Below are 72,089 nucleotides of genomic sequence, written 5' to 3'. Positions count from 1 at the left end.
AAATTATACTTGAAAATGATCTAATGTCAGTATACTTGTCCATGGATTCATAACTGTTTTCTTTTGTACTCTACTGTTCTTTAAAGTTTCTTTAAATTTTCTAACACCATACACAAAAATAAACTCAAAATGGATTAAAGATCTAAACGTTAAGACCAGAAACTATAAAACTCCTAGAGGAGAACATAGGCAAAACACTCTCTGACACAAATCACAGCAGGATCCTCTACGATCCACCTCCCAGAATACTGGAAATAAAAGCAAAAATAAACAAATGGGATCTAATTAAATTTAAAAGCTTCTGCACAACAAAGGAAACTATAAGCAAGGTGAAAAGACAGCCTTCTGAATGGGAGAAAATAATAGCAAATGAAGCAACTGACAAACAACTAATCTCAAAAATACACAGGCAACTTATGCAGCTCAAGTCCAGAAAAATAAATGACCCAATCAAAAAATGGGCCAAAGAACTAAATAGACATTTCTCCAAAGAAGACATATGGATGGCTAACAAACACATGAAAAGATGCTCAACATCACTCATTATCAGAGAAATGCAAATCAAAACCACAATGAGGTACCACTTCACACCAGTCAGAATGGCAGTAATCCAAAAGTCTATAAGCAATAAATGCTGGAGAGGGTGTGGATAAAATGGAACCCTCTTACACTGTTGGTGGGAATGAAAACTAGTACAGCCACTATGGAGAACAGTGTGGAGATTCCTTAAAAAACTGGAAATAGAACTGCCTTATGACCCAGCAATCCCACTGCTGGGCATACACACTGAGGAAACCAGAATTGAAAGAGACACGTGTACCCCAATGTTCATCGCAGCACTGTTTATAATAGCCAGGACATGGAAACAACCTAGATGTCCATCAGCAGATGAATGGATAAGAAAGCAGTGGTACATAAACACAATGGAGTATTACTCAGCCATAAAAAAGAATACATTTGAATTAGTTCTATTGAGGTGGATGAAACTGGAGCCTATTATCCAGAGTGAAGTAAGCCAGAAAGAAAAACACCAATACAGTATACTAACACACATATATGGAATTTAGAAAGACGTTAATGCTAACCCTCTATGCGAGACAGCAAAAGAGACACAGATGTATAGAACGGACTTTTAGACTCTGGGAGAGGGAGAGGGTGGGATGATTTGGGAGAATGGCATTGAAACACGTATACTATCAGGTAAGAAACGAATCGTCAGTCTGTGTTTGATACAGGATACAGGATGCTGGCTCAGACGGTAAAGCGTCTGCCTGCAATGCGGGAGACCCAGGTTTGATTCCTGGGTCGGGAAGATCCCCTGGAGAAGGAAATGACAATCCACTCCAGCACTCTTGCCTGGAAAATCCCATGGACGGAGGAGCCTGATAGGCTACAGTCCATGGGGTCGCAAAGAGTCGGACATGACTGAGCGACTTCACTCACTCACAGGATGCTTGGGGCTGGTGCACGGGGATGATCCAAAGAGATGATATGGGGTGGGAGGTGAGGGGGGGTTCAGGATTGGGAACTCATGTACACCCTTGGCTGATTCATGTCAATGTATGGCAAAACCAATACAGTATTGTAAAGCAAAATAAAGTAAAAATAAAAATTAAAAAAAAGAAAATATAAGTAAAAAAATAAATAAAGATTCTTTTTATTCTTTTGAGAAATCTATGAAATATATGATGCAAATTTATCCCTTAGGGCCTCTTACACAAGTCAGTTCAGTTCAGTTCAGTCATTCAGTCGTGTCTGACTCTTTGCAAACCCATGAATCGCAGCACACCAGTCCTCCCTGTCCATCACCAACTCCCAGAGTGCACTCAAACTCACGTCCATTGAGTCAGTGATGCCATCCAGCCATCTCATCCTCTGTCGTCCCCTTCTCCTCCTGCCCCAATCCCTCCCAGCATCAGAGTCTTTTCCAGTGAGTCAACTCTTCTCATGAGGTGGCCAAAATACTGGATTCAGCTTTAGCATCATTCCTTCCAAAGAAATCCCAGGGCTGATCTCCTTCAGAATGGACTGGTTGGATCTCCTTGCAGTCCAAGGGACTCTCAAGTCTTCTCCAACACCACAGTTCAAAAGCATCACTTCTTTGGTGCTCATCTTTCTTCACAGTCCAACTCTCACATCCATACATGACTACTGGAAAAACCATAGCCTTGACTAGACAGACCTTAGTTGGCAAAGTAATGTCTCTGCTTTTCAATATGCTATCTAGGTTGGTCATAAATTTCCTTTCAAGGAGTAAGCGTCTTTTAATTTCATGGCTGCAATCACCAACTGCAGTGATTTTGGAGCCCCCCAAAAATAAAGTCTGACACTGTTTCCACTGTTTCTCCATCTATTTCCCATGAAGTGATGGGACCAGATACCATGATCTTCGTTTTCTGAATGTTGAGCTTTAAGCCAACTTTTTCACTCTCCTCTTTCACTTTCATCAAGAGGCTCTTTAGTTCCTCTTCACTTTCTACCATAAGGGTGGTGTCATCTGCATATCTGAGGTGATTGATATTTCTCCCGGCAATCTTGATTCCAGCTTGTGCTTCTTCCAGCCCAGCGTTTCTCATGATGTACTCTGCATATAAGTTAAATAAGCAGGGTGACAATAAATAAGCAACCTTGACATACTCCTTTTCCTATTTGGAACCAGTCTGTTGTTCTACGTCCAGTTCTAACTGTTGCTTCCTGACCTGCACATAGGTTTCTCAAGAGGCAGGTCAGGTGGTCTGGTATTCCCATCTCTTTCAGAATTTTCCACAGTTTATTGTGATCCACACAGTCAAAGGCTTCAGCACCGTCAATAAAGCAGAAATAGATGTTTTTCTGGAACTCTCTTACTTTTTCAATGATCCAGCAGATGCTGACAATTTGATCTCTGTTTCCTCTGCCTTTTTTAAAATCAGCTTGAATGTCTGGAAGTTCATGGTTCACATATTGCTGAAGCCTGGCTTGGAGAATATTGAGCATTACTTTACTAGCATGTGAGATGAGTGCAATTGTGCAGTAGTTGGAGCATTCTTTGGCATTGCCTTTCTTTGGGATTGGAATGAAAACTGACCTTTTCCAGTCCTGTGGCCACTGCCGAGTTTTCCAAATTTGCTGTCATATTGAGTGCAGTACTTTCACAGCATCATCTTTCAGAATTTGAAATAGCTCAACTGGAATTCCATCACCTCCACTAGCTTTGTTCGTAGTGATGCCTTCTAAAGCCCACTTGAGTTCACATTCCAGGATGCCTGGCTCTAAAACCACTTTAGCATTCTTGCCTTGAGAACCCCACGAACAGTATGAAAAGGCAAAATGATAGGATACTGAAAGAGGAACTCCCCAGGTCAGTAGGTGCCCAATATGCTACTGGAGATCAGTAGAGAAAAAAACTCCAGAAAGAATGAAGGGATGGAGCCAAAGCAAAAACAATACCCAGCTGTGGATGTGACTGGTGATAGAAGCAAGGTCTGATGCTGCAAAAAGCGATATTGCATAGGAACCTGAAATGTTAGGTCCATGAATCAAGGCAAATTGGAAGTGGTCAAAAAGGTGATGGTAAGAGTAAACGTCGACATTCTAGGAATCAGTGAACTAAAATGGACTGGAATGGGTGAATTTAACTCAGATGACTATTATATCTACTACTGTGGGTTGGAATCCCTTAGAAGAAATGGAGTAGCCATCATGGTCAACAAAAGAGTCCGAAATGCAGTAGGTGGATGCAATCTCAAAAATGACAGAATGATCTCTGTTCGTTTCCAAGGCAAACCATTGGATATCACAGTAATCCAAGTCTATGCCCCAACCAGTAATGCTGAAGAAGCTGAAGTTGAATAGTTTTATGAAGACCAACAAGACCTTCTAGATCTAACACCAAAAAAAAAGATGTCCTTTTCATTATAGGGGACTGGAATGCAAAAGTAGGAAGGCAAGAAGTAACAGACAAATTTGGCCTTGGAACAGACAAATTTGGCCTTGGAATATGGAATGAAGCAAGGCAAAAGCTAATAGAGTTTTGCCAAGAGAACGCACTGGTCATAGCAAACACCCTCTTCCAACAACACAAGGGAAGACTCTATACGTGGACATTACCGGATGGTAAACACCGAAATCAGATTGATTATATTCTTTGCAGCCAAAGATGGAGAAGCTCTATACAGTCAGCAAAAACAAGACTGGGAACTGACTGTGGCTCAGATCATGAACTCCTTATTGCCAGAATCAGACTTAAATTGAAGAAAGTAGGGAAAATCACTAGACCATTCAGGTATGAACTACGTCAAATCCCTAATGATTATCCAGTAGAAGTGAGAAATAGATTTAAGGGACTAGATCTGATAGATAGAGTGCCTGATGAACTATGGACGGAGGTTTGTGACATTGTACAGGAGACAGGGATCAAGACCATCCCCATGGAAAAGAAATGCAAAAAAGCAAAATGGCTGTTTGAGGAGGCCTTAGAAATAGCTGAGAAAAGAAGAGAAGCAAAAAGCAAAGGAAAAAAAGGAAAGATATAAGCATCTGAATGCAGAGTTCCAAAGAATAGCAAGAAGAGATAAGAAAGCCTTCCTCAGCAATCAATGCAAAGAAATAGAGGAAAACAACAGAATGGGAAAGACTAGAGATCTCTTCAAGAAAATTAGAGATACCAAAGGAACATTTCATGCAAAGATGATGGGCTCGATAAAGGACAGAAATGGCATGGACCTAACAGAAGCAGAAGATATTAAGAAGAGGTGGCAAGAATACAAGGAAGAACAAAGTATGGTGAACAGCTTCATATATATGAGACTGTCTATAACCACTTATTAGTACCTTGTGTGCTCAGTCACTCAGCCATGTCTGACTCTTCGAGACCCCATGAACCGTAGCTGGCCAGGCTCCTCTGTCCATGTAATTTTCCAGGCAAGAATACTGGAGTAGGTTGACATTTCCTTTTCCAGCGGGATTAATATTTTAATATATGTTTATTGCTGACTCTTTTTAAAGGGTTTTTTTCAGAAAGACAAAAAGCACTCTCGTTTAGACTCCAGATAGGCAGTGGAAAAATCACCTCCAAGTGGGGATAAGCAGAAAAATGACATATCCCTGTTGCTGAAAACCTTTATCAATTGTGGAATCATCTTTGGATTTTCCTATTGCCATGGAGTATGCTAATTATCCCAGTGTGGTTTCCTTTGATTAAGAGGATAGATACCACTTCCGTTAAGGAGACTTGATTGATTCTCAGAGTTGCATTTTATAGAACATTCCTGTCTTATGTATAGATACAGTAAAAATGTCTAGAAAAGAAGGGTTCAGCTGCTACTGATCAGGAAATACCTTCAGGAAAGGCAGAGAGACCCATTTCAAGCAATTCTCTTAAACCAGATCTACTTAGTAAGTTTGAGGAGAAAGACCGCTGATTTGTGAGCCAGCCAACCAAGTGCTGGCTTTGTCTAAGCTGCTAGCCCCCTCATAAAAGGAGGGGGAAAACCCTTCTTTCCTATAGATTTGCTTCTTTTCACAATAAATTGAAGCAGAGGATCAAAATGTCTCTAGAATCACTTCCAATTTAATCATGTTCTAGTACACAAACATCTTCTGGGAAGCCTGTGTACTTAGAGCTGTGGGAGATGTGATAACATATAAATGCTTTTCTAGCCCTCCAATAGCTAGCTCTCACTCCATCATACGTGAAAATGACTGAGACAATTAAACTGAAATTTTGAGCCAATCCTATATGAAATGAAAGTGAAGTCGCTCAGTCGTGTCTGACTCTTTGTGACCCCATGGACTGGGGTCACTCTTCCGTCCATGGGATTTTCCAGACAAGATTGCTGGAGTGGATTGCCATTTCCTTCTCCAGGGGATCTTCCCGACCCAGGAATCAAACTCGGGTCTCCCGCATTGCAGGCAGATGCTTTACTGTCTGAGTCTAATATGCAAGTAAAGGAAACGAGCTCATAATACTGTCTGATCTGAATCTAGTAACAACTATGATATTATCTTCATGGTCTGTTTCTTGGCATGCGGATTTCCTGATAAGAGTGAAACGCCATTCACCACAGCAATCCAGTGTACTTCAACCTGATGCATATTTGATGTAGGCGATTTACCTAAATAATGTGCTGAAAGCTATGGACTAAGATTTTAACAATTAGAAGGAAGTCACAGGCTGATAAACTTTTAAAGAATTAAAAGGATGAACTCTAATCACTGCATACAAAATGATTGTCTAAATTCACAATGGAGAGGTTAAGCTACATTTTCTGTGATAAATTTTGGTCCCCCTGAAGGCAAGGGAACATTCTTATTCATGCTTTCATAAGGTTAGACTATCGATGGGCTTCCCTGGTGGCTCAGATGGTAAAAAATCTGCCTGCAATGCGGGAGGCCTGGGTTTGATCCCTGGGTTGGGAAGATCTCCTGGAGGAGGGCATGGTAACCCATTCCAGTATTCTTGCCTGGAGAATCCCATGGACAGAGAAGCCTGGCAGGCGAGAGTCCATGGAGTCACAGGGTCAGACATGACTGAGGGACTAAGCACAGAGTATCGATAAATATTTACTGAAGTGAATCTTATGAAATAGAAGTTTTAGGCCGGTCAGTCAATAGTGTCTGTCCCAGCACATGCATGTAAACATACAATGAACAAATAGTCAAAATTCAATATACAAATTTAAGCACACTGCAATAAATTTCATGGGGCATAGAGTCAGAAACAGAAAATTAAAAAGTACCTTGGAGATCAACTAATTGTTTTATGATAGTGAAATTTTGTTTTAATGAGAGAATATAACTAGGAATCACATTCTCATTCCATGGAAGCTGAGGATGAGAAATAATTTATATTTAACCTTTCTGAGGGAATTAATAAATTAAAATAAGTTTAAATTCCAGAAGTGTAAAAAGGGTAGTATCAGATCCTTCCCATCCGTACCCCTTTATACTTTAGGGCCGTAGGAACTTCTTGTGTTCTGTTAGGCTATTTCAGTGTGGTTTGAGAGTATATGTTGGTGTGTGTTTTTTAGATGAACTGATGGGATTTGGGGCTGGGAAACAGGAAGACTGAGAGTTAACATTAAAGAAACAAGATATGATAATTACAACTCTTCATCTTCGATGGTTCTTATGTACAAGCTGAGCCTTACAAGTTACTGTCTTTAAAGGAAAGTCACACAAACAGGAATAGAATAAAATAAAATGATAATATCTAATGAATATTGTACTTTAAAAATGTAATATTTTACACAAATTTAAAGCAACAAATTACCTTATTTTTATTTTCACAAAATAACACATCGAGGGAGAATTGATAGATTTGAAAGACAGTAAAATTAAGTTCCTTTTTTGTTATGATGCCATATTTATGGCACACTAATTATTCTGCCAAGGCCTAAGAGAAAGAAAAATGGATATCAGACATGGATTTAAAAATTGCTGTGAAAATAGTGCAAGATGGAAAATTTTACCAGAGAATTTGATCTTAAAAACTGAGATAAAATTCACACATCTTAATATTCACTTTTCAAAGATATGATACAGTTTTTAGTATTTTCACAGATATGCACAACATCATCATTACATAATATTTTCATCATTGCTAAAAGAAATCCATTACCTGAAGAACTGATGTGTTTGAACTGTGGTGTTGGAGAAGACTCTTGAGAGTCCCTTGGACTGCAAGGAGATCCAACCAGTCCATTCTGAAGGAGATCAACCCTGGGATTTCTTTGGAAGGAATGATGCTAAAGCTGAAGCTCCAGTACTTTGGCCACCTCATGTGAAGAGTTAACTCATTGGAAAAGACTCTGATGCTGGGAGGGATTAGGGGCAGGTGGAGAAGGGGACGACCCAGGATGAGATGGCTGGATGGCATCACGGACTCGATGGATGTGAGTCTGAGTGAACTCCGGGAGATGGTGATGGACAGGGAGGCCTGGTGTGCTGCAATTCATGGGGTCACAAAGAGTCGGGCACGACTGAGCAACTGAACTGAACTGATGGGCAATCACTTCCTAATTCTCTTACCCTCACCTTCTGACAACCACTAATCTATTTTCTCTCTCACTGGACTTGCCTACTCTGAGCATTTCATAAAAATGGAATCATGCTATACGTGGTCTTTTCTGTCTGCCTTCTTCCACTTAGCATGATGTTTTCAAGGTTCATCTGTACTATAATATGTACTTCACTTTTTCTATTGTTGAATGGCATTTCATTGTATATACCTCATTTCACTAAAATATCACAGTTTGTTTAGCCATTCATCTGCTGATAAACATTTTCCTTTTCAATTTTGGGTTATTATGTATAAGCTTTTGCGTAGATAGATGTTTTCATTTCTCTTGGGTATATACCTAGGAGTAAAATTGCTGGTTAATATGGCAACTCATACTTAGCCATTTGAAAAACTGCCAAGCTGCTTTCCGAAGTGGCCATAACATTTTACATTCCCACCAGAAATGCATGAGAATATGTATTTCTCCAAATCCTCAACAACACTTGTTATTGTCTACTTTTTGATTATTGTGGGTATGAAGTGGTACCGCATTGTGGTTTTGATTCATATTTCCTTAATTACTAATGAGGCTGAGCATATTTTCATGTACTTATTAGCTATTAATAGATTTTCTTTGGAGAAATGCCTATTCAAATCCTTTGCTGATTTTTGAATGGGGTTATCTGTCTTTTTACTAAGTTGTAAAGGCTCTTTGTGTATTTTGCATATGAGTTCTTTATACATTTATGCAAATATTTTCTCTTATTCCATAGTCAGTCTTTGTATTTTCTTGAAAGTGTCTTTTGGAACAAAAAAGTTTTTAATTTTATGATGTCCAATTTATTTTTTTCTTTTGTCATTTGTGCTTTTGGTGTCATGCTAAGAAACTATCGTCTAATCCAAGCTCACTAAGATTTATGCCTATGCTTTTGTGCAAAAGTTTTCCAGTCTAAACTCTTAAAAATTTAAGTCTTGGCTTAGTTTCTGAATTAATTTTTGTTTATTGGGAGCCAGGGTCCAGCTTAATTCTTCTGCATGTGGATATCCAGTTTGACCAAGGTTAAATTTCACTCGATGGTGAAATATTGCAATCTTTACCACATAGATAAGGATTAAGAATGCTCATTACAGCCACTACTACTGAACATTGTATGAGATTTTTTTTTTGCTAGTGCAATAAATCAAGAAAGCAAAAGATAAAAAGATGAGAAACCAAGAAATAAACTCCCACTATTCACAGATAACATGATACTGTACACAAAAAGCACAAAATAACCTAAATTAATTACTACAATTAATAAATGAATTTAGTAAGGTCACCAGTTACAAGGTCAGCTTATCAAAGTCAATTGCATTTCTATATACCAACAAAAGGAATTAGAAAATAAAAATGAAAAAATGGAAAATGAAACATTTAGAATGATAGTATAAACACTAGCACAGAAAATTAAATATAAACAAATATAATATAAACAATTAAATATAAACAAAATTAAATATAAACAAATATAAACAAAATTAAATATAAACAAATGGATCTAGTAACACATCTGACAGAGCTCCTCACTGAAAACTACGAAGTATCATTGAGAGAAACTTAAAAAGAGCTAAAACCATAGGCCATACCATGTTTGCAGACTGGAAATCTCAGTATTGTAAAAATGGCATTTCTCTTTAAAATCTATTCAAATAATCTATCGGCTCAATGCATGCCAAATAAAATCCTAGCAGAATTTGTTTTTTGTAGAAACTGAAAAACTTATTCTAAAGTTTAAATGGGGTTGCAAAGAGTTGGACACCATGGAGCAACTAAGCACATATAGAGAGAAAGAGCAATCTTTCCATAATTTATGCAATACACATTGGATATTTTTATGCAACAAAATTAAATCTTGATTATCCTACCTCATATTATATCCATAAATCAATGCCAGATAGACTGTAGATTTAAATGTGAAAGATAAATCATAAAGAATTTACCTGAAGGACTAACAAATGAATTCTACTTCTTAAATTCCATTCATTGAAAGACACCATTAAGAGTAACAGGACAGGTCACATAATGGGAGAAATAATATACATATAGACATGCATACATGTATTTCTGGGAAAAACATTAATATCTATATATCAATTTATTGATTGATTGATTTATCTGACTTCAACAGTCACTTCACAGAACAAGACATGCATATGTTCAAAAAGTGAGAAGATGCGTAACTTTATTAGATATCAAGAAACAAAGGTAAGATACCATTTCATAATGACCAGTATGACAAATAAAACTATTGACAATACCCTGGGCCTGCAAGAACTCATAGTAACTCAGATCCTTATACATTGCTGTTTGGAGTGTATATTTGTCCCACCACTTTGATAAACTGCATTCTGAAGGAGCTCAGCCCTGGGATTTCTTTGGAAGGAATGATGCTAAAGCTGAAACTCCAGTACTTTGGGCACCTCATGCGAAGAGTTGACTCATTGGAAAAGACTCTGATGCTGGGAAGGATTGAGGGCAGGAGGAGAAGGGGACGACCGAGGATGAGATGGTTGGATGGCATCACTGACTCAATGGACGTGAGTTTGAGTGCACTCTGGGAGATGGTGATAGACAGGGAGGCCTGGCGGGCTGCGATTCATGGGTTCGCAAAGAGTCAGACACAACTGAGCGGCTGAACTGAACTGAACTGAACTGAGTAGCTTCCCTCCATGGGATTCTCCAGGCATTCTCTGGAGTGGGTTGCCATTTTCCTTCTCCAGGGGATCTTCCTGACCCATGGATCGAACCCGGGTCTCCCTCATTCCAGGCAGACGCTTTAACCTCTGAGCCACCAGGGAAGCCCAATAAATGTTTAGAATATACATATGCAGTTTAGAATATATGTTCTTAAACTGTCTTTAGGGTTCATATATTAACAAACCAAAGGTCTTTCAACAGTAGAATGAATAGTAAGTTATGACCTTTTTTTAAAATAGAAGAGGACACCTCAAAGAGAATGGATGAATCTCACAAATATTATATTAAGCAAAAGAAACTAGACCAGAGTTTGGTTTCAGAAAAATTAAGCTTAAAAAGAAGAAAAACTTATCACTGGTGATGGAAGTCAAGATAGTGGTTACCTTTAAATACAGCTTTTGAGAGTGGGTGTGAGGATTTCTTGCTGGAGTTGGTAATCCGTTTTTCAAAGTAGTTGGTTAAATGGCTAAGATCACTTTGGGAAAAATTCAGTGAGCTGTGCATTAATGATTTGTGAAATTTTAGTATAAATGTAATAGTTTAAAGGTTTGCTTCAGTTGATACAAAAGACTGTGGTTAAGGCAGTAAGTTCTTATAAGGATACCAAATGCTGCTTCTGAGACAACAATAAAAATAAAACACAAAAACTAATGTAAATTAAACTATAGCACAAAATAATAGAGCTTTTATTCATTTTTTCAAGTGGAATGTGATGCCTCACGAAGCAGTGAGTTTGCTGTCACTGGATTTATACAATGTAAAGACAGAAGCATTCTTGTTTAAGGGCGGGCTTTGGGTGAAATGATCTCCAAGGAGCTTTCCAATTCTAAGACAAAATAATGTCAATCTTACACTGAAGAAACACAACCTGCCAAGTGTGTAATACCAGACAATTTGCCAAACAACTGTTAATCAGTGAGAAAATCATTTAAACTATCAAGCTGACTCCACTTAAAAAATATATTTCTCACTTCCTACAAGTTTAACAATATTTTGTTATATAATTTAATATATATGTATATATATGTTATTAAGATACTGAGTTAAACCATAGATTATGCCTAGATCTTTTAAAATATATTTTAAGAAAAACCTAAAATAATCCAGTGACAGTTGACTACTCTATTGGTAAAAGATGATTTGCCATGGGAAAATTTAGAATGATGTCAACTATATTCACTGTACCAAGAATGCCTTATGAAAAATTAAGCAAGTTCTGTTTATTGCTCGCCTAAATAGTCAGATGAGATACACATAATGTGTGTATGTTTTGATATAAACATCATCATGTATTTTTCATATTCCATAACAAAGAGATTTCTTATAAAGGATTTTGATTCAGTCTTGGATGAACTTCAGGTGCATGAGAAAGAGACTTTCAATTATTCTACTTTTAATTCATAGGACCAACTCCTCTTGGTTGTCAAATGATTATTTTCAGATATCAAAAATTCTTAAATTTTTTGTTTCAGGACTTGCAATAAAAATTGTGTATAGTCAACAGAGTAAAATTTAGACATGAATAAATTTAACATTTAATTTTAGAGAATTTTCAGATCCTTTGCCTTCCACCTACATATCCAGCAGTGTAACATATATCATAGGTCCTGGCCTGGTTAAGTAAAATAATGTATATTTGAGACAAATACTGGCAGTGTTGTTGGCTTTGTTACAGTATTAAACAATAGTAGGCATCCTACCCTGCATGATACATTCAGTTTGAGATTCTTTAAGTTGTTGTAGAAGCATTAAGTATTTATCATCACCCAAAATTGTGCCAAACATTGCATAAAGTATACACCTGTCTTTGAAACTTTGAGAGAAACCCATAGTTAATCCTGAATTTTTGCCTATAGTAACCCAAATGACATGACATAAAAAAGTAAGTCACATATATTACAATTGTACCCTGTAAGTAGACTGAAAAAACTGTAGTACCTGCATGCTTACATAATTATGTAGGATCTCATGGTAAAATCTCAGAAATTCTTAATTTTCCAAAACTGAATTTTATATCCTTCCATGTCTTATATTGTTTCATTCTATCTTAAATAATTTACTTAATTCTGTAACAATAAGGAAGGACTAGTATGAAGTGGAGGAGAAGGCAAAAGTCTTCTAGTGGTCTGAACCTATGGTGACTCAGTGCAAAGAAAATATATTTACGCCTCTAAAATAATGAACTAGGAAGTGAATCTGAAACTAATAGAATTCTTTCTTATGTTTTCCCAACTGCATGCATTGGTCTTTACATTTTCTTTACTATGGAAAATATTTAGCCTGAACAAAGAATAGAGTATTCTGCTTAACAAATTATTTTGGCAGATGGAGAACTGCCACATATTCCACATATGAATAATAATTTTTTAAAATAATTTAAAAGTTACTTCAGGATTTTACATTAGAAATATTGACTTTACTATATTGCAGAAGTACAGAATTAACAATAAAAAGGATATTTGAATTCCAGGAAGATGACGGCTTATGTTGAAGTCGTTCATTCTGCTTACCACTCATCCACCCATCCACCCATCTATCCATCTATCTTTCTATCCATGCACACACCCATTTTGTATAATATGGGATATATGGAAATACAGTGGTACACAAGATGAATAATTCTCATGAAGAATTATTCTTTCATGAAGAAAATTGCACAGTGACTATACTAGATGATTGGATTTAAAAAATTAGTGCAATATAATTGACATATAATACTAGTTTGGGGCTTCCCAGGTGCCTCAGTGGTAAAGAATTCACCTATAAATGCAGGGGACTCAGGAGATGTGGTTTGATCCCTGGATTCGGAAGATCCCCTGGAGAAGGAAATGGTAAGCCCCTCCAATATTCTTGCCTGAGATATTCCATGTACAGAGGAGCCAGGCAGGCTGCAGTCCATGGGATCACAAATAGTCGAACCCAGTGGAGTGACTGCATGCACCCTTAAGATTATTAGATAATTGTTCCAGTTTAAAGTGTAAAACATGTTGAATTCATAAATTTATATTTTGAAATATGATTATAATTTGGTGGTGGTGGTTTAGTCACTAAGTCATGTCCAACTCTTGCGATCCCATGGACTGTAGCCCACCAGGCTCCTCTGTCCATAGGATTTTCCAGGCAAGAATACTGGAGTGGGTTGCCATTTCCTTCTCCAAGGGATTTTTCTGACCCAGGGACCGAACCCAGGTCTCCTGCACTGTAGGAGCTACTGACTGAGCTACCAGGGAAGCCCCCCATCACATAATTTAGATGATGAAATTTCAAGTGATCTTTTTCCTTTGTGAATTTTTAAACCACCATAGTTGTATGTTTTTATTTCTTCATAAGCTTTCTATTTATTAACTCATTTGATCCTTGTAACAACCTTGGAGGTAGGAACTATTAGTATTGCTACTGTACAGCTACAGAAATAAAAGCACAGAAAGGTTAAGTAATTACCTAAAGCCCCTCAGCTAATAAACAGAAGCAGGATATAAGCATATACAGTGTGTCTCTAGACACTGTTCTCAAATCCCATAGTTCTATTATCTGTCAAATAGAGGTATGTTAATATGATCAACAATACTGCAATATTATCATCACCAAGAATAACAATAATAATATATACAATTTTTATTCTTTATATAGACTTTTCACTAGGCTTCCCAGGTGGTGCTAGTGGTGAAGAACCCACCTGCCAATGCAGGAGACATAAGAGATGCAGATTTGATTCCTGGGTCAGGAAGATCCCCTGGAGGAGGACATGGCTTAATCCTTAAAGCATGCTTGAAGTAGGACCCTTTAACAGTCCTTTAAAATAATAAATATCCATATTAGCTCTAAAGAGATTATATAATTCATTTTTAATAACTGAGACCGATAATTCCCAAATAGGAGTATAACAAAGACTGAGGGAGAGAAATAAAACAGTGTAAGATATTATAGTTACCAAAGGAGCATGGGTTAAAAAAGGTTGAGAGACTCTGTCACAAAGAAAAATTATTGGGACATCTTGGGAGATCGTTCATCAAATGGAAAAAAGAAAGTTCACAAAAGTTAATTGATTATAAAAGTAAACTAAATCTAGAACAAATGAATTTTAATGACTATCTTTCAAAGAATGATTACTTTGTTAATTACGCATTATAAAACTAAAAGTTGGTGTATGGATGGTATACTATGGAGAATACTGCATTGAAAGCAGTGACATCTGAGTTTAAGTCTCAGCACTGTTACCAAATGTTGGGGTCCTTCATTGTTCTTGATTTCAGTTTTCTTATGTGAAAATGAAGGGACAGCCCAGAAGACTGTTAAGTGCCTTAGCGTACTGCTTCTCTATAACTCACCTAAACTTTTGTTGTTTTTTTGTAAAAGTATTTTGTAGCCTTCGCATAAGAAAAAAAAAAAAAAGATGTGATAATTGAGGGATAATAGCTACAACTCTAACTAGAACCTAAGTCCTTGACCCTAAGGCCAACAGACTAGTAGATTATGCATCATAACCATTCTGCAAACCAGAACCACTTGTGGGGCACCAGCAACCTGGAGGCTATCATTCAGTAGATCTGTCAGTGCACCTGAGCCTATGTAGTTTGAGCATCTCACTCAGTGATTTTTGTTATGTATCAGTTGGCTTCCCTTGTGGTTCAGCTGGTAAAGAATCCGCCTGCAATGCGCAAGACCTGGGTTTGATTCCTGGGTCAGGAAGATCCCCTGGAGAAGGGAAAGGCTACCCACTCCAGTATTCTGGCCTGGAGAATTCCATGGACTGTATAGTCCATGGGGTCGCAGAGTTGGAAATGACTGAGCGACCTTTACTTTCACTTGTGAATATTCATTGTTCCAGATTCTCTTTTAACAAAATGTTACTTGAATTTAAGTTGCAGACAAAGACTTAGGCTAACAAGGGAAACAAATGCAACATTATAATTAATCTCAAAAAAGACTATTTCTTTTTTAGTCATCTGTGGATAAGATCAATATTTCTTATGTGACTTGCACTGTATCAGAGCTTACAGATCTTAGATACTTGTACTTATTTTTTTGCTGTGATAATAGAAGATCAAGTAATAGAAACTCAGTTGGCATTGAGACGGAATATTCAGAAAATATATACACACACATATGCTTAAACATAGTATATAAGCTCATAAAGATACATAAATACAAAACTTTTAATCTCCATTATCTTTTGTTTGCTCTTCCATATTCATGCACCACTTTTTTCACCCTTTTCCATCCTGCTCTGTGCTCTGGGAGACTGACCTGAATGAACTGTGATAGTACCCATAGCCTTTGGCCAACGGGTAACCGGTAGGATACTGTATGAAAGGATAAGAGTGAACTCAGTGTTTTTGCCCATGGATCACTCCTGCTCATCTTCAGCTGACTGTGTCCCTTGACTAAACATCACTGATCCCCTTCAGCCTGGTGAATAGTTTATGACATTCTGTGCTTTGAAGTTTTGATACTTGGCCCCTTTCCTCATTCCTTGAAAAACTGCAGCAGTTCTGATGCAATTGGCCCCAGTTTACTGCACAAACTCCTGTGGATTTTCTGCATTTACACTTTTAAATAGATGCTTGTAAATAAGCCCTCCTGGAATTATCAAATTTTGTGCATGACGTCTATATTTCCTATTTACAGGGATCCTGATTGAAACAGTCTTTTATGTTAAAGGTACCTTTGAAAATCTTTGGTTAAGACAAAAGAAGTAAATGCATGGAAACTTGAACTGCAATTTGATTAAATAAATAAATAGTCATAACTGATAAAAACAGTATACTTAAGTAATTGAGGAAAAATATAAAATTTATATTATTAAAATTGAGGTAGCAGTGAATATAAGAAAATGAGACGTTGGCCTGATATGGAAAAAAAGTAAGGAGATATGAATTTTAACTGATACAAACACCAGGTCACAAGGCTGAAACTGACAGAGCTTTCTCCATGCCCCAGAGACACCTGATCTGTGCTACTACATTCATCTAGGGGCAGCTCATTACTGGAATAATATAGGCAAGCTGGAAAGATTCATAGAAGAGTAACAAAATGATAAAAAGCGCTGAAGGACTGACCTATAAGGAGAGATTAAAAAGAGGAAATCACTCTGCTTTAGCTAAGCAGTGACTAAGGGGGAACATCTATAATTATGCGAAGGTTATAAACTCCAACAGATAGGCAGCGATTACTACAAATCTAGGGTGTAGTGCTTTGCAGAAAGATAAATTAAGAAAAGGAGATTCTAACTCAAAAAACAGGACCATTTCCTAATGTAGAGCTATTTTATGTCTTCTAAAGCTAAATGTTCTATAATATAGCCTTTGAAAAAGACAAAAATGAAGCAAATTACAAACCATTACTTATTATTATATATGTAGATTCTGTACAATCTATTTCTATCTATCCTATCCACCTAACTAGCTGATCTAACTATTGGTGTATCTCAGAAATCAACCTTTCACAAACATACATATAGCTATTTATTTAGCAATATATAAAATAAATATTTATTTAGTAAGCATCTCATTTAATTGTTGACATTACATTTTAGCAATCAGAGAAACTTAGGGTAAGAAAATTTAAGCAATGTTCTGAAGGTTACCCAGCTAGTAAGTATCACAGCCAGAGTACAAACCCAGGGGTCTTTATCTCCATGTCTCTGCTTATCATCCCTGAATAGTTAAACTACTTTAGTACATTATTATATCATTTCCACAACAATTCTCCATTCTTGAACAATCCATGTGGTCATCATCCATTCTAGCTATGTGATAAAGCCTAAAGTAGTTTTCATTTCCTTATCCTAGATAGATAATACTTATTTTTAATCTTGCAAAATAATTCCTTAATTCATTATTGTACACAATTCAAGTTATTCAGTGTTATAATTATTTATAAAGCTTAAATTTAAGAAAGTATGCTATTGAGTTCTCTTAAAAAATAATCACCTCTCACAATTTATTTGAGTTGAAAATACATTGAAAGAAAACCTTGGTCAAGGCTAATATTTAAAATAGTATAGAGACCATAAAGTGAAATGAATGAGTCCTTTTCACTTAAAATCTTCAGCCTCTGTGGTTAGAGATTACTGCTACAGTAGTTTCTTTTGTGTATTTCCAGGAATTTTCTATGTACATATCTGCGTATACTTTCCTTTCTTCACTTAGAAGTTATTTTGGTTGTCTTTCCACATCAATACATAAATTGGTACTTTATCCTTTTTAACGACTGTAAAATATTCTATTGAATGGGTGTAACATTGTTGATGGATATTTAGATAGCTTCTAAAATAATCAGTCCTATTATGAACATATATTTACATTCATCTTTGCAGACTTATCCCTTACTGATAGGGCAAATTTGCAGCTGGAGCATTTTCTAGGTCAAAGCATATGTATGTTTACATTTTTATAGGTATTTCCCAATTGTGATCTACAAAATAGATTTTACATTAATACAAAAATATGAGAGTCTAAACAGGCTGCTCACACTCTAAAATTCACATAGAACCCAACATGTCATGGTATTAACTTCTGCTTTGTGAGCATGAAATGGCATTTTGCCAAACATTTTATTCTACATAAATATTTTATTCCAGGTTTATCATTGTCTACTTATATTTCAAGTCATTAACATATTACTTTTTTATATTTTTCTGTGACTTAATTAAAAGAAACTTGCTAGTGTTTGAAATAACAGATTTTACTAATTATTTGTCTTACACCTTAACTTACACGATTTCTACCACGAAATTTCTTCCACCTGGAAAATCTACCTCATTCTAACCCTACATGTCTATGTCTTATCTACCTTTCATGATTTCTTTCAAATGATACCTCCTCCATCTAAATCTTGTTTCTTTCCTCAGAACTCCTAGCATCTTCTTTAACCATTTAGAGTTACATTATATATAAGTCCATGATCAATGGTGGCTATCATTATTATTAAATACTGGATCTTTCCAGTTCTATATATGTTCTTATTCTCTCCTGCCTTCCTTTGCCTTCTTCAATGGATGGATCAAACTCAAACTACATATTTAGTATTGTGATACTATTTTTATTCTCTTTTAAAATAAATAGTTCAATTTTTAATTTTTAATATCAACAGGTTAAAGTAATATTTTTATTTAAAGTTGCAGATTTTCAAACACAGAAGAAAATTATTTAAGATGTCTCTTTAGAACTCATAAACACACTCAATTTTAAAAATTAAGAGTTAAATCTGAAACATGCTGCTGAGAGTTAATGTGGATGCTATCATATTAAAGGCCTTTGGAGGCAAGCAAGCATAGTTTACACGCCATCGGACCTATTTATAGAGCTGACTCCTTTTTGTAATGTCAACTGTAACCTTATACTTATTTTAAGCCTCAGTGTCTCAAATATCAGCCTCTACTAGTTGTACAGTTCTCCCTTATTTGATATCAGAGAGCCCAATGGAGCCTTCTGAAGAACCTAGTCAGATTAGCAAAGATAACTTTTTAGAAGTTCCTAGTTTATCTGATTCTCTTTCTGAAGATGAAGAAGTTAAAGCTACCTTCAGACCTGGATTCTCCCCACAACCTAGCAGACGAGGTTCTGATTCATCTGAAGACATTTACCTGGACTCTCCACCATCAGGTGCAAGAAGAGTTTCATTTGCTGACACCTTTGGATTCAATCTTGTGTCTGTTAAAGAATTTGATTCCTGGGAATTACCGAGTGGTTCAACTGATTTTGACTTAAGGAAGGACGTTTTCCACACAGAAGAATATGTTTTATCCCCACAATTTGGCTTGCCTTCTTCAAAAGAAGATCTTATGCAACAACTTCAAGTACAGAAAGCGGTACTGGAATCAACCGAGTATCCTCCTGGATCTACAAGTATGAAGGGCATTATTCGAGTTTTGAATATTTCTTTTGAGAAGTTAGTATATGTGAGAATGTCCTTAGATGACTGGCAGTCATATTATGATATATTAGCAGACTATATCCCAAATTCATGTGATGGTGAAACTGACCAGTTCTCCTTTAAGATATCATTGGTTCCTCCTTATCAAAAAGATGGCAGTAAAGTTGAGTTTTGTATACGTTATGAAACTTCTGTTGGTACATTTTGGTCAAATAATAATGGCACAAATTATGTATTGGTTTGTCAAAAGAAAGAACAAGAGCCGGAGCCTGAAAAACTACAGGAAGACGTTCCTAATAGACAAATAAAAGGCTGCTTAAAGGTAAAATCAAGGTGAGGATATATCTTACATCATTACTTTTCATAATTTGAAAGTTTTTAAAAGTCATTCTTTATTTCACTACTAAGAAATAGCCATGCTGTTTAAAAATTTAGTCTTGTTATGTATAAAGCAATGGTGCTAGGCTTTAACAAGGTCAGTGATATTTGAATAATAGCACTGTGTCATCTCTCCTCCAGATGTAAGGAAAATATGGGTATAATGTAACAGATAGCACGGGGAGTGCAATCTGTATATTTCCTACCTAATGAGCTATAAATTGCTTAAATTCAAACCATGGAATCTAGATTCTTAACATGTAAAACTTTATTTTGCCATTTAAAGTATATTTATGTTTAATATTTTAAATACTTTTGCTATACTTAAAAACATTTCTGATGAGCATAAAACCGTGTTTCAATATGTACCTAGTGCTCAGAAATTCATAGACTTCCCCTCAAACTTTTCAATGACATTTAGTTGTATAGGGATGTCTGGAGTGACACATATTTAGTTACATTTCAAGAGCTATGATGACTTTAGTGATAAGCTCAAAGAAAGTAGTATATGAGTGGTATGTGAATTATCTTTAAAAATTTATAATTATAACCAAATGTAACATTATAGAACACAAAGTAGTATAATTTAGTAAAAGTAAATGGAGCAGAGTAAAAAAATGACCCAAGTATAAATAAGGATATTAGCTTTATAGATTAGAGATTTGGGATATGACCCTTCATTAGTAACCTTGCTCTCCTGCTGACGTAAAAAAATAAAATAAAATAAAAATAAATAGGTATTCAGTTCTCTCTATTGTAGAGTTGGATCATTTCCATGACGGTAGGTGAGTAGATAAAACATCCAGGAGGAGATGGATGTCTTCTGCTCCTCAGAGTGTCCCAGAGGAAAATCACATTGCTGTACCAGCCACAGGCAAAAGCTTGATTATTTTCTGGATGGTCCATCCTAACTGTCATTAGACGCAAAGATTCTAGTAACTGCACCAGAAATAGTGTAATATGACAAAAAGGGAACTGTATTAGGAATCAAGACATCCAGATTCTAAGTGGAATTAAATAAAATTAAATAAAAACATAAAGAATTACATTGGAAAATTTTCAATCTCTCATGCTCTAATGCCTTGATCTATGATCTGATAATAACCACTAAATGTGCTATTCTAATGCATTAATGAACTAAATATAATGTAAGTGAAACAATTCAATCATAGAAAATATTTCTGTTTTCAGTATTCTTTAAAGTAATTTAAAGATTGGTTTACCTGACTTTGTGAGTTATGCTGTCTTTGTTAGTCCAAATAAACTTTCTTAGGTTTTAACTGATGCTATTGAGAAATAATAAAATCATAATCTGTGTGCTAAAATAATTTTTGTTTATGAGATTACTCAGCAACATGTTAGTTATGTAGACAAAATATGCTCAACACTATTAATAAACTAATTTGTATATATAAACATACACATATTAAATACTTTACAAATAAGATCATCATCAGTGAATAATGTACAGGCTGCAACTTGGTCTATATATTAGAGAAAAGCGAAATTTTAAAAAGGCACACCCGTATTGTCAAAGATCTCATAAAAGAAGGAATGTTTACCTCTGGATTTTTCTGCAAGTTAGAAATGCAGTTTAAAATTATAAGCATTACAAGCTGAACTATGGTAAAGATAGAGGATTCCTTTGATAGACCAAACTTGACTTGAGAATAAGAACAAAAATGGATAACTGCTAGGCCTAATCTACCCCAGTCTTGATATTATTGAAACTTCTCCTAGTCTAAGATATGTGTAACTGGATATATATCCATACCCACATTTATATTCAGAACAGTAATTGTTAGGTTCATAGCGGACACCATTCAAGTTTTAATATTGCTTTGGGGAAAAACTTGAGAAGAACTAAACCACAAAATGGTCTAAAGGCCTGTAAAGTTTCCTAATGAGTTATAAAAATGGAAAAAATCTCTCTCCTTCAAAACCACAAATACATTTTCTGCACTTCTATAACTTAAAAATGACCAACATAATTCAAACCACATTTTGAAAAAAAAATGCATTTGCCTCTGGAGAAGGCCTTTTGTGCTAAGTTTCAGTCCAACATGAATTTTTACATCTGATTTATATACCACTCAAAATGGAGTGTATAAAGGAAATCCTGACAGATCCTTAGAACAGCATGTGCCATAATAGAATATTTATACAGCTTTTCCATGATATAATTTATATGCAATGGGGTTTCAAATATTCCTAAAACTCACACAAGAGAGCATTATCGAATTTCTAAATGAATATTGCAGTTGGATTTCATTGTGAAGAATTTGGTTAAGGAAAAATAGCACATCTTATTAGTGTTCCTTTATGAAATGTGTACTCGGCTAAAGCAAAAATTCACTAACACTTATTTGATCAAAAAAGTTCCAGCTTCTAAAATATCTTCCTCCCTTCAAAAGTTACAGAATTTTGTAATTTAATTTGTAATTTAATTTAGTGGTCAGTTATTTGAGAAGATAAATGCTGAAGAGAAGTATATGTCAATTTTTACTTCATATATGCAAGGTAGATTAATAATAGTATGTAATATAAGTCAGAGTTAGACTGAAAATAAGTCTGTCTTAACGTAGAGAGTAGCAACTAACGTGAATTCCTCTTGATTCCAAAGTTAATTTGCTATCAGGGTCTCAGAGAGCGTATCTTCTAAAAGCGTCAAGAATCCCTTCTAAACAGGTACAGAATGAACTGTGAGAACACATTTAGTGAGGTAGGATTTCTGTTATGTCAGTCACCCTAGGCATGATGTTTTCTCTATGGAAGATTTTTTCAGGTCAGAGTTTGCAAACCTCCACATTGATGTGGTTGTCTGATTTTTTTGTTTATGGTTTTTCTTCATTCTTATTAATCTATCCCCTTTGGATAGAAAGAAATATCTAGTCGGGGAGGAAAAGAGAATTGTAACTCATAGGCATGTGACCGAGAGTGACCCAGAGGTATTTCATTGCACTGAAAGGCATGCATCATGAGATACTTGATAAGTGTTACCGCATATGTAGTACTGAAGTATGTGTTAGCAAACAAACTAAGCAGACTGCTGATCTACGTCCCATGGACATCACTTCAAAATAAGTGACCAAAAGAATTAAATAACATTGATATAAGTAATATTAGGTATATTAGATAAATAAACTAAAAATAACATGCAGAAGCAATATACCTTCAAAGTTAAAATTTGGGTTTCAGAGATAAACATATCTGGGTTTGAGTCTAAGCTGCACCACATGCTAGCTGTGTGACCTTCTGCAAGTTAAACTCAATATCCCTTCTGTTAATTGTGAACAACAATGGTACAATCTCATAGAGATTGCTAGAGATTTCCATAAAATAATACATACAAAGTTTTGGCCTAGTGTATGGCACATAGTAAGTTATCAGAAAATAATAACTCCTGTAAAAAGCCAAAGCCAACTCTAGCTTTAGGTGGATCTGAAAAACCCTAGAGAGGCCCAAACTATCCAAAAGTTTCTCTTTTCTTTCTTTTCAGAATTTCTGAAATTTCTGTTTTGGAGAGCAATTTTCTTTGTTTCTTTTTCAGGATTTTAATCAACAAGGGAAACCCACTGAATTGTCAGTTTTCTTAAGATGTGTGTTACCTGATATATGGAACATCTTAAAGTTGGAAAAGATCTTAATGACTATTAAAATTTTCATGCTTAATAAATTAAAAAATTAAGGACTAGATCAAAAGGGTTAAAAAAGCCTTGACTGTGGCATTGAACAGATATTATTTATCCCAGTTCATATTCATATTTATAATATTCATAATACATAATAAATATTTATAATATCCACAATGCATATTTATCCCAGTTGATATTCACTTAATAACTATGTGGCTACGGACATATTATTTTACTTCTCTAAGCTGCTATTTCTTTATATGTAAAATAGGGGCAATGGTGCTTGTCCAGTCTTGTGATGATTAAGTTAACATAAAATGAGATTATATTTTTAAAGCTTCTAGTAAAGTGTTGGGCACATATATAGCCATCAAAACTCAAATATAATTGCCATCATTATTATCAAACTGTGTTCAGCTAATTTCTTGGTTCTTGGACTTGTGTTATTTCTTCTGACATCATAGTCTTCTTGTTAGGGTTTTATTCCATAAGTGTTTATTAAGGGCCTGTGTGTCAGGTACTGTGTTGTTAGGCGCAAGGTTGGAAACATGACTCAGTGAAGACCAGAGGCCCCAAGGAAAGTGAGGGCTGAGAGCGGAGGGGGTGAGGGGAGAGAACATTAAAGCCAAGCTCAGATTCTTCAGGTAAACAAGGGGAGCCACAGATGAAAAATAAGAACCACTTATATTACATTTTGAGTTTTCTCAAATCTGTGATCAATAACTGATCTTGAGTACTGGCCAGGGGACTGACCTTTTCAGCATATCCTTTTCCCTACCAACAGCTGCTAAATGTTCCCAACTGTTGGGTACACAGACTGACTTCATATGGTCTTGTATTTTATTAAGTGAAACCAATTTATTATTTTAAGTAATGAAATGGCATGATATAGGTGTTGGATGGTATTTATAACTTGGCCAGGTGAATGCAAATAAATTCCTGTAAGATTTCAATGCCAAAGGAAAAAAAGAAAAAAGATTACTCTTCAGTTTCTGTACCTGAGGAATAATAGAAACAGGCACATTTAAGAATGGGAATGAGAGAGAGGCTTTCTAAAGTATGACTTGAAGATTACAGAGAGTTTATCTTTCAGGGTGGTAAATTGTTAAAATGAGGCCAAGAAAAACATTGGAAAATGGTGCCTAATATATGCTCACATTGCCTGTTCCAGTCAGAGCTATAGCATTGTGAGACTTCCTTAATTTACACTTACAGTATAATCTGGAGTGCTGGAAATAGTCCAAAGAAGTGTAAATAGCCCCATGAAGCCTTTAGGACTTAATATATTCCATAACTAACCTGTTTTGAGTCCTAACTAATTGTGGAAGTCTGTTTAAGGGAGGGACCTCTGGCAAGGCCACATGGAAACATAAAACACAGCTGCACAGGACCCGTCAAGAGGACTGTTTGGAAACTGCCGGCTGGTTGACAACAAGGAGCCAACTAGCTTAGAGTTTCCTTGGAGATCTACCAGGGCTTTGTGGCTTCCTGGTCTTGTGGGAAATCCATACTCCTATAAGCCTTGACTTTCCCTAGAGTAGTTTCGAACCTTTTCTGAGAGAAGAAGAGGGTCTCATCACTCAAGAGTTTTTCTCAAGCCCTAGCTGAAGGGAATCACTATAGATGCCAGGCCTCAAATGGGTCCTCTGGGATCTCTACGAGCCTGATTTCCCACCTGAAGCCCATCTGCAGCCTGTAAAAATGGAGCGGGGGCCAAGGACACGGAGCCAATAAAGCTCCAGGCAAAAGATGATTGTGAAGTGGGACACAAGTTTTTCACCTTCTTCCAGTTCTGCTGACTGTGACTCCTGTCCTTGTTCCAAGGTTTCACCCCAACAGGCCAACAGGAATAGTGTAAGGGAAGTTACGTCAAGGGCAGACACCCGAAGTGGGCCTGATTGCCCACTATGTTGTCAGACTTAAAAGATCATACAGATATAGGTATATGTGTGTTTACATGCGTATGCACACATTTACACAATACACACACACAAAACTCCTCTTCTTAAATGCAGACACCTCCAGGATGGAAGGGACTATACCTACCTTATACCCAATTAAAGTCAACTGCACAAATGGGCTTTGAGTTTGGATTGAGACAACGGAAATGGATAATTTTAGAGCAGAGAGCACTATGGGCTACAAGGCAGATTTAAGTACAGAGTTGTGGTAAGAGCTGTACAGAAGCAGGAGGGCCCAGGAGATCTGGAGTATGTGTTTATATTTGGGAGGGAAGGAGGATTCCAAAAACAATAAGGCATATTGGAAACAGTGTAAGCAGTAAAGTAGGGCATATTTGGGCTTTCATTCTTACTAATTAGTAGCTATATGAACTTGGATAAATTACACTTTGTATCCATTTTATTTAGATGTAAAATAGGGATATAATTTGTACTTGGCAGAGTTGCTATGAGAAATTCATTAGCTAACATATATAAACATTTATCCCAGTTGCTGACACTTTGTAGATACTCAAAATGGCATTGGTGATATATTCCATATTTTAAAATCTTGTATATGGCTAGTCCTATGACCAAAATTAATGAAGAAATGTTTTTTCCCTCAATATCATTTCTGCTACCTAGACCCAGGTTAGTACAAATCCATAGTTTTGTAGCTCAGTTGGTAAAGAATCTGCCTGCAATGCAGGAGACTCAGGTTCAATCCCTCAGTGGGAAAGTTCCCCTGGAGAAGGAAATGGCTACCCATTCCAATAATCTTGCCAGGAGAACCTCACCGACAGAGGCCCCTGGTGGGCTACAGTTCATGGGGTCACAAAGAGTCAGGCATGACACAGTGACACACACACACATGTTTTAGAATTATAGATTTTTCAATAAGTTTTGGGGTACTAACTAGGGAAACTAATATTTTATAACATTGCTACTATGGGGGGAGAATGATTCTCAAATTCCAGAAACTTCTGGGCTACAAAAAATTTTTGGAACATCAGTCAGAAACTAGGTATTTTTTTAAATGAAATACAACATGTGTTTTCCTTAAGGTAGTTCTTAAGATGGTTCTTTTGGACTAAAAACTGAGTTGGCTATACACAGTTTCATCTTATCATCTCTGTATAAATACATGAATAGAGAGTGAAATTTAATTTGATATCATTTTTTCCTTTAAGAAGATATATTATGCCCCTTTGAATTTTAATCATTCCTCTTCTTTTAAAGCATTTTCTGTACCCCACCACTGTATAAAAAGAAAAGGGTCCTCAGGACATAACTCTCAAATCTTTTGAGGTTTTTATTCTGCTTCTCTAATAACTTTTCTTGGGTAACTGGCACGGTAGTATTATTGTCTATTATATAAATAATACTGCAATTTCCTGTTAGTATGGTGGTGAGTATCCCCACCTGTCACTCTGGAGACCAGGGTTCGATTCCCCAATGGGAAAGCAGTGGAAACCTTCTGGGCTTCCCTGGTGGCTCAGACAGTTAAGAGCCTGCCTGCAATTGGGAAACTCAGGTTCAATCCCTGGGTTGGGAAGATCCCGTGGAGAAAGACATGGCCACCCATGCCAGTATTCTTCCCTGGAGAATTCCATGAATGGAGGGGTCTGAAAGGCTATGGTTTATGGGGTCACAAAGAGTCAGACATGACTGAGCAACTAACACTTTCACTCTCATATAAATAATAACTGGTTTTGAAACCTTAATCAGACCATCCTGCTGTTTAAAGAGTTTATGACAAATAGAAATAAATTGCCACACTGGACTGTTGCACAGCACTGTAACAGAGACCAACTGTTCATTAAAAAAGCCTGTCCTAGGAAATTGCATTGCTCCCTCCCCTTATAGTTGCTCTGAAAGCTGTCTGTCTGCGTTGCCTACCAGTGCTATTCAAATGACAGCTAGAAATGGGATTCAAACATCCTAAGACAGTGATTTGTCCTGTGTGCAGCTGTGGATTTGAACTTCATTCACCCCTTTTGAAATTTGTGAAGTCAAAAAGATCAAAATACCCCCAAGGCTTAAATCTATAAAGCATGCCAAACTGTAGATGCTTTTACTAAGTATGTGAAACAGATTTTATAGCCCATTTAACACTGATGGTACTCCGCTTATTTTACAGAATTAAACCATGATACAAAGCTATCCTATTGATGATGAAATTATAAGAAAAACCCCCCAAACTGGTTTTCACTTTTAAAAATTATTATAGATGTCTTCACACAATGACAAATTACATAGAACTGCTTAGGTAACTTTCAGCTTCAAAAACCATATAGGAAATAAAGCAGTATTTTTTCATTTTAATGTCTCCTCCTGGTGATTAATCTTAAAATAATATATTGTTACTACTTAAATATCCTGAGTATTTTACCAATAGAAAAATCTCACCAAATTTTAAAATTACATTCAGGCACAAGCAGAAAAAAAAAAAAAAAGATCCTCAGATGTAATCTTTGTTTTAGTGTAAATGAAATTATAATCGTTTTTCCCAATGCACTTGATCTGAACAGTCTTCCTTGAATTGTATTGTAGGAGAGGCCATCTAATTCTATCCTTTGCTTTCAGACAAAATTACTCTGAAAACTACCTAAACCAAATGCTTATAATATTCTCTTCTTAAACATCTCCTGGAGAGATTGTATTCTTTAGTAAAGTAGTCTATCAGGAAATTCTATATCTTTCATGTAGTCATTCCTGTTGTTCTATGTCTTTAATCTTGTCCTTTTTAATGCTGATTCTCAATTGAAACAAATGTTGGCATTCCTATCCTTATACTTAAAGTTAGAATTACACTGTTTATGTGACTGATTTCTATTTGCTATGTCAATAAGCTCAATAAACTTAGATCTCCCCTCGAGTTCCTGACTATTAAACTAATAAGCTAGTTTGTAGTATTTCAACGCAAAAGTCAGAGAAGAGAAAGATCATCACCAAGCAGTGAATGATAGCACTGTTACAAGGGCTGTGCACTGCCAGAACCACGGTTATCAGGGAAAGCTGAATGGATTCGCAGGCTAGCTAAGAAGCGCTCCCAATCCTACCTTCTTTACCTTTGAGTCCTGATTATTGAACTCCTGTTGAAGTCAGAGAAGGGAATAGACTTTATCTTACTAAATTACAACATTAAAAGTACTTCAGAAGATCATTACATTTATTCCTCAATCCTACATATAAAGTTAGCTGTATTAGATTTGTTGAAGCTCTCTTAGACAAATAATGAATAATTTTGAATAATTGTTACTATTTTCTAGAAATCTAATCTTTAATACAATTTCATTCAATAATATAATTTTATGAGTACATTGAAAATAAATTTTGAATAGATTTATAAAAATCAAATATAATACTGACCAACTGAAATTTAAGCTATCTTAAATTTCAATGATTAAATTTAAGTATCATTTTGTAGAAAGGTTAATACTGTGTCTACAAACAGAAGTCATTTGAATATATGTTAAAATTATTGATTCTGTGTCTATGCATGTTTACATTTTTCCCATATATGATTTTTAATTGAAGGATAATTGCTTTATAATGTTGTGTTGGTTTCTGCCATACATCAACATGAATCAGCTATAGGTATACGTATGTCCCCTCCGTCTTGAACTTCCCTCTTAGCTCCCACCACATTCCACCCCTCTAGGTTGTCACAGAGCTCCAGTTTGAGCTCCCTGAGTCATATAGCAAATTCCCACTGGTTATCTGTTTTACATATGGCAGTGTGTATGTTTCCATGCTACTCTCTCCAAGAGTGTTACAATTTTAACTAAAAGGTACTGTTTGAAGGAATTAATATGTACAGAGTATTGGTATAGTCAACCTAGTTGATAATGCGTTTATTAAATTAAACGTGTGTGCTAAGTCGTTTCAGTCATGTCAGACTCTTTGTGACTCTATGGACTGTAACCCCTCAGGCTCTGCTGTCCATGGGATTCTCCAGGCAAGAATACTGGAGTGGGTTGTCATGCCCTCCTCCAGGGGATCTTCCTGAGCCAAGGATCGAATCTGCATCTCTCATGTCTCCTGCATTGGCAGGAGGATTCTTTACCACTAACACCACCTGGGTTTCAAAAATTCTAAACATGTCGATATATACATAAAATGAATGAATAAAAATAATCACTTCAGCATGAAATTCTTGAGCTTCCTCCATATTTGTCTATACATTCACTATCTGTGCTGAACTTCTAACATGGGAGAAAGAATAAGTAATTGTGCCCACCTGCGTGCAAGTCATCCTTGATGCATTTTTTTTTTTGGTGGAAAGTACACATATATGTACATAGGAGCTTCTCACTTTTCACAAAGATAGTAATTTTCCAGTATTTTATACTGTTTGTATTAGTAATAATACCTCATTCAAAGCTAACTTTGGTAAATCAAGTTAAGTTTGAGACCATGGCAGTTACACAAATATTCAAGGCATTTATTTACAAATATCATAAAACTCATGCAGTTCAGGGCTACTCCTATGGCCGATTTATTCATGTTAGGCAACTTGCTTTTGCCCTTTCATGGCTTTGACAAGCTTCCTTAAAACTACCTGCATTTCTGGCAATGTTTTCCCATAGAGTAGCTACTCCCATGATGCAAAATTAAACAACTCCTTAAATAAAAGGGTTGATGTTTGCCATGTTTGCATCTGATGCAACTTATAGGCAAAGAAATTAACATTCAGTGAAACTTTACTGTTTATCAGATATCTTTATTTTAAGGAGGAAGACTGTTGTCATATACCCCTTTACATATGTTTAGTCACAGTGTTGTCAATACTACCTTTACAACAGTGGCCTTTCCCTGCACTTTCAAAAGTTTCAGAAACTTTTATGTGTGCACCATCTTCCCAATTGGACTGCAAGGTCCTTGAGGTCAGTGATGATATATTAGTTTAAGCATTATTCCCCACTGTGACTGTCATGTAGAAAAGCTCTAAGAAAAATATTGATTAAAGCTGATAACCATAAAGTCTGGTAAAAGCCTAAAGTATTCATTCTGAATAATTAAGGAATGAATTATGCTTATTATAACATTAATGAAGAGTGGTTTTATTGGTTGCACAATCTTTAAAACTCAGGGGCCTTCTGGTCATCTCCATCTGGATACCCAGGTGGGAAATTAACTTCTTTATGTCCAAAACCAAAGTTACATTTCCCCTTCAAACCTAGTCCCTCTTTCTTTATTCTATATTTTGTTTAAAATCATAAACATCATTCCAGTCATGCAAATAAGAATTGTCAACATAAGAAATGATGACATGATTTCTCTTTTGCCAACTCATATTAATTCTGCACTCATATTCTATTCCATTGCCACAGAAGTAATGATTGTGCATTTGATTAAAAATAAACATTATTTTTAAAGTAAAGAATAAAGTATACAAAAACCATAGTTACATATAAAAACAACAGATAAGAGGGTAATTTATCCCAGAATATTTGCATATTTGTTGCCTAAATTGACTCAAAATTGAATTTAGAATTGAGCATATCACCCATATTAACATCTTGTAGTCAGTCTAAATTTACTTTCAGGTACGAGGATATCAAAGAAAGATCAAATTGAAAAATAAGTTAATATAGTCAGTGGCACCCCACTCCAGTATTCTTGCCTGGAAAATCTGACAGAGGAGCCTGGTAGGCTGAGGTCCATGGGGTCGCTAAGAGCTGGACACGACTGAGCGACTTCACTTTCACTTTTTACTTTCTAGCATTGGAGAAGGAAATGGCAACCCACTCCAGTATTCTTGCCTGGAGAATCCCAGGGATGGGGGAGCCTGGTGGGCTGCCGTCTATGGGGTAGCACAAAGTCGGACATGACTGAAGTGACTTATTATTTCTTAGGCAGCATCGGATACTAAAGAATCATTCAGTCTTCCCTTTCTTGTCTTCTAAAGAGCTGACTCATTTTCTTTGGGACACTTTAGACTAGTCTGCCTGGACCCTCAGTTTATGGGATTCTCCAGGCACAATCGCTGGAGTGGGTTGCTATGCCCTCCTTCCTCTAAGGGATCTTCCCCACCCAGGGATCAAACCTGTGTCCCGTGCCTCCTGCAATGCAGGCAGATTCTTTACCCGCTGAGTCATTGAGGAAGCCCACTGAGTCACTACAATGTTACTATTCTGTAATGTCATGTAATCTTAATATCCCAAATAAATGTCCATTGGTCAGCTTTTGGCTTCCTTCATACCAAAAGGGTTGCAAAAACTCAGACATGACGGAAGCAACTTAAAACACACACACACATGTCACAATCTAGACCAGTGGGAAAATAGAAAAATCCAACAGGTTGAGTAACAAAAGACCAAAAACAGATACTGTATGTCCTCTGATCAGAACTGAGTCATTCATTCTTTCTTTTTGCCAGGACCATGGCCAATACTGATTATTCATGTTAGTTCTACTGCTGCTGCTTGCTGCACTCACTGATTCTGACACCTGTGGATTCCGATCTGGCTGTTGTTCTGTCTCCTTTTCTTTACCTGAATGACTTCTTTTGAATGGGCCTTTTGCCTCTACCAGATTCCTCCTGTGTACCTAAACCTAAACACTTAAACCATGTCCTCCCTGTCTTGAGACTGCAGATTCTCCGTCTTTGTTTATATGAAACCATAAAAACAAAAGCAATTAAAGAGAAATAATGCAGTGTATGTAAATGGTTAACCTTAAAACCTACCTAAAGATAGAATAATGAATCTGCTACATTCTGTTGAGTACTTTAAACAATTACTTTATATATTTTACACTTAAAGAAAAGTTATAGGAATAATATGAAGATGTCCCATATTCTTGTAAGCTATATAATAGTCCAGTTGCATTGATTCTTGTAGGTAAAAGCATTTATCATTGAAAACCATAAGCAATGGTAACTTTCTGATGTGTAGCTAATTACTGATTTTTGCACAATATAAAGTACATTTAAAATTTTTTGTGAAAACAACAAGCTCAGATGGAAATAGTAGTTATCACTATATTATAATGCTTTCAATTTTTAATTATAGTATTTTTCTCTTTATGATATAAGAATTAGGAAACATATTTTTAGGAAATTAGCATAAATAATTACATATTTTATATGGCAAAATAATAATAAACCCCATGTATAATGATACATTAATAATCTCTGACATCACTATCCTCAGCTGTCATCTCATAGTTTTCCTAAGTCTTACTATAATTTTCCTAATATTCTAAAGAGCTTTACTGTATTAAACATGAAGTTTCCATCCAAAGTATAAATGTATTATTGAAGTAGGTAATGCATGGTATTTGTAAGTAGCTATATTTCATTATCTCATAAGAAGTGTTTTAATGAAATGCTGAAAATTAAAGTTTTATTATTTACATTTGTTGTCCAATTAACTTTCAGTATGCAAGTGTGGATGGGTTCCTACTGAAAATGACATTTGTGAGACTGAATTGAAGAATTCTGGGGGATAGCTTAGCTATTGATTGAACAGTCTGGAGGGGTATTCTTTCTTAGTACAACAGAATATACTTGTCTGTGACTAACTGCATCCTCTGAGGAAATTAATTTTTCAAAAACCCTCAAAATTATGTTGGTGTGATTATGAGTCTTTTTTTTTCTGTGTTATTCTTCAATTTCTGGAGAATCTCTTGACCACTTATGGTAATTTTGGACCAATTTGCTTTCATTCTTTCAGTTTTTATCTGAGCATCTATAACATTTATTAGAACCTGTCTACAAAACCAAGTGGGACTTTCATCTTATTCATGGACTGTAGCCCATCAACGGCTTTAAATTTATGATATTTTACTACTTTAACATGCTAGCTTGTTCTTTTATTCAGAAATATCTAATTATATAAACTTAAGGAATGCATGTTTTAAATGTCTCTCCTATTATTTCTTAAGTGATATAAAATTATCTCCCACTAGAACACTTTTATACATTGTAATCAATAAGGCCCGCTCCATTTACATAAGAAGAAATTTAAGCAACAAGGGATTTGTTTGATCAAGTTCAGGAAATACATAAATGAAAAGTTGTTTTGTGATTTAAGTTATTTTGTGATTAAGGTTTCTAATTCCCTGTGCTCCATTAAGCCAATTAATCATAAAGAAATTATGGAGCCCTTGTTTTCTTCTAGTTAGCTTCTATTTTCAAGTATTAATTTGGTTAACAGATAATATTTATGAACACGAGAAGTTAGCTATCAACACCGTATGTGCCAGATCATAGGAGATATGAACATAGGCATTAGAGAAATGATATACTGCAGGCTGCCCTGATTAGAAACAGTATCACAGAGGAATTGAACTTGATCTTGAAATGGGTAGATAGAAGAGTTAAGAGACTGTTTATACAGAATAAAATATACTTGTGGACACAGCAGCAAATAGATAAGTAGGTGGTTTTGTTAGTCAGTTTGACTGCCTGGAATGGAAAGAATTGTGAGAGTCAAACTTGAAGAACAATGTTGAGAGAGAACTGCACAGTCTTGTTAGACCAAGGATTTTGAATTTAGTTCCTATGCTCAAGGACAAAGTATTATTTTAGTTATATCAATTCAGAAAGTGCATGCAGAATAAATCGAGAAAAGTGGAGAGAAAAGCATGAACTAGGTCACTGTCCATAAGAAGGGACATAGATTTCCTACATTCATAACTCTTTATTACTGTTTTATATGTATAGAATGTTTAAAACATAGATTTTATCCTTTCTCATTTTTAATATCAATAATTGAATTCTGCTATAGGTCATCTTTAATGTAAATAAACCTATATATATTATGCTACTAATTTTTTATTTAGGCATTTCTACACTATTTCCTGGCTGATTTATTTTACTATTCTGGTGATACTTAGGGAAAATTTACTGCTATAGTTGTTTTTTCACCCAAATTCTCCCTTCAAAATCTAATGTGTATGTTTTGATTTCGTGAAAAATGTTAGTCCAGGTATTTCAGTCTTTATCCTCTTGGATGGCTACATGGAAATCACACCAGTATGGTTGTTCTATAATACCAAGATTGAGAGGGTATTGATCTTGGTTCAGATGAAAAAAAATGATCAGTGTTACTAGCAAAGTTCTAACTTTGCTTTTCAGTTTGCATATTAAAAGGGAGTAAAAAAAGATTAGTAACTAGAATAAATGATCTTCATACATTCAACAAATATTTATTGAACACCTACTATGTGCCAAGTACTGTTCTGAGTACTAGAGATACATCAATGGAAAAAAAAAAAAGACAATCCCTGTCCTCAGGTAGCTTACATTCAAATGGAAGGAAAACTAATAGGTAATAAACATGAATATTAAGTAAATTATCTTGAAAGATGATATATGCTATTGAGAATATAAAGAGCAGAGCAGAACAAGAAGAATAAGAAATAAAGACTACTTCATTGAGAAGATGACAAGTGATCAAAGATTTGATGAGAGTCAGTCATGAAGAAATCTGGGGGGGAGAGAGCTCCATGCTGAACAAAGCAACCACTGCAAATATTCTAAGGAAATTCACGATCTCCCCTTCTGTTTGCATTAGGTTTTCATGCTTTTCAGGTCTCCAATACATTCTTGGGCTTATTTCCCTCAGGATCCATCACTACTCACAAAGTCTCTGAGAGAAGGAGGGAGTACAGCATAGGTACAGATGAAAACACATCACTGGCAGTTTATCTTTGGCATCAGCTCTTTTCGGGTCCCTTTTCTGCTTCCTCTGGCTGTCCAAATCTCTGTATCCTATTTTTTAGATCCATCTTTTCTACTGAAGGACTGAGTTGCAATTTTGTCTTGGTGAACGTGCAGTTGTGTTATTGTATCTATTATGATTTTATTTTCAAAATGTTCCAATTATCCTAACAATTGACTGTGCTGTGCTATGCTTAATCACTCAGTCATGTCCAACTCTTTGCAACCCCCGGACTGTAGCCCTCCAGGCTTCTCTAAGCAAGAATACTGGAGTGGGTTGCCATGCCCTCCTCCAGGGGATCTTCCCAACCTAGGGATCGAACCCAGGTTTTCCACATTGCAGGCAGATTTTTTAGCTCCTGAGCCACCAGGGAAGCCCAAGAATACTGGAGTGGGCAGGCTATCCCTTCTCCAGGGAAACTTCCTGACCCAAGAACTGAACCAGGGTCTCCTGCATTGCAGGCAGATTCTTTACCAGCTGAGCTACCAGGGAACCCCAACAATAGATTATGAGTATTGTAATATTGAATAAGTTTATGTAAATTGATATCTGTAAGAAGAAAATATTCTTCATAAAATCAATGCCATATACATATAAATTAAGCAAACCATTTTATATTGATGATTTGGAAAGACAGTAAATGTAATCTTGCAGGTTACTTCACTTTTGTAGCAAATAAGGAAAAAAGAAGATCTGAATGTATACAGTTTTGATCTTTCTTTATAAAACATTATTTTACATATTATAAACTCCAAACACATTAAACTATCAGTATTATCCACAGATATATTTAAGTTATTACATTGCATATTCTGTTTTTTTCCATAACTGTCAACTCATCACTACCATTTTCATCTCAAGACTAATTGTCTCTTTTATGGGATCTAACCAACTAGTGTCCTTGGCAATGCAGTTTATTGTTCTTGCATTTACAATAATTGTTGGGGCAATTTGCCACATAGTGCAATTGGAAAACATTTTACCATCGCAGGTTTAAGTCTTAAAAACACCATCAATTTTATAATCAACAATACAGTTGTTAAGGTAGAGAAGATTAATGTCTCTTACTCTAAATAGCATCTAGATTTCTTTTCAGTTTAAAAAAAATCAGTAAATTTAAATTCATTGATGTATGAATTGGTAATATCCGTGATGAATACAAATTAATTGTTTTATAGACCTAACAGGAGCAGAAGTAAAATCTTTATAAAATTTACATTAATGCTAACCTACTTGATTATGAATACCCTCTCCTCCTCCCACTCCACAGAAAATCTTCAGTTCAGTTCAGTTGCTCAGTCATGTCTGACTCTTTGTGATCCCATGCACTGCAGCACTCCAGGCCTCCCTGTCCATCTTAATAGCAGAGTATTGTTACTGAAGGATATATTTTCTCACTATCCATACTTTGATAAAGTAAAAGCCAGTGTAGAACAGTAGTGTAAAGCAGTGTTTCTTAAGCTTGGGTGCACATCAGAAGGGGAAAACTAAGGCACTCTTGCCCAGATCCTCCTATAAGACCACACTTTCATTGGTCAGAGTTGGGTTGCAGGCACAGATTTTTAAAATCTCCTCAGCTGATTCTGATATGCAATGAGTTGTGAACGGTATAAACAAAGGATGAAACAGATATTTTGAGTTGTAACTTTAAAAAATTTTTTGAAAATCACTTAGTCTCAATATCCATCAAAAGAATAACACTATTAAACAAAGAAAAAATTAGCAAATAAAATAATTCTGTTGCAAATGTGGCATGAGGGATTTTTAAGCATTAATAGCATTAAGGACTGTGGGAATTAAGATACCAAATGTAAGCTTTACAAACAGGGCATTTATTAAAGAAATTTTGTCCTATCATTCGTGATGACTTGGGAAAGAGAGAAAAGACTCATTAAATAGCATGGTAAAATTTTCCATTTAGAATGAAATAAGCTTTCAGAAAGTATTTACTTTTTGAAAAGTATATATTTTACAATTCAGAAAAATCAAACTTTTAAATATGGTGTGTAATCTTATTAAAGGATATGATCTTCTTTCAGTCTGATCTCTTTGCAAACCCATGCACATGCACAGTTGCTATTATCTTCCCTGAGTTTGAGTTATGGATCTTATTACAGTTGACCCTGTATGGATCCTGTATGAATCCTGTTATGGATCTTAATACAGTGAAGATACCAGGGGTGCTGACCCTCTTTGTAGCTGAAAATCTGAGTATAACTTATAGTTGGCCTTACATACACTCAGTTCCTCTGTATCCATAGTTCTGCATCATCAGAGTTAACCAACAGCAGTTCAGGCAGTACTATAGTATTTACTATTGAAAAAAAAATTGGCATATAAATGGACTCATGCAGTTCAAGCCTGTGTTGTTCAATGGTTAAATGTATTTTCTTCTATAGGATTCCATATTCCCCCAATCCTGAAAGGTATGGCTGTGATTTTAAATGGCCAGTTTCCATTTATCATTCTTCAGACTGTAAGCTCTATGAAGGCAGAGTTGATTCAACCACAGCTTGTGCTAGTGGTTTAATTTCTAGCATGATCTAGCATGATGCCTAGCACAAGTTAACTATTTGTTGAATGAATAAACATTAAATTTTGTCCAACATTATTCTGACTTAGCCTGATTTCCAATCTAATTTATGATAATGTAGAAGGACAGAATCCTTTTAAAGCCACCCGATAGCTGTATTCTTCAGAACGTTAAGTGTAAAGCCCTGTGCCATCATGTTAAAAGTGTGGCAGAGATCCCCATCTTTGGCAGCATAACTGCATCCCTGCAGGATTTAGCTCTTGTGTCTGACACCTTCAGCAATTCCAGCCTGTGTCCCAACTTCTTCAGTCATCTGTTCTTTGTCTTTTAGTTCATATTGGTTCTCGTCTTGTCCTTCCCAAACATCATACTGCTCTTCTAATCATAGTCTATCTTAGTGAACCCTTCACACTTCATCTTCTCAGGATTCCCTGGTAATGTATATCACTTTACTTAATCAGGGATCCAAAAGCTTTCAACTGAGAGAGTCATCTCGACACAGATGAGCTCCTCCTGCCTACTCCATCTCCTCCAGTGAAAGGCACCAGAGGAATAATATGGTGTTTGTACTCTAAGCTTCTTAAATCAGCTGGATTTCTTTTCTTGAACCTGTAGGTTTGTTTGCATCATTTCTGAATCTGCTTACATCTACTCCAGTCTAGAAATTAGCTAGGACCAATAACTAGTGTATGTTTTCTAGCATCACAGTATTGAAATTAACATGAATAAGAATATGAGATGTAGATAATTGCATGTGATAACTACACTTATAGAGACTATTTATTTTAAAAATAATATTGCTTACTATTTAAAGAATTTTAATCAAATAGATTCTATGTAGTGTATCAGCAAGTTAGCAAAGATCTTAAAGCTAATTTAAAAATTCTACTGCTTGGACATTATCAAAGTTAAGCACTCTGCACTCCAAAAGACACAGTCAGGACAGTGAAAATGGGAGAAAAAACTTACAAATCATGTATCTAATAAATGTCTTACCCAGAAGAACTCTTACAAATCAATAATAAAAGACAGCCTAATCTGAAATGAGCAAAGGATTTAAATAGACATTTCTCTGGAGAAGATACAGTAATGATCAATAAGCTGCAGTCTATGGGGTAGCAAAAGAGTTGAACACAACTTAGCAATTGAATAACAAAGAGCATGAAGAAGAACTCAACATCATTAGCTACTATGAAGTAAGTGAAGTGAAAGTCACTCAGTCATGTCCAGCTCTTTGCAACCCTATGGAGTGTACTCCATGGAATTTTCCAGGCCAGAATACTGGAGTGGGTAACCTTTCCCTTCTCCAGGGAATCTTCCCAACCCAGGGATCAAACCCAGGTCTCCCACATTGTAGGTGGATTCTACCAGCTGAGCCACAGGGGAAACCCAGTTACTATGAAAATGCAAATCAAAACCATAATGAGATGCCACTTTACGCCCACTATAATGACAACAATCAATAAGAGAGATAATAATAAGTGTTGGTGAGAACGTGGAGAAACTGAAATTATAGGATTATCATGAACCCAGCCATTTCACCTCTAGGTATCTAACCAGGGGAAATGAAGACACATGTCCATCCAAACACTATGTAAATTGTTCACAGAAGCACTGTCTACAAGAGCCAAAAGGTGGAAACAACTCAAATACCTATCAACTGGTGAATGCATAAATAAAGTCAGTGTATCTATACAATGGAATTCTATTCACCAATAAAAAATGAAGTATTGATACATCCTACAACAGTAATGAACCTCAAAAACATTTTCCTCCATAAAACAGGGAAGAAGCAAAAAACACATACTGCATGATTCTCTTTAGTATGAAAAGTGCAGAACAGGCAAATATATTAAGACAGAAATAAGATTAGTGGTTGCCTAGGACTGGGGAGAGGAGGAAAGAGTGGTTCTAACAGTCACATCCTTTTGAGGGGTTCTGGAAATGTTCTAAAATTAGATTTGGGTGGTAACTGCACAATTCTGTAAATTGAACAAATCTGAATTAAACATTTAAAATGCATAGATTTTGTGATATGTAGATCTTAGTTCAATAAAGCTGTTACCTTAAAAAATATATTACTAATTTTATGTAGAGATACGAATATTTTATGATAAACAGATCTTGATTTCTGAGCTGCACTGCAGAATTTAGGGTTTATAAGTTTAGAAATAAGGGTCTGTTTCTTCTAAAATTTAGTAGAGAAACAGTAGTAAAAGCTTGTTTTGCTTTTTAGATTAAGCTAGAATAAAATGAGAAGAAAGTGAATATAGGTTAGCATATAAAGTCCCAGAAGAAAAACTTTATTTCCCATACATGGTATGTGTATAAGCTTTAAAAGATACTTGAATACCTTTCCATGACTTCTATAGTTAATTCTGTTGTGGGAATAGGAATATAAGTTTGATTTCCTTCTTCATAGTATGTTAATTCAACAACTGAACAGCTTTCACTCTATAACATTTTTCTTATTGTTTCAACAGGGAATGCAGATATTAATTTCATCTTTTTTGCAAAGTGTAAAGTGTTGATGTAATAATAATAGCTAATACTTATTGATTGCTTGCTGTATGCCAGACACTGAGCGATTCAAATCCACTTCTTCACTCATGTGTTACATTGGCACAAACACTTACTCGGCTTACTTAATTGCACTCTTTTTCTTGTGTCCTCTTTCATGGCTTTTCTCTGCTTTTTCTTGTTTCTACTCCGCTACTCTTTCCCCATCCACCTTTAGAGCAAATAATTCAACTGTTGGCTACACTATTTGTTTCAGAGTTTCACTTTTTAAAAGCAAGTGTTTTGTTCACATTGTTCTGCCTTTGGCCAAAGACCAATTTGATATTACAGAAAAATATCAAATCAGATTTTGTGCTGAATTTTGATTGATTTAGTCAAAATGTGCAACTGGTTTGTTTATATAAACCTGCCTTAAATCAAAGAAAGGTGGGCTTGAAGGGGAGGAGGTCTTTGAAAGTGACGTGGTAGATTCCACGGGAGAGTAGAATCTTTTGTGAAAAAATCTGCAACAGAGGACAAAAGAAAGAAAATACTAGTTCACAAAAGGTGTGGGTGAAGGACTGGCAAAGCAAACCTATAACAGAAGATGTGGACATTTGTGAGTATGCCTCAGTGCATTGCGTTAATAATTTGCATATTAAGAAGTCACGAGTCTTCATGTTAATGAATCCCTAACTAGTCTCTGACACAATAGACTGAGAGTCCCTGGAGGAGTCATTATGGCCCATCATGTCAATGATCCGCATATTAATGACTCCCTTACAGGCTCATCAACAGGTAGCCTCATAGACTTCCATTGAGTTCTTTTTCATTTGCTTTTTAAATGTACCTTCTTTTCCCTTCCTTTTGTAATCTATTGTGAAGAATTGACAAAAAGGTGCATTAAGATGATTTTAATGGGATGTAAGTTCACAAAAGCATTAAATTTAGAAATAATACCTTAAGACTTTCTGAGTCTGCCTACAAAACTTTTCAAAAGCAATTACATACAAATCCAGTTTGATAATAGCATTATTATTTGGATTTTAACACAAACCATCCAATCTAATTTATCATATTTCTCTTTTCACTGATATATCAATTTATGCTATGATTAGCATAAGCAGAATAGCTAGTTTAAAAATGTTTGTGAAACTGAATTTCTTGAAAATGGAAATGAATTTCAATGGATTTCATATCATAAAGATTACTAAACACTTACTAAAACTATAAAACTAAAAAGCAGAAACTGCTAAGATATAGAATTTTAAAATATAAATGAATTTTAAATTAAGAGAAAAAACAAGACAGTAAATAAATGGTCCTAGGATCTAAAAAAAATATTCCATAACTTATAAGTTTAACATTTAGTTAAAAGCAATCACAGGAAGGCAGTACTTTAATATTTCTAACTTGATTTGGCTTGCTCTGACTTTTGTTGGTCCTAATTATTATATTATTATATATGAAATGCCGGGCCGGATGAAGCACAAGCTGGAATCAAGATTGCCAGGAGAAATATCAATAACCTCATACATGCAGATGACACCACTCTTACGGCAGAAAGTGAAGAGGAACTAAGGGCCTCTTGATGAAAGTGAAAAAGGAGAGTGAAAAAGTAAAACTCAACATTCAAAAAACTAAGATCATGGCATCCGGTCCCATCACTTCATGGCAAACAGATGGAGAAACAATGGAAACAGTGACAGAATTTACTTTCTTGGGTTCCAAAGTCACTGCAGATGGTGATTGCAGCCATGAAATTAAAAGACACTTGCTCCTTGGAAGAAAAGTTATGACCAACCTAGACAGTGTATTAAAAAAACAGAGACATTACTTTGCTGACAAAAGTCTGTCTAGTGAAAGCTATGGTTTTTCTGGCGGTCATGTATGGATGCGAGAGTTGGACCATAAATAAAGCTGAGTGCTGAAGAATTGATGCTTTTGAACTGTGGTGTTGGAGAAGACTCTTGAAAATCCCTTGGACTGCAAGGAGATCAAACCAGTCAATCCTAAAGGAAATCAGTCCTGAATATTCATTGGAAGGATTGATACTGAAGCTGAAGCTCCAATACTTTGGCCTGATGTGAAGAACTGACTCATTGGAAAAGACCCTGATGCTGGGAAAGATTGAAGGCAGGAGGAGAAGGGGATGAAAGATGACATGGTTGGATGGCATCACCAACTCAACGGACATGAGTTTCAGCATGCTCTGGTAGTTGGTGATGGACAGGGAAGACTGGGATGCTGTAGTCTATGAGGTCGCAAAGAGTCATACATGACTGAGTGACTGAACTGAACTGAATTATTATATTTAAGATATCTGGTGATTTTTTTTTACAAACATAAAAGGTATAATCTCCTATATGAAACACTGTAGAACTGCTCTATTGGTACTTATATTGAATTACACATCATTTCCCCTGATTTACTCTACAGATAAAGGGAAAAGTATTGATATATGCTTGAAACTCTCAAGAGACAGGAATGGGACAAAGGCTAGGGGAAGAGTTGTAGAAGCTTGCCACTTTGCCCCCCTTAAAAAGAAAAGAAAAATCACATGTAAACTATACTATCTTGGGAAACAATACAGGGCACAGATGCCCAGGGAAGTGGCTGCCACCCTAAGTTGGGCAGCAGATCCTTTTGGGAGGGGAGGTGTCACTTCCGAAAGATTTGATTTCACAGCCTGGAAGTCTCCTGCTCCTTCGTTTTCCTTCCTGCTCTGAGCCCTTCCAAATACAACCTTTCCACATACACACTGGGAATATCAATTTACATTTTAAATTGCCTTTTTCTTAAAACAGTTTTCAAAGCAATAAGTAACACAAGTTCTGTACAGCTTGGATGTCAAAGCTCAGTATTGAACAAACCAAGTGTCTTAGTGATACTTATATGTAGATTTCACAGAGAAAACAGGTTTAATCAGGAGTTCCTTAATTGCAATTAGTTGGCTCACAGTCATGGCCCTGTGATGACATTTTACACAACCACAAACAAATCAGTAATAAATAAAGCCTGAGAATTAGTATCCTTAGGAAAAAACAGATATTAATAATTCTCTGATAATATTTGAAAGACAGACGAAGTATAAAGTTCTTAGAAATCACTTTGTAGGGGAACATGGAAAATCAGAATGTCAGAATTCTAAAGTAGTAAGAGTCTCAGCTGGGCAATCATTAATTTTTTGTCATCCATGGATGACAATTACTTCCATTAAGAGCTGAGGTAAAATAAGGACTTTAGACCCAATAAATTTAAGAATTTTTTCTGGTATCTCTCTGATATACATTCTCTGGTTTTTCCTCCATCACTTAAAAACATTTAAATTTCTCTCTTGCTAGAATATAATTGGCAGATTGTGGCAGAATAGTCCTTCGGGCCAGGTTTTTTTTTTTTTCCATTTAAAATTCATGGATTCTGGTTGTAATTATATTGTTCCCAAAGCAACCTACAATATTTTTGTTGTTCACATCTGAACTTCCAAGATTTGACTTAATTACAGACTAGATTCTCACATTTTTGTATTCCTTTAGAAGACACTCTAAGGAGATCTCATCTCTACAAAATTGCACATGATGCCCAGATTTCATCACAGAATTAAATCCAAATAGTTTTTTCACTCTAATTCCTATGGGATGGGGTGAGCAAGAAAAAAATAGTACCCACCACTTTGACATGACAAAGCAGATTTGAAAATAGCAATCCTTGGGAGAAAACAGAATTAGGAAATAAAGCAACTTTGGAAAAGAAACTTACCAAAGAATTCTTCAATAGGTTATGTTTTTCAGCTGCTTTTTTCTCTGCTATTGAAATTTCTTGCATCAAAAAGGCATGACACCATTATTGTCAGTATGTTTTCAAGATCAAGGACTGAAGCAATAGGCAATGTGCTAAATTTAGTAGAAGAAATACAGAAGATTTGGGGGAACATAGCAATTCAGCTTTATGGGAAACAGGAAAGTGACTCAATAAAACCATCTGGTCACTAATGTGGTAATATATACTTAGTTACCAATACTTAAGCAATTCACTAGAGTTTACTCAAGGGTCTTATGATTTTTAATGGCTTATGCTTACATTTTAAAAGTAATAAATTAACTTATATCATATATGTTACACAATATATTTGCTCATCCCAATCACTTGTAGATATTGATAATGTTTTTTCATTATTTGAGAAGTTTTATCTGGACATAGTAAAATAATGGGGGAACAAATTATTGTATAATCTGCATTATAAGTACTACAAGACTAGTTGACAAATTGTAGTGGTAGGATTTCTGTAGGTATTAAATTTGAAATGCTAACTATAAGATTTAATTGAGAATTTATCTTTGTATTGCAATGTTAATAGTTATTTCTATTGATCCTTCTAGCATTTATATGTCTTTTGACAATAAATTTTAAAAAATTCCAAATCATATTTCAAAATTATATTTATGGGATGCTATTAGTTATATAAATATGTAACCTTAAAGCAGAAGGCATGCTATTTAATATCAAAACTGAGAAAGGCAAATTTTTTCTATTTTGAACAATAAAGGAGTTGATAGGTAGTGGCTGCCAGGCTGCATAGAGAACGGTCACCAGGCTCAATCTGGACTCAGCAAGGAAACCCCTTGATCTGTTATCAGTGCTTGCCATGGATGCTAGAGAGGGAGGCCAGCGTGAGAGTATTGTATTGGATATCCCTAATCTAATCCGGAGCTTTCACTTTGAAGATAAGGAATGTGATGCCCACAAAAACCATGTTCTTCAGCATATTAATTATTAGTCCCCAGATTCAGCATTTTAAGGAAATACAAAGTCATTTAAAAATGTTTATGTTTTCTCTTTGAGATTATTTTTCCTTCTTTCAATCCTTTATTGATGCAGAAGTGTCTTCATTTTGTTTTCCTTTCCAGCATTATCATCAAGGAACTGAATTTTAATGCATGTTTTCATCCTGAACTCCTTCTGGCATTGTGCCTTTAAACTTTTTTTCCTTAGACACTTTTTTTTTTAAATTTTTATTTTTACTTTATTTTACTTTACAATACTGTATTGGTTTTGCCATACATTGACATGAATCCACCACGGGTGTACTTTTGCTCACAATTAGACATTTATTGCTCTAATTGTCTTTCTTTTGATCAAATATTTCTTTTCTGTTTTCAGTTTTATTCCTGATCAAAAGAAGACTACTAGTGTTTTAACACCAAAGGATTAAATACTGAGCCCTTGTAGTTGGTTAATGTATTATGAACTTCACTTCTCATTAAGTACAAGTTTCTGCTCTCCTCCCTCCTCCAAATCATAAATGGCTGTAAAATGTTAGAACATAAGAAAGTCCATTTTTAGAGAAATATCACAATAAGACTATGAAAATAAACAACATATAATACATAATTATTTATTTCAGGGAAGCCTTTTCAGTATAAGTATCTACTTAGCAACACCAATTCTAATATTAAATAATTCTTCTTAAGTGTCTTTTAAAAACTCTTAAATGAGGCACATATTATTTCTAACTTACAAGCTCTCCATTCATGTATTTTCCTTTCTTCCCTTAGGGAAGGAAGGTAAAGGAGATCAAATGAGAGCACCAGCTTTGAACAAAGAGGGCAGACTTAACATACTTTTTGAGGAGTTCAATATTGACTTTTTAGCTGCTTATCAGAAAAAGAGGTGATGCCTAAGAATTCCAAGTTGGTTATCTTTAGTCAATGCTGAGTACTTTCAAGCAGAGTTGTTAAAGAGACACAAATGCAACATTCATGACTCATTTTGGAAGTGATCCTTTTTTTATGCCAACTCTTTGATTCCTCTTGGAACAGAGTTACACTTCTACTAACTACAACCTAATCCTGACATTTACCCTGACTGGCTGGGTAATTCCATCACATTAGACAGATTGTGTGGAACAGGTTTCACTCATATTTTAAGAGATATATGAGCTTTTAGCACAATAGCATTAGAGAAACTCAGGAAAAATGATATTACTACTTATACTAAAACTATTACATTTTGGCAGTGTTAAAATTAACCATAACTCTAAAAGCCTAAGTGCCACATACCTAGAAACTGCAGGAATATTAACAGGGTGCATAGATTCTGACACTGAATAAATCAGTTGGGTAATAATAGAGAGTGTGAATTAGCATTCCCATGCAAACTGTATTTGGTGAAGACATTTTTAAATAGAAAGGTACTTTCACTGATGATCTAGTGATCTTTCTTTGGAGGGTGGCCTTCTGATAGTGAAGGTCTATTTAAAAAAAAAAAAACTAAGCAAGTATGTTATCATGGGCTGCCAGTTTTACACTTGAAAGTAACTTGTGGGAAAAAAGGTAACTTGAGGATTAAAGACATGAGAGAATGAAGTAAACCTTAAAAAATATATAGATAATTGCAAGTAAAAGGAGAAGCACGGGAATTGGTTACTGCAGCAGTGGAGAACTAGTAATCAGCACGGTATTTACTACATGTCACTAATAATGATAATAACAATAGTGATAATAATAATAATAATGCATTTATTAAACATTTCCACATATTGAGAATTATGTTAAATAATTGCCCTGTGTATAAGGACTAGGCAATAATTGGAGAAAAATGATACACAGAGAGGTTAAGTGTTGTGTTGAGGTTAAGGCTTGTTGGAGGTTGCATGGCTAGTAAGTGACTTAGTAACTTGTAAGTAACAGGAAAGACAGATTTGAATCCAGGTCTTTCTGCTCTTTTTCGCTATGAACTGACTAAAATAAAAGCCAGGAGACTAGGCATAACCTACTGATGCACTGTTCAGGCACACATACCCGAGAGTAGAAAGGAAGGCTGGAAAGTGTCGACATGAGCACTCGAGAAGCAGATTACCCAGCCTGGAAGACATCAGAAATCAGCCAGCAGACTAATTCAAGACTGCTGATTTATAGGACAGGAGCCGCAGATGACCACTGACTTAATTCTCCCTTGCTTAGATCTTGGAAAGGGCAATACTTGATTTCTAAATCTCATGAATACAACCAAGGTTAGGCAGAAAGAAGGCATCTTTAAAATCTACATCCAGGCAAGTATGTGTGTATTAGTTGCTTAACGTGGCCGACTCGGCAGTCCTATGAACTATAACCTGTCAGGCTCCTCTGTCCAAGGAATTCTCCAGGCAAGAATACTGGAGTGGGTAGCCATTCCCTTCTCCAGGGGATCTGCTGGCTCAGGGATCGAACATGGGTCTCCCACACTGAAGGCAGATTTTTCACCCTCTGTGATACCAGGGAAACCTCATATCCAAGGAATCAATCAACAAATCACACTGATGCTACAAATTTGATTCCTCTTCACCCTCCTAATTGCCATCACCTTTATCATCATTTGTGCCTGAAATACTGCAGGAGTCTCATGACTTACCTTCCTGCTTCACTATGGCTTATCCTATTCAGGCTCTCCTAAAGAGAGATCCTTAAGTGTACTTCCAGAGATTGGTCCCTAAATGTAAAACCTACCCTGTCTCTCCCCATTTAACTCCTCCATTGCCCCCTTGTCACTGCCACCCCTTCTCAAGCATTGATTTTAAAGTAAATAAAGAATTCAGACATTCAGTCCCACTTTTCCTGGCATGCTAAGTCCTTTAAAGCTGACTTAAACTAACCCCAGTACTATTCTTGGCATTAAAGAAAAAAACACAAAACACAGCCCAAACCCTCTGAACATCTCTTTGTTTCTGGATGGTTCTCATCTTTTTGTGCTTTCTTACCTTTAATTATTTGACCACTTCTTATTTTTTCTGCCTGGAATGACTTTATCTTTTTTCTTTAGTTGAGGAAGTCCTATTTCCCATAAACATAAATTTTCCTTTGTGAAAAATTCCCTGATTCCTCCAACTCAGTGCTCTCCTCATTTCTGTTCTTTGTTCTCTGGAAAATATCATATCCCATTATTTATTATAAAATTTATCACATTATCATAATTGCTTGCTGATATATCTATTTCTATCATTACATTAGAGCTTCCTTGAGGTAATTGTATATATGCATATATAATTCATCTTGGATTTCTCAGTGTTTATTAAAATGTATGACATATAGATTTCCCAGTGTTTATTAGAACTTAGGGCATAGAGTGGGTTCTCAACAATGACCTGTCTTATGATTAAATGATACTAATGGCTGACTACAGTATATATTTAAGGTACACTAGCAATGAAGTATCCCTCCACAAATGACATATCTTTTTGACTTTTTAATTTCTAAATTTATACTAGATTTAAAAATTTTTAATTATTTAAGCCCATAGTTAAAAACTTTGCCTTTTAACTTTGGAGGGAGAGGTACTTCAAACATTATAAGACACAAAAATACGCATGCTTTATTTATGACACTAACTTTTAATGAGGAAAGAAAAGAAGAACAATGTTACGATAATGCTGATAAGAGGTAGACAGAAAGGAAGAGTAGAAAAGACACTGTGCATTTATTCAGCACAATGTCAGACACTGTTAACCACTAGGAAGACCAGTAAGAAACTCCCCTGCTCAAAAAGGACTCAGGGAAAAGAAAATCTCTTTAACAAGAGGTGCTGGGAAAACTGGTCCACCATGTGTAAAAGATTGAAACTAGAACTCTTTCTAGCACCATACACAAGAATAAACTCAAAATGGATTAAAGATCTAAATGTAAGACCAGAAACTATAAAACTCTTATAGGAAAACATAGGCAGAACACTCTCTGACATAAATCATAGCAAGAACTTCTATGACCCATTTCCCAGAGTAATGAAAATAAAAACAATAAACAAACGGGACCTAATTAAACATAAAATCTCTTGCACAATGAAGGAAACTATAAGCAAGGTGAAAAGGCAGCCTTCAGAACAGAAAAAAATAATAGCAAATGAAACTACTGACGAAGAATTAATTCTCCAAAATATACAAGCAGCTCATGCAGTTCAATGAACAACCCAACCAAAAGTAGGTCAAAGAACTAAAAGACATTTCTCCAGAGAAGACATACAGATGGCTAACAAACACATGAAAAGATGCTCAACACCTCTCATTATTAGAGAAGTGCAAATCAAAACCACAATGAGGTATCATCTCACGCTGGTCAGAATGGCTGCCGTCAAAAAGTCTACAAACAATAAATGCTGGAGAGAGTGTGAAGAAAAGGGAACCCTCTTACACTGTTTGTCAGAATGCAAACTGGTACAGCCACTTGGAGAACAGTGCAGAGATTCCTTAAAAAATGAAATAGAACTGCCATATGATTCAGCAATCCCACTGCTTGACATATACACCAAAGAAACTAGAGCTGAAAGAGACACATGTACCCCAGTGTTCACCACACCACTGTTTACAATAGCTAGGACATGGAAGCAATCTAGATGTCCATTAGCAGGCAAATGGATAAGGAAGCTGTGGCACATATACACAATGGAATATTAGTCAGCTATAAAAAGGAACACTTTTGAGTCTGTTCTAATGAGGGGGATGAAACTGGAGTCTATTAAACAGAAAGAGAAACATTAATACAGTATATTAATGCATATATATGGAATTTAGAAAGATGGTAATGACGATCCTATATGTAAGGTAGCAAAAGAGACACCGATGTAAAGAACAGACTTTTGGATTATGTGGGAGAAGGTGAGGATGAGATGATTTGAGAGAATAGCATTAAAACATATATGTTACCATATGTAAAACAGAAAACCAGTGTAAGTTCAATGCATGAAGTAGGGCACTCAAAGCCGGTGCTCTGGGACAACCCAGAGGGATGGGCTGGGGAGGGAGGTAGAAGGGGTGTCCAGGATAGGGGGACACGTGTATTCCTGTGGCTGATTCAAGGCGATGTATGGCAAAAATCACCAAAATATTGTAAAGTAATTATCTTCCAATTAAAATAAATAAATTATTTTTTAAAAAACAGACTCAGAATATAAAGGGGAGACTAGAAATTTTCTCTAACATATTTCATTTCTACCATGACTGTATATAGTTCTGGGGCCTATCATCATCAACCATAAAGTTCTTTGCCTTTATTTTCAAATTTTCTAAAGTTGTTTTAATTAAACCCTTTAAATGTAATTGGTCATATAACAGATACTTTGGGTTTTGGAGTGGGATTTTACACACCCTGTAATTTAGACCAGAGAGCAATCCATTTGTCTGAATATATTACCTGAAACTAGAACTTAACAATTTAAATGATATTTTAAATGATACAATAAACACCTGTAAAAAAAACAACTTATCATTTCCTCATTCCTTTCCTCTGACTCACCCCACTTTTATGTAATCATAATCTTGAAAATCAAGCTTTCTTGTTTACATGAATTATATCCTATGTATTCCTTAATAAATATATTTAGATTATTTCAATAGCTTTTAGCACAATAAAAAAGAACCTACTCTGATGCAATGTTTTAGCACTGTTCATTTAATATTATATGTTGCTAAGATTTATCCATATTATTGTGTGTCTCTGTGTATTTTAAATCAATTTTGAGTGCTATATATATTTCTCTTGTCGTATACCAAGTTTTGCATCCAATCTTCCATTGATAAACATTTGGATTGGTTCAATTTTATGTAGTTGATGGTGATCAACTATCAACTGATAAAATTGATAGTCAGTTTTATCAATTGAATAAGTATAAAATAGCATCTCCTTGTAGTCTTGATTTGCATTTCTCTGGTTTTTAATAATGCTGACCATCCTTTATATGCTTATTGACTATGAGCATTTTCTCTCCTGTGAAATATCTGCCCCTCTCCCCTGATTCTATTGAAATGTTTGTACTTTCTTATTGAATTGTAGAAGTTCTTTATATTTCTTGACATTTATTTTGTGTTGATGCTGTATAATGTAAGGATCTTCTCCCAGTTTAGTTATATTTTTCTGTTATAAAGAGGTCTTTCAATGAACAGAAGTTTTAAATTTTAATAGAGCTAAACTGATAATCTTTTTTTTATAGTGTTTTTTTCCTTCTTTAAGAAAACATTTTCTACTCTGAGGTCTGAAAAATATTCATATATTCTACTAAGAATTTCAAGGTTTTTGACATATAAAATCTTAATCCATCTGGAATTGATTATTGAATATTTGTTGTGCTAATTTCACTTTTTTCCCTGGAGGGTAGTCATTTTCCCTATCTCCTTTTACTGAGAAGTCCCTTATTTCACTGATGTCTGACATGCTACTTTTATCAAATACCAAAGTTCTAGATATGTGTGGATCTGTTTCTAAGCTCTCAATACTTTCCTGTCTCAGTGCCAATATAATTGTTTTAATGACTATATCCTCATAAGAAGTACTGAAACTACATAGAGGTGCTTCCTCTACTATTTCTCAGAAGTAGAACAGCTATTTTTAGTCCTTTATTCTTCTCTTTAGAATCATATCTTCAAATTTTGTGAAAACATGTTTTGAAATGTTGATTAGAGGTGAATTTGTAGATCAAATTTAGAGATACTATCTTCATAATTTTCCTATCTATGAACATGGTATATCTCTCAATATTTTCTAGGTCTTTAATACTTATTGATGCAATTATATTCTTTTCCCTGTAGGAGTTTAACACATTTTCTATTAGTTTTTTAAACAAATATTTGATATAATACTTAAATTTCATCTATTTCAGATTCTTTTTCTTGTTTTTCCCTATAAATCTAAGATTTCCCTCCTATATTTCTGTCTGTATGTAATGTTTTTGTAAGATATCAAATGGTTTTGTAAGATATCAAAATAGTAATACCCAGTTTGATACCTATTTGTCCTCACAGTGAGTTAAAAGCAAGTTCCTTTCCTTTTGATGAAATTATTTTAAAAATTTAAGCATTCTAAAGAATTTAATAAGAAAAATGATTAATAACATTTTGTTTAGGCAAAAAATAAAGCTTTAATGATATTTTCCTCTACAAAGGAGATTTTCAATATTGTTATCAGATGAAAGATAAAGAAAGAATACTTAAATGCTGTTTAATGGTTTATATATTTTTAAAAGTACATAGATTTTCTGGACATAGAGAAAGAAAAATGTGTTAACTTGCAGCTGGAGTTCACAAAAATGAATCTTTGTATAATTATAGGCCTGATAAACAATATAGATTATATATTAAAACAGTATCACTTATGGTAGTATAATATTTTCTAATGAAATTGTCTATGTAAAAACATTATTTTCATTTCTGGGCCCACTGCAAGGTAGCAAATAGTTTTGGCAAAGCTAAAATTGAGCATCATAAATGTATACAAAGCTGAATTACTTCTTACATGGTCAAGATAGAAGAATTTGTAATTTTCTTGTGATTTGTCAAAACAAGATTAGCCCTCTGGGGATTTGGATCAACACTGTCCATGCAATGAAAACTAGGTTCTATTATACAAATTCATCAGTCATTGTGAACTCTCTGGATTTCTTTTATTGCAGAAAAATCATTGAGAAAAGTCAGTAGGAGAAAATTCAGCTGAGACAGTACAAGAAAATGTGAATACTGGTCCAATCATTTCTGACAGACTGACTTGTGACATAACTATATACATAGTGAGCTTTTCACTAACTATTTTCTTGCTATTGTCGTGGGCAAATCTAAATTCTTATAATTCCACAAATACACCTATAAACAGAATACATTTGAAAGGAAAAAGTATTTAGCTTTCTCAAAAAGTATGCAGAATATGAGAGAAAAGCAAGTATAATCTGAATTATTTTAAAGAAAAAAAATATGCTTCCATATGAATGGCCAAAGTCTTGGCTGTAAAACTGGCCTTTGGCAATACACACAGGAAGTCTTTAAACTGTGTATAAATTTAGCTGCATTTTAGTTTCTATTAAATTTGTTTGTTTTCTCCTTTTCTGGAGAGAGAGAGTTAATATTATGTCAGTTCAACTGGAAGAATTTTGAGTAAAAAGGAACACAAAAAATTAATAATTGGAACATTGGAAAGTAATTTCAATGACCACAACAGACTGTCAGTTCATAAAACTTCATCATTTAAAATAAGAGAGAAATATTTGGACTTTCAAAGTGAAAATTACGGGATAATCTAGATTTATATATATTTTTCCTTTGGCTGTATGTTTTACTATGAGTAGAATAATTTTATTTAGAATTATGGTATTTTGTAAATAATTTTTACATTTTTCTACAACTAATATACATTATTGCATCATTCTAAGAAACTGTTTTAATGAAAAAACATACAAAGTAATGCAGAAAATGTGAAAAGTTAAATAATATTTTTTTAACTTGTAACTCATTTGAATTTCCTATAATAAAAATGCTATACATTTATAGTCCCTGAGAAAGCATAACATTTTGTTGTAAATTTAACAGTAAAGAAGAATCATCGGTAACATCAGATGAGAATAACTTTGAGAATTCAAAGGTTACAGGTAATATTTCCTTAATTTTTAAACAGAATATATTTCTTTTGTTAAAGCCTACAACTGGAACAACCTTACATAGGTACAATTATCTTAACTTTTCAGATATCTATGTCCCAACAATTGTTTGTTCTCATGAGGACAAGGAAGATCTGGAAACCAGTAATCTAAACGTAAAAGATGTAAACGGGGAACAGGATGAACGTAATGAGAAAGAATTAGAGCCGGTGGTAAGTATTCTGGCTGCCAAGGTATTAGAGAAGACGAATCCATTTACGCTTCAAAGACGCTGCAGTGTCTGCTTTTCAACAGCTTCAACTAATATAATTTGCAAATGTGAAAGCATAGCCTATTCTGTCTTTGCGTCTCTGGCTTCATCAACAAGGCTAGTGATTTGATTTCAGTATGTTACTTCAGGTCTCTGCAGTGGCAAATTAATGACATTCATTTCTTATCTCTTTACCAGCGGCTCTGAGTAACAGTTTGTAGGAATTACAGAAGAGGTAGCGCTATCCTGATGTGCATTTCTAATCTTTGTGACAAGTGTGCACTTATAAACTCGTCTGTAAAATGAGAGGGCTGGACTGGATGATTGTTAGGGTTCTGTCCAGCTCTACAAGTCTGATTCTTGCATTTAGCAGCTTTTTTTTTTAACTTACTTCCATCTTTGTGAGAATCTCTAAGTTCTATATCATTGGAAAGTATTAAATTACCAAATGAGGATAAAATAGCTTGTGTCATAATTTTAAAACAGGAAACAAATTTAGAACTGTACAATTTAGTATTAAATTTGTTATCATAAATTTCACACTTTGTGAACATTCAATCTATTTGGGACTTTTAGGGGGATGGTTTAGATAGCATTTTTATCACAAAGGAAGAAATAGGAGTAAATGAGTCACATAATGCAATTTATCCTTTACTGTATTTGGTTGGAGCTCATATCATTAGGATACATGGATTCATAATCATCGAAGATTAAAATGACATTTGCCTCTTCAAGTGTCAGTGCTGAAACCGAAAAGAAATAGAGCTCATCTCTTTCCCCACACATTCTACCCTTTCTATAGCGATATGGTAGCTGCATCACTAAAGTATGCAATTTACTTTGCTCCAACTTTAAGAAACTACAAAGTTGTCACCCACTGTGTGAATTCTCACCAGCTGAAAGTTAACACAGCCATTTTTTTCAAACCACAGAATATAATGAAAGGACTCTGAAAAATCACATACTTCACCAATACACCTCATTACAATGAGCAGGCGCAAATATAAAGTTTGTTTAGAAGTTACTGAGATTGTACGTCCAATAAATGAACAGGGAGCTGTAATTTAGATGCTAATTTGCTCCATGCTGACGTTAATGCATAAAACAATGAAGCTCTATAATAGATGGAAATACAACCAAATCTGTGGAACCCACAGGCATTGGCTTACAAGACAGCTGTGCAGTTGACAAGTAACATGAGCCTTATGTGAGAAGAAGGGGAAAACGTAAGATTTGCATATAATTATTGAGATCATGCAAATGTCAGTTATGAGGAGAAAAAAAACACAGGCATCTCACTGTTAAATCCTGACAGTTGGCATCACTGAAGAGCTCAAATACATTTGAGTACCAGTTGGCAGAGGGTCATTAAAACAGAATTTGCAGAGACATTAACTCCCTCACTTTTCTTTGAGTGACGTTTTGCTATTAATAGTTTGCAGAGGCTTTGCAGAAAACATATTAATAAGAGAAACTATAATAGGGGCACCTACAGCAAGTGTAAATGCAGCAAGGGGCATCCAGGAAGCTGCTCTCTAATTGATTAGCATGGAGCTATCAATGTGTATATCCTAAGTGAGGAGAAAGTGCAATGACAAGCAAGAATAGTTGAATAATACAATGTGATATTTGGAAGCTCGGAAGGAGAGTTATTAATTTTGGCCCCTTTTCTTATTAATCTCATTCCTAAGTCATAGCCTACAAGAATCTCCCCCAAACATTCATCTTTCAGAATTTGTGCAAAATCTACAAATGAAATGAATTGAGGAAATCTACCAGATAATCACTAGCCAAGTTAATGAATCCTATCTAACTTGCTTTGTCAATTTAAAAACAATAAAAATCATTATTTTTGTTGTTTTTACCCCTTAAGATAAACCAACACTTGCTAAGAAGTACTGCTTCTGGAGATGAAAAGAATACAGTCAATTTTCCAAATAACGCTGAGAGATTAGAGAAGAAGCAAGTCCATGATGATGTATACACTGACTTGTTTAAAAGGCCTTTGTCTTCAAGTTCATCGGCAGAAAGATCCTTAAAGGGAGATTTTTACCACAAGGAAAAATATTTCTCAGGAAATGAGCACACTTACCCACCTTCAGAAGAATTTACTTCAGATACAGGAGAAGTCAAGCTGTCACTGGGAAATACTAGCAGTGATGAAGTAGTACAGTTATATAGTGGCAGCAAAGAACTGGATGATAATGCTAATCCAGCCAAAGTGAGAGGCAGAGTGCAAATGTCTTGTCCCTCTGCAGACCAACTAATGGCAGACAACCTTAACAAAAAACTTGAAGGAGAAGCTAAAGAAATTGCAGTAAAAGATTGGGAATGTTTAAGAGGTGACTTTCACTTGGATTTCCATTCAGAAAAATTGACAGAAAAAGGATCTTCCAAGAAAGATTATGGCAATGGTAAGAATGAGGAGGAGGAGCAAAGAATATTCTTAGGTGTTAATGAAAAACAAAGCAAACATTTTCAATCAGTCTTACACGACCAAGAAAGAAAGACGAGCCACTCTGAAATAAGTGAGGAAGGGATGGGAGCCAGTAACAGAGACCTAACTGCTCTGCCGAGTAAAGACACTGCAACTCATGACCAGTCAATCAGAGCAGATACATTTCATTCACCAAGGACAAATCTAAGCCTGGAGGAAACTGTGTCAGCAACCTCAGACTGTGATCTCTTGGCTAGCAAAGTCACTACTCTAGGAGGGATGCCTGGTCAAGCTGGTTCACCAAGAAATGGAAATGTTTTGAGGAATAAGTACCTTTTCCAAGCTGAAGAAGAAAAATCAGTTTGGATTAATCCTGAAGATCAGAATAAGAACACACAGCATAAACAAAGTTGGAATGTTCTGGAAAGTCAGGAAAGAGCAAGAGGGAGTAAGACAACTATAACAGAGCAGTCCATAGAAAAAGCAGATTGTGAAGACATGTGGGGGAAAAGAGATGATACAAGGAGCTTGAAAGATAATCTTACAGAAGAATTGTTTACCTGCCAAGAAACAGCAAGCTGTGAACTGTCTTCTCTAGCTGATCATGGTATTACTAAGAAAGCAGAAGCAGGTACAGCTTATATAATTAAGACAACATCGGAAGGTACTCTAGAATGCATGTCTGCTAGAGAAAAAGCAATAATTGCTGAGCTACCTCAAGAGACAGCACAAAGTGACAGGCCCATCGAAGTAAAGGAAACAGCGTTTGATCCACATGAAGGGAGAAATGATGATTCACATGATACCTTTTGTCAACGAGATACAGTAGGTGTAATCTATGACAACGATTTTGAAAAGGAGTCATGTTCAGGTATTTGTAATGTACACGTAGATGAAAAGGAGAAGGAAGAAACCGTAGCTATGTACAACCCTGGGAAGACACATGACAGGAAGAAATGTGTCACTGGGAATACAACATCTGTAGAAGAATCCTCACAGGTCATGACAGACAATCAAAAAGCAGCCTCAAAACTAGGTTTACATTTGGGAATGTTACCAACAGACAAAAAAATATTTCCAGAAAATAGAGATCCCGAGCAGGTCCAAGAATTATCAAAGAAAACAATTACAGATGTCACTATTCATTCTTCTTTAAACTCAGACGCTAATAGAACTTCTCAGAATGGCTCTCAGGTATCCAATCACCATGCTAAAAGTTCAGTGTCCTCTGATGAACAGGCCACTACTATAGAGCATGCAGTTACTACCATGCCTCTCCAATCTATTTCTTCTAAATCAGAATATAATTGTAATCCAACAAGTGAAATCCAAGGTACTGGAAAGCACTCTCATCCTGCATCTCCACTGGAAGAAGTTTCCAAAAGTTCAGGAATAGTGACATCAGATAGTACAAAGGAAAGAAGTATAGGCCAGATTGTCAGACAAGGGGAACACAGTGTGGAGAAACCTCTAGGGCCAACGATTTTAATCAGTGAAGCTTCTGAGAACATAGAAGGGGTAAGGCACGAAAATGAAGGATTAATAAACTCTGGACAATCACTGTACTCTTCAGGCGACAAGGAATCTGACAGCCCTGCTTCTGATAGTCTCCCTGCCCAGGAAAGTCAATCTCAAAGTGAATCTCTGCTTTCAAAATACATCAACTCTAAAGTACCTTACTTCCTTTTGTTTCTGATATTTCTTGTAACCATCTATCAGTATGACTTAATGATTGGCTTGGCATTCTACCTTTTTTCATTGTACTGGCTATCCTGGGAAGGGGGAAGACAAAAAGAGTCTGTCAAAAAGAAGTAACCTCAGCACTATCATTACTCTCTCTTAAAAGATAAGCTATTTAGCCCCAAACATTTGGATTGGTGAAAGAGACTATTCATTGTTCAAAGAGCCAGTGCAGTTTTTCTCTTGAAGGATCATTTAAAAAGGAATGCGTATGAAGTTTGCTCCTTCATATAAGTAATTATTCTATATAGGACCATTATATTTGGATCATTAAATACCTATATGAATATGAGATCTGAAGCACGTCAAGTTGAAATTAGGTACAGCTGTTGCTCCTTAGCAGGCTATGAAGTTTCAATGCTTCATGTCTCTTCACTACTTAAAGCGCCATTTCTTGGGTTCATTTCTTTTGCAGTAAAGCTTCATTTTTTTCCCTGAGCGTATTTTTCCCTCTGTGGTTTTTAAAAATAGATAAAACGTGGACAATGACAGAGGACTCTTTTTGGTCTTTGAATACTGACTATGAAATTTGCATTTACCACTGTGTCACTTACCAGCACATTCTGATAAGTCACATCTTTCAACTTTAAGTTCATATTTTTAAGAACAACATCCAAGCGTAGATTTAAGTTGAAGAAACACATTGTGTACCTGAATAACAATACACATAGATACGTTTTATCTCCTGCATACCTACAAAGTCAGGGCATTTGTAAGCCAAATTTGACAAAGACCGAAGCAATTAGGAGATGATCTTTTAGTTTTACAAAATTTGGGGGATGGCCTTTCTTTAAGCAATATTTTTTCTCTTTTAAAGGAAGATTGTATAACACAGTAGAACAACTTTGACGTCAACTACTATTCAGAGCTGGAAATTTAAATGAAAAGTTCCACAAGCATTGCTTCAGAATGAATTTGTACCTATAAAGCATTAAATGATAATAATTAAAAAAAGATTTACAAATGAACTACTCGGTATTTTTTTTTTTTGTCTTCAAGTAAATTTTTAACTTTCCTCACTATAAAATAATAAATTATTCCCCAAGGTGCTTTAAGAGAATAAACAACTAATTGTTGGTGATGGTCATTATACAGTTACCAAGTTGTTAAATGATAACTCAAATTTTAAAAAGTCAAATAGGCAGACAAGGAGATCTTCTGATAGAGAAATGAATATCCAATATACCAGTGACTGGTTGCTGCTATTAGCTATGGCTAAGTATGTGAAATAATGGAACTAATCATTTTAGTCACATAGGTATAATGAAAATATTACTATACAATTAATTTCAACAACTATTTATTAAGTGACTCTTGCCTGGAGAATCCCATGGAGGGAGGAGCCTGGTAGGCTATAGTCCATGGGGTCACAAAGAGTCGGACACGACTGAGCGACTTCACTTCAAAGTATGCAAAATCTTGTGCTTTGTTCTCCAGCAGAGCACTTCCTTTGATACCCCAAACAGCTAATCCTCAGGGAGGAGGCATCAATAAATAATTTGATGCTTTTGGCTTGGTCAGAAATATGGGACAGAGTCACACTGAGGGAGCCCATTTGGGTGATTTCTTTTTAACAGGAACTTCTTTCATAGAGAAGGTAACACTGATCTTCAGAGAGAAAAGGTAATCTGTTTATTAACATATAAAGGTAAATTCAATGACTAACACTTGTATATACCATCCTATACTCCTAAGAAACATGCATGTATGGGAAGACAACATGAGAATGAAGCATTCAAACTGACTTTCACGTGGTAGTAGATAATTTCCTTAATTTTCTTAGGTTTAAGATAATTTTCTTAATTTCTTAATTAGGTACACAACTATTTCCAAATCTCTTAATTGCATGCTTGACTCAAGCCCCACTGAAACTGAATGCTTGACTTTAACTTCTTAGTTGAACAAATACAAACATCCTGAAGTAGAGCTGAGAGCAAATATTTGATTGTTTGAGAAAGCATATTTTCATTAAATACAAGTGGGATACTGTAAGCTGTACTTAGAATATTATCTCTAAAATTGCTATCTTGATAATTTTGTTGACAGGTCTATATTACAACAAAGATAAAGTTAGCATTTCTTCAGTTCTGAATGACTTGGTTTTTGCATTCTACCTTTAAGAGTTTCAGTCATTATGCAATGTCTTATTAACGCAAAGAACACCATATTACTTATGAACACAGGTGTCTGAACTGTAACTATTTTCTTATACATAAAAGAATGTAACGTCTTTAATCTCTTTTATTTGACTTTAACATTAACTTACTAAACCTTCTCATGCATACTTGCAATACTACAAAGAAGTTTCAAAGGGCTTAAAGTACGTCATGTGTACTTCAGTGCAGGCAAAAAAGAAGTAATCAGTGGTTTAACTGATTTTGCAATGACCGCTTGTGAAGAATTGGAGATAAAATCATAAGACTTATGAAACTATTGCTAGGTGGAGGGGAGGTAGATTTTTGCAACCCATTTTGGTCACATCACTATGTTGAACAAGAAAAGTGGATCTCAGGAAGAACTGGCAGCCCCTGGTTAATAAAGATTTTACTCTGAACCATCATAACAAGGGTCACCTTTATAAGCTTAGCTGCCTTCATCATGTCCCCTCAAGTATTGGTTAAGAGCCAAAAGAGGATGTGGCATGAGAATAAACAAAAAGAAGTGTATTACTGCACATCTGTTTCTATAGTGGGTAAGAAATGTGATGTAATAACCATCACCTTTTATCTTGCTGGGCTTCTGACTATTAGAAACAAAGTTCCAAATATTAATTGATGAGTCAAGCAGGTGTAGGTAGTACAATCAAATATCTTTTAAAAATCACATCTACATAAGCCACCAACATCTCAACAAATTTTTCAGTGTAAGAATAAATGAGCCAATGAGATGACATTCATCTCTCAACCTTCAAGAATATTGGCTTAATGCTATATACATATACTATCTTCATTTTGTAAGAGAGATAGGATCATATTTTATATGTCATCATAAGCCAATCTTCTGGTTAAATGGAAAACTTAAAAATATCCAGAAATAAATACATTTTTTCCCAGATAACACTCATGATACTTTCTTAGTAATTTTTTAGTCGTGGAATATTATTTTATATTGCCAGACCTGCTATCTTTATTAGGCTCAATTTTTCCATATAAATTTTGGTGAAAAAAGCAGACAAAACAAAACAAAAAACGAGCAGGGGAACTAGTGAAGATGCAGGCAAGAGAGCAGCCACCCCCGGAGTCAGTTCATCTACTGAACTCTGAAACCTTTAAACTTTTCAGAGTGAATACAGAAATTGAACTAGGCAATAAAGATTGTGGTTTGCTAATTAAGCTCTGTCTTAGCTGATTCTGCGGAGCTGAGGAATAGGATCTACTGTGATTCCGCAACAAGGTAAGAAAAGAATAGGGAAGGACATGCTCTTCCAACATCTACGCAGTTGTACTCCTACATGAAAAGAACAGCTTAAAAAGTTACTTTTATTTATTTAATTTGCTTAATTTTTTCTATTTCAGAAATAATTAATAATAAAACTCACAGAAATGTAAGTTACTTTTCATCTTTTAAAAATGGATTCAGTCACTAATAAAATATATTTCCATAATTTTACCCAAACCTCTTTAAAGAGCTAACCAAATTTTTACTAGCTTTGAACATGTTTTATAAGGAATGTCATTACTATACTGTGCTAAAACCTTATTAAGCAAACAAATGCTTTAAAAAGTTCAGTATTTTTATTTTGTGTCAATTCTATATTTGTTAGATACCTACATACTACCTTCATTTGTCAGATATGAATCAATGTATTATATGAAAATTTAAGAAAAAATGAGCTAAGTCTTTTCCTAATATATTCAATTCTTTTATTCAAGATAGTAAAGAGTAGTGTGGGTGAGTCAAAAGTGGATTACAGAGAAATCATTTTTGTTTTGCTGAGACGACACCAAGACTCGATTTTGCAGCATACTTCAATGGCTAATTAAGTTACTGGTCTTAGTTGGAATCAGTGCATTGTCCTTATCACCTCATCTGAACCATGCACCCCTAATTTCCATCGCTCTTTGGTTCAAGTCTTATGTCAGCTAAGCAGCTCACACTGTCCCAAGAACATGCCATGTTCATCTGTTCCTCTGTGTCTGCTCATGTACACATCTTTGTCTGGAAGATTTCAGTTACCTTTCCTCCTCTCCTCATTCCCAACTCTGTACATTTTTCTATGGACCACTTTAATCCTTGTGAAGTCTTCTACTATTTCAGTTGGTGGTGTCTCTTCATTTTCAGGTCTCTTATGACACTAACTGTTGTGCAGGCACCAGTAATTTGACTAATTATCCTAACTGGACTGCCTGTTTATTTAGGAGAGGAACATGAAATCTTCCATCCTATCACTTCACAAGGTCTAGTTTGTAGGAATCCATAGTCAATACTTGTGGATAGAATAGAATTGTAGCAATATCTTTTTCTTATCCTATTCCTGAAATGCAGACAGGATATTCTGAGATCTGATTAGCAAGGCTAAAATGTTTTTATATTAATAAGCTACCAAACACAATATAGAAAAAGGCAAAGAAAATGTATCTACATGACAGAGTAGTGCAGTGGATTTGGGATGTGAGAAAGAGGTAAAAAAAATCTTTTCTCTCATACCTCTTAGCAATTAAATTGTGTTTTATATTAATTCTTCCTGGCACAGGAAACATTCCCTTCATTCTATTTCATGGGAAATATTATATCAATTATTTGTTAAAAGAATAATAATGAATACCTTAATTCACTGGCTAATATGAAAACTAATAGAAAAAGGCATGTCTTCAAATAAAGAAGCTTAGTAGATTAAAAACCAACAGACATCACAAGGTATAAAGTGTAAGAAACTCAATCTTCCCAACTGCTGCCATGCCCTTCAAAAATGGCTGATCTCTCAATTTCACACCTGTTCTGCATGTCAACTTTTAGGATGCACAAACAGAACAACTAGCAAAGATAGTAAGTAGATTTTTATAAATGGAAATATTTGCCTGATTAGCACATGAGATTATCTATATATAACTCAAACATGCACACATATGCACGCACACACACATAAATACATGTATTCTAAGATCTAATAAATGACAGTAATGATAGTAAACTAGTAAACAGTCTACTAATATCATATGGAGTGATATAGTAGTGAACATAATATAATATATAAAAGATTTATCTTTTCTTTGAACAGACTCATTCTATTATATTTAGATATGAAGTTAATTTTTATTGATTGATTGATTGATTTTTGGCCATAGTACACAGTATATAAAATCTTAGTTTCCCAACCAGGGATTGAATCTGGACCCCTTGTATTGAAGTGTGGAGTCTTAGCACTAGACCATCAGGGAAATTCCTAAATATGAAATTAAAATAACACAAAGCTAAGCCTGTTTAGCAGGTAGAGTCTAAAGGAAAGCAGTATATGGCCTAGAAATGTAGTAGCAAGGCATTTAGCAGCTTAAGACCATTAGACCATTCTTTAAACTCAAGATTAAAAAAAAAGGCCAGATACATGTCTAGTCTATCGTAGAATTCATCAATATTATATATCAGTTGACTTGGTTTTGATTGGAAGCAGATTTAAAATTCCCTAAAGATACACTCTATAAAACATAATTTCAAACAACAGAGACAGCGGGTTTAAAAAAATCACTATACAAGGTTAGAAATTCTCTTTGTAAACACTTAACCCATAACCCACTTTTAATAATTCTATGTAGGTAGCTTTTATGTACAGTTAATAAAAATTTTTAGCATAGAGTATTTATGAATATATAATACATCTAAACCATTTTTACACATATAGTCTACAAATGATATTTGCTACTATATATTAAGTAATTCTTCACAGTTTATCCATAAATCTTTGGGAATTCAGTTGTCATTTTTCATTATGCACCTGAAGTTTCTGTGTTTAATGAAACAATTCTAAGCCCTACCTAAGAAAGCTAAAGAAAAGATAATTTATTTCCTATCTTCACAGATATGGGCAGGTATATTTTAAATAAATCTTTACTCTTTGAAAATTGGAAAGAAAAATAAGATAAGAGATTATAAATGTCATTCATATTTATTTCATAGTCTTTGGTGTTTGAGATCAGGCATATTTAAAGCTTTTTTTCCTCCCATTTGAATTCTTTGGCCTACATGATCTTACTCCCATGTTTAAATTAGTATTTAAGTGCAGCGTGTTAATGTTTTATTACATGAATAAGTAAACAAATCAGTTGTAGCCTGAATCTTTGAGTATAACATCTATATCTGTATCTTTATTGATCTATGCATGTGAGGTTCAACTTTTAATGATAATAGGTAGTAATAGTTATAATGACTATTATTATTACACTATAATAGCCACCTCTTGAGTGTTAAATATAATTGGGTACTGATTTAAGTTCTTTATGTGAAAAACTCATTCATGTTTTACAACTTCATGAGAGAAGTTACTGTTACTTTTTCATTTTATAGACAGAAATAAATGCACAAAGGCTAGTTTTCCCAAGGTCATATGCTGGCACAGATTAAGACTCCAACAGTCTTTCCCCAGAGTTGATCCTCTTGAACATTATACCACGTTGTTCCTTCAATTTAGATATACCAAGTTATCTTAGAAACTGTACTTATATGTTACCATGCTGCATGGTGCCATACTAGTATATATTACATACTGCGAGATCTCTCTCCCACGGATGATCATACCTTTGTAACGCTCTTGTAAAGTTCCTAAAAATATTCAGTTCTCATCAATTTATTCAAATGACCTAAAAAAATACACATTGACCTCCTTCCAAGCCACAAGCTTTGTGCTGGTCCCAAATCTTGCCTAGTTTGAGTACAGTGAAGATAGAGTTCAATAATTAATTGCAATAGCTTGTTGCCAGTTCAACAGTAGAGTTAAGATCTAGGAACAGAAGTGGAACGAAGGAAGGACTATTTGGCCCTGTGAGGACTCTGCTTCTTATATTCAGTATTTCCTAAATGTATTATCTTTACACCACTGTAATTTTTGGTATCAAGGAAATCACAATAAAACCTTCCAAATGTCCCATTGTAACTGGTGTACTACATAACAACTACAATGAAGATACATGATGATGTGACTGGTATAGTGCTTATTTATGACGGATGTCTCAGTGTAATTATTACCAGCATTCCTTTCACTTTCAAAAACAATGTGATTTGGATGAAAAATGAGAAGGTCAGCCTAAAAGTCCAAGAAAATATCCTACTAATAGGTGTATTTCACTCTGTGTCCAAGAATAAAGGGGGAACTTCCCATATGAATGTCATCTATAACCTACTGGCAGAATTCCTGTCCTTAGGTTTGTATAGTATAATTCAGATATACTATTCCCTGGTCAGCCTAGGTAAAGAAGAACAACGTTTCTGCAGATTCAGTATTGCAGAGGGCAATTTAAAAAAAAAGTAGGGATGTTTTCTAAAGAATGTGCTGGTCAAAATCCATTAGAGAGAAGTCATTTACATTACTGACACTGGATAATCACAACACTTTGGAATCTGATACTATAGCCTAAAGCCTACTGAGACGGCTCAGGATATGATAATTCCATCATTCAGTATAGTAAAAGTAGAACAAGAAGGAAGAGACTTATGCCCAAGTTGTGGAAGCCATTGCATGTTACTCAAAATTATAATGGCATATGTTGCTGGAAACTTTATTATGAGTATATGTGTTGTTCATAATTTGTAAGAGGAACAAAATTTTTGTACATAAACTACATATTCAGTTCAGTTCAGTTCAGTCACTCAGTCGTGTCTGACTCTTTGCGACCCCATGAATCGCAGCACGCCAGGCCTCCCTGTACTGATATTTAATAATCATGAGGCAAGACAGTAGTATTTTAACAGCAAAATAATTAAAATATAAACAATAATTACAAATAATCACAATAATCCTCTATCAACAGAGGAATGAAAGATGTGAGGGCTTCCCTAGTGGCTCAGCAGTAAAGAATCCACCTGCCAAATGCAGGAGACGCAGGATTGAACCCTCTGGGAAGATCCCATGTGCTGCAGAGCAACTAAGCTCATGTGCCACATCTACGGAGCCTGTGCTCTAGTCCAGGAGCAACAGCTACTGAGCCCACGTGCTGCAACTACTGAAGCCCACGTGCCCTACAGCTCATGTTCTGCAACCAGAGAAGCCATCACAATGAGAACAACTATAATCATAGTTGTCCTTATTGTTATTTAGTCACTAAATTGTGTCCAACTCTTTGCAATCCCATGGACTGGAGCCCACCACATTCTCTGTTCATGAGATTTCCCAGGCAAGAATACTGAGGTGGATTGTCATTTTCTCCTTCAGGGGATCTTCCTGACCCAGGGATTGAATCCACATCTCCTATGTCCCCTGCATTGGCAGGTGGATTCTTTATCACCAAGACAGCTAGCAAGATGCATAGTCCCTAAAATAGAATTCTCCAAAGGTAGTCTTGCATCCTGAATATATATATCCACAAGTTAACTGTTAGAGTTCCCTGGATCTCAGTTCTTAACTCCTAGAAGAGAGAAATTTATTCAGATGTTCATTCTAGATGCAATCCATTGTTTCCCAGTAACTGGAGGCAGAGGGTGATGGACTCTGTAAAGAAAATGTTTGTAGGTTCTTGAAGGGTAGGTAGGAATATGGAATTTGTAATGTGTGTTTCTAAAGTGCTTATTTTTATATTTTATAGATATATTTCTGCCTCTCTTTTTCATTTTGTAGATTTACATGGCCCAAATTTCTATAGATTTATAGTAGATATTGATACGAGGTAAGGCAAATTCCTATACATTGTTCTTTAAAACTCTGTAATGCTTGTCCTTTGCTGTGCTTCCACATAAATTGTAGGATCAGCTTATCAAAGTTTCATGAAAAGATTAATTTTTAATGGAATTTTACTGAATGTACATATTAATTTGGGCTTCCCTGGTGACTCAGATGGTAAAGAATCCGCCTACCATGTGGGATACCTGGGTTCGAACCCTGGATTGGGAAGATCCTCTGGAGGAGGGCATGGCAACCCACCCCAGTATTCTTGCCTGGAGAATCCCCAGGGACAGAGGAGCCTGGTGGACTACAGTCCATGGGGTCACAAAGAGTTGGACATGACTGAGCGACTAAGCACAGCACATACATTAATTTGAGGAGGATTGACATTAAAAATATTTTTTAAATTAAAATATTGTTTTTCCATCCAAAAGAATAATATATTTCTTATTCATTTCTGTTCCTTCAATTATGATTCCAAAATATTCTCCATAAATACATTGCATGTTTACTATTAGATATACTCCTAAATCTTGGAGGAAGAAATGGTGACCCATTCCAGTATTCTTGTCCAGAAAATCCCATGGAGAGAGAAGTCTGGAGGGCTACAGTCCATAGGGTCACAAAGAGTCAGACCACGACTGAGTGACTGACCACCACACTCCATAAATACCTTATGGATTTTTTTATTATTATTCTGAGTGAACCATTTTCCCTATAATATCTTCCTTGGGGAAATTATTGATATTTCGTAATGCTTGATTTTTATTTGTCACTTATTCAACTACTTTGCCAAAGTTTCTCGCTAGTTCTACTAGTTATTAGTTTAATATTTTGATTATTATGGCAATAATGCATAAAACACTATTGAGTTTTATGTGTCCTTTTATGTTATGCCTCTTGCCAAATTCTATCATTAGTACAACTAGTTTGTGTTATGTTTAATTCACTTACTTCTATTTTCTTTTTCTTGTCTTCTTGAGATAAATGCATATCCTATTTATTTTTAATCCTTTCTCTTAAAAAAAAGTTCATATAAACCAAATATTTTTAACCATGTTCAGTTGATTTTGAGATAATTACCTATATCTTAAAAACATATATGTGTGTGTGTATACATATATGCAATATTTAAACATTTTAATTCCCTTTTATTTCCTGTTTCCCATAATTTCCAGTGTAATTTAACACCTTAGTTATTTAACAAGACATTTAATTTCTTATGATGTTTTATAATTGGTACAAATTGCCTTACACCACTATCATAGAATGTGGTTGACAGCCATTGTTTAAGTGATATTTTCTTTGTGATCTACTGCTTTGTCAGTGTAATTAGTCTACGTACCACTCTTTTTTTGGGTAGAGTTCTCTATGTATTTATTAGGTCATGTTTCATAAATCTGTTGTTCAAATATATTCAAAGTCTAGAAAATATCTCATGCACCTATTGTCAACTAATTTATGGCAGAGGAGGCAAGAATATACCATAAAGAAAAGACAGTCTCTTCAATAAGTGGTGCTGGGTGAATTGGACAGCTACCAGCAAAAGAATGAAATCAGAACATTCTCTGACACTATACAGAAAAATAAACTCAAAATAGATTAAAGACCTAAATGCAAGATGGGACACTATAAAACTCTTATAGGAAAACAGAATACTGTGACATACATGGCAACAAGATCTTTTTTGACCCATCTCCTAGAGTAATGAAAATAAAAACAAAAATAAACAAATAGGATTTAATTAAAATTAAATGCTTTTGCACAGCAAAGAAAATCATAAACAAAATGAAAAGACAACCCACAGAAAGAGAAAATATTTGCAAAGAAAGTGACTGACAAGGGAGTAATCTCCAATATATGCAAACAGATCATGCAGCTCAACATCAGAAATGCAAACAAACCAATTAAAAAAAAAGGGTGGAAGATCTAAACAGATATCTATATGTACGTGACAGGTTAAAGCAAATCAAGCAACAACCAAAAAAAAAAACCTGTGACTTACTTTAATTTAAAACTGTACATGGTATTCTCTATTTGCTAGACATTTGATATTTGGAAAGAAGAAAATACAGTCAGCCCTTCGTATCTGCATATCCATGGATTCAACCAAAGGATGGAAAATAATTGAAAAAAATTCCATGAAATTCCAGAAAACAAAACTCGAATTGCCACCCATCTTCAACTATTTACATAGCACTACATTATATTTGAGCTTTCCTAGTGGCTTGGACAGTAAAGAATCTGCCTGCAGTGCAGGAGGCCTGGGTTGATCCCTGGGTCAAGAAGATCCCTTGGAGAAGGAAATGGCAACCCAGTCCAGTATTCTAGCCTGGAGAATTCCAGGGACAGAGGAGCTTTGCAGGCAACAGTCTATGAGGTCACAAAGAGTTGGATGTGACTGAGTGACTAACACTACAGTATGTATGCATAGACATCTTCCAAAAAAGACATACAGATGGCTGAGGTAATTGAAAGATGCTCAGCATCTCTAATTATGAGAGAAATGCAAGTCAGAAAAACAATGAGATATTACCTCATACCAGTCAGCAAACATCATCAAAATATCTACAAACAATAAATACTGGAGAGGGAGTACAGAAAAGGGAACCCTCCTACACTGTTGGTGGAAATATAAATCGGTACAGTCAGTATAGAGAACAGTATGGAGGTTCCTTAAAAAAATAAAAGCAGAGCTACCATTTGATCCAGTAATTCCACTCCTGGGCATATATCTGAAGAAAGCCATAATTCGAAAAGATACATGCTCATTGCAACTCTATTTACCATAGCTAGGACAATGAAGCTACCTAAATGTCTATCAACAGAGGAATGAAAGAAGATGTGGGGGCTTCCCTAGTGGCTCAGCAGTAAAGAATCCACCTGCCAAATGCAGGAAACGCAGGATTGAACCCTCTGGGAAGATCCCACGTGCTGCAGAGCAACTAAGCTCATGTGCCACATCTACGGAGCCTGAGCTCTAGTTCAGGAGCCACAGCTACTGAGCCCACGTGCTGCAACTACTGAAGCCCATGTGCCCTAGAGCTCATGTTCTGCAACCAGAGAAGCCATCACAGTGAGAAGCCCATGTACCACAAGCAGAGAGCAGCCCCTGCTTGCTGCAGCTAGAGAAAAGCCTATGCAACAACAAAGACCCAGCACAGCCACAAATAAATACATAAAAATTATTTTAAAAAAAGAATGTGTGGTACATATACACAACGGAACATAGCCATTAGAGAACAAAATGATGTCATTTGCAATGATATGGATGCACCTAGAGATTGTCATACCGAGTGAAGTAAGTCAGACAGAGAAAGACAAATATCATACAATATACCTTACATGTGGAATCCAGACAAATGGTACAAGTAAGCCTATTTACAAAACAAAAATAGAGTCACATATGTATAAAGCAAACCTACAGTTACCAAGGAGTAAAGCGGGAGGAATACATTGGGAAATTGGGATTGAGGTATACACAACTATATATGAAATAGGTAAGTAATAAGAACCTGTTATATAACAGGTAACTCTACTCAAGACTCTATAATGACCTGCATGGTAATAGAATCTATAAAGAAAGGTCACATGTTTGTCTATTTCATTGTGCTGTACAGCAGAATCTAACACAACACTGTAAATCAACTGTACTTCAATAAAAGTATAGTTTAATTCTAACTAATATTTAGCCTGCTTTAACAATCATTATTTCAATTTTCCTAATGCTATGAAATTATCCATTTCTTCTTGTAATTGTGCTAGTTTTGCTTTAAATATTTAACACTCTTAGCTTTCAGTTGCAAATAAAATGCAAATTTTACCATTTTTAGTGACTTTTTCCTGTATTATTGTACATGGCATTCTTATTAATAATTGTCTTAAATTATATGCCATCAGATATTAATATTGATATACTGGGTTTCTTATGATTAGTGCAGTTTTCCTCATCACTTTATATCTCTTGCAGTTATACTTTAAAAATACAACCTATAACCTGTCTTTTAACACAGGAGTTTAAGCCATTCATAGTATTTTGATTAGGTAATACATTTGGACTTATCTTTGCCATGTTATTTTGAGTTTCTATTTAAAATTTTTCTTTTCCCTCTGTCCTGTATTCTTAATGAATTTCTTGAATTACCCTTCTAATTCAGTAGTTGTGTCTTTTACTCTAATAGGGGTTATTTTTCATTTTAATAACAATGATTTTTATTTAAATATATAGAATTTGTTCTTTTTCACACTTAGCCATTTTCATTTATTCTTCTTCAAAAAATAATTCTGTACACCTGAAACTAAATCAATATTGCAAATTAGAAAATATTGTAAAAGCATGTTCAAACTATCGCACAATTGCACTCACCTCACATGCTAGTAAGGTAATGCTCAATATTCTCCAAGCCAGGCTTCAACAGTACATGAACCGTGAACTTCCAGATGTTCAAGCTGGATTTAGACAAGGCAGAAAAACCAGAGATCAAATTGCCAACGTCTACTGGATCATTGAAAAAGCAACAGAGTTCCAGAAAAATATCTGCTTTTGATTAAACCAAAGTCTTTGACTGTGTAGATCACAACAAACTGTGGAAAATTCTTCAAGAGATGGGAATACTAGATCATGGTATCCGGTCCCATCACTTCATGGCCAATAGATGGGAAACAATGGAAATTGTGACAGACTTTATTTCGGGGGACTCTAAAATCACTGCAGATGGTGACTGCAGCCATGAAATTAAAAGACACTTGCTCCTTGGAAGAAAAACTATGACCACCCTAGACAGCATATTTAAAAGCAGAGAAATTATTTTGCTGACAAAGGTCCATCTAGTTAAAGCTATGGTTTTGCCAGTAGTCATGTATGGATGTGAGAGTTGGACTATAAGGAAAACTGAGCAACGAAGAATTGATGCTTTTGAACTGTGGTGTTGGAGCAGATTCTCAAGAGTCCTTTGGACTGCAATGACGCAAGGAAATCAAACCAGTCAGTCCTAAAGGAAATAAGTCCTGAACATTCATTGGAAGGACTGATGCTGAAGCTGAAATCCCAATACTTTGGCCACCTGATGGGAAGAACTGACTCATTGGAAAAGACCCTGATGTTGGGGAAGATTGAAGGCAAGAGGAGAAGGGGACGACCGAGTATGAGATGGTTGGATGGCATCACCAATTTGATGGCCATGAGTTTGAGCTAGCTCCAGGAGTTAGTGATAGACAGA

At 35.2% G+C, this 72,089-nt stretch overlaps 1 protein-coding gene across 2 annotated transcripts; it reads left to right on the top strand.

Moving 5' to 3' along the window:
* On the top strand, positions 19,116-59,032 carry PPP1R3A (protein phosphatase 1 regulatory subunit 3A). 2 transcript variants are annotated; one of them, XM_013963316.2, is made up of 5 exons: positions 19,149-19,567; positions 19,846-19,928; positions 53,570-53,628; positions 53,725-53,849; positions 55,761-59,032. In XM_013963316.2, the coding sequence occupies exons 1-5, from the start codon at positions 19,457-19,459 to the stop codon at positions 58,137-58,139; spliced, it is 2,757 nt and encodes a 918-aa protein (XP_013818770.2). In that variant the 5' UTR covers positions 19,149-19,456; the 3' UTR covers positions 58,140-59,032. The 2 variants fall into 2 exon arrangements, with proteins under 2 accessions (XP_005679225.2, XP_013818770.2); XM_005679168.3 differs by having other exon boundaries at positions 19,116-19,928.

This window comes from Capra hircus, chromosome 4, assembly GCF_001704415.2.
Source record: "Capra hircus breed San Clemente chromosome 4, ASM170441v1, whole genome shotgun sequence".
NCBI classification, from domain to species: domain Eukaryota; kingdom Metazoa; phylum Chordata; class Mammalia; order Artiodactyla; family Bovidae; genus Capra; species Capra hircus.
Note: the sequence above shows the minus strand (reverse complement) of the source record. Positions and strands in the feature narration are given on the sequence as shown.

Excerpts from the sequence above, each read along its gene's own strand:
- PPP1R3A (XM_005679168.3), top strand. The coding sequence starts at position 19,141 with ATGGAGCCTTCTGAAGAACCTAGTCAGATTAGCAAAGATAACTTTTTA. Across the intron at positions 53,629-53,724 it reads TGAGAATTCAAAGGTTACAG|ATATCTATGTCCCAACAATT; the intron begins GTAATATTTCCT and ends TTAACTTTTCAG. Across the intron at positions 53,850-55,760 it reads AGAAAGAATTAGAGCCGGTG|ATAAACCAACACTTGCTAAG; the intron begins GTAAGTATTCTG and ends TTACCCCTTAAG.